At 37.3% G+C, this 72,089-nt stretch overlaps 2 protein-coding genes across 2 annotated transcripts; both read left to right on the plus strand.

Moving 5' to 3' along the window:
* Positions 1 to 585: 585 nt before the first annotated feature.
* On the plus strand, positions 586 to 36,661 carry LOC103813165 (collagen alpha-4(VI) chain). The gene is made up of 26 exons (XM_050971004.1): positions 586 to 687; positions 1,193 to 1,275; positions 4,466 to 4,545; positions 9,594 to 9,937; positions 12,967 to 13,045; positions 13,635 to 13,780; positions 13,875 to 13,967; positions 15,294 to 15,347; positions 15,842 to 15,913; positions 16,381 to 16,407; positions 18,837 to 18,881; positions 19,108 to 19,161; positions 19,394 to 19,456; positions 21,002 to 21,067; positions 22,148 to 22,201; positions 23,173 to 23,208; positions 27,527 to 27,589; positions 28,331 to 28,393; positions 29,060 to 29,122; positions 30,706 to 30,768; positions 31,210 to 31,260; positions 32,855 to 32,890; positions 33,028 to 33,090; positions 33,409 to 33,471; positions 35,670 to 35,705; positions 36,584 to 36,661. The coding sequence occupies exons 3-26, from the start codon at positions 4,479 to 4,481 to the stop codon at positions 36,659 to 36,661; spliced, it is 1,779 nt and encodes a 592-aa protein (XP_050826961.1). The 5' UTR covers positions 586 to 687; positions 1,193 to 1,275; positions 4,466 to 4,478.
* Positions 36,662 to 37,299: 638 nt separating this feature from the next.
* On the plus strand, positions 37,300 to 45,264 carry LOC127059251 (collagen alpha-6(VI) chain-like). Its single transcript, XM_050971005.1, has 5 exons — positions 37,300 to 37,839; positions 39,741 to 39,831; positions 42,721 to 43,392; positions 44,219 to 44,312; positions 44,518 to 45,264. Exons 1-5 carry the CDS (start codon positions 37,300 to 37,302, stop codon positions 44,819 to 44,821), a joined length of 1,701 nt encoding a protein of 566 aa, XP_050826962.1. The 3' UTR covers positions 44,822 to 45,264.
* Positions 45,265 to 72,089: the final 26,825 nt, after the last annotated feature.

A 72,089-nucleotide genomic window follows, 5' to 3' on the forward strand; every position in this document is an offset into this window, starting at 1 on the left:
ATCCTAAGGGAATATACACGTGTTCTTGATACATTCAACACACTTAACTTCAAGTGACACTATGGTTATGGTTATATATATGGTATATGGTATGGTTACTTCAGATATGGAGATGTCAAAAATAGCTGACAGAAGATTTGTTTTTGAGGGATCTGGACTGAAGAGAGAAACTGTAATTTTATTTTTAATTTCATGGTAGGTTAAGAACTGTTTGAGACTGCCAGGATACCAGGGTCTACTTATAAAATGTTGTTAATGTGTACTTATTGCAATTTGTTCTATTTAAACCATCAGGAATATAGAAGTATGAATGATAAGGAATGTTTACTTATAGGATCATAACATGATAATTACTAAGCTTTACTCAGATATGGAGAAATATGCAATAGGCTTATAAAAGGTGCACCAAATACTGAAATGGAAAATCATTTTGTCTCCATACTTTAAGACAGACACTGGTTTTAATGGTAAATGAAACTGAATTTTAGTGTCAGTTTTTCCTTGTAAGACTGGGTGTAGACTCCTCGTGGGCTGGTTGTGTGCTTGTCTGTACTTACATCTGTCTGTGGGGGTGTTGCTGTCCTTGCGGCCGTGTCCTTTCCAGCTGTGTCTGCATGTCCTTCTAAACAAAACCACTCCTTGAAGCATATTGATCCTCATGTTGTTGACACTGACTTCTTAAGTCAGGTAAGTCACCCAGGGTCTCCTTGCTTTAATCAATGCCTGGCCCTGTGATTATACCTGGAATCATTCCTTTTTCTCTGAGAAACCTGCAATGAGTAAAGCAGCAACTTTCTTCCTGAGGAGAAGAATTTCAGCGCTAACAAAAGATAATGTACTTGTAGGAAAAAAGATGGGGCTGTAGAGAGGAGATAACTAAAAAAATATTTCTTCCTTTACATGAAGAACTGACAGCCAGAAGTATATTGCATTATGTTTGCAGCAACATTTATCTTTCTTCTGGTACTGTGATTTGTTAGTGTTTAAAGTTCAATACGTGGATATATGAGGAAAGTTGTAAGGTGGGAGGGTGGGATGGACTCCTCCTCTTTTACTGTTTGCTGAAACCAGGAAATTCTGCAGTTTAAAACCAGGCTTTAAATTTGCTTTAGTGAGAGAAAAGGAGATGGTGGAGGAAAGAAATAACTAAGTGGGGCATGTAAGTTGAAGCTTTCTCTCCCCTGTATTCCAGGACTTGATCTTATTTCAAAGACTTCAGAAGGAATGAAATCAGCATGTAGAAGTTGAAGTAATCTAACTGGAATACTTCATTAGGTAGGAGAAAACTATGTTATCACATTTATTGGCACTGGTAGAGATGGGATTTTAAGTTAAAAGAAGAAAGAGTATGTTCCTTCTGTTAGTATATATCAACACAAGAGGGAAAATGTTCCCAGTCAGGTGTGCAGGGAGAATCCTGTATGCAAGATGTTTATAAATCATATGTGAAAAAGAGATGTTGCTTCAAGATCTCCATGCTTTTGACAGCATGCTTATGAAGCACATTATTATTTAAGACTGCATTTGGCTCTGGCAGCAAAAATCTACAGAATGACTTTTTTCCCTGCCTAAAACATTGAAGCAGCTGAAGATAAGACTGGGAAATTAGTTGGTTAAAAAAGAAAAACAAAATATATGGGCAATGCTTTGTGAAGCATTTAAAGGATTCAGGAGTACTGTTGATATTTTTCTTCCTTTGAGATTTATATACATCTATGTGTATATCTGGGAACAAATATGTAAAAATGCTGGCAGTAAAATGAGCTTTAAAATATGTATTATTTTATACAGTTTTCTAAGGACTTTCAATAATTTTCAACTTTTATCTCCTAATATAGAATTAAAGCGGAAAGATGTCTTAGATTTTGGAGAATTGCTGCCTTAGCATCTTGTATAATTATGCTTATATGTGTGTGTGTATGTATATATATATATTTATTATATATTATATTATTATATATATATAGCAACTACAGATGTGCAAATATAAGTACCTTCTGCTAAGGCCTTGTATATACTATTTTGCATTCAAATAAATTTTAGAATTAAGATATTTCCAGTGTAATGCTCTGTAGCACTGCATGTTTCTGAGAGAATTTATTTAGTCTTTGATCCATAGTATCTATGAGCTGTATGATTTGAATTTTCCATTAAATTACTTCTCATTTTGCATTAGTAAATAATGAAGACTACACATAGAAGGCCGAAAGCACCTCTATCTGTGCAGCTTGTACTGCATGATTGGAATTTTGTACATGAAGATAAAGCAAAATAAATAGTACAAGTAGCAAAACCAGTCTGCACATGTTTCTAAATTGCAGTGCTTCTGTGTATTTAAAGAAGCTGCCTGATGTCAGTAGGGATAGTTAAGGGAAAACCGAAGCAAGTGGTAAATAGGTTCCCATCTGCATCCACTGTTTAGGAAGAGTGGAAGAGATTTTTCAGGTCTAGGGTATCTGACCTGAAGAACTGGGAAATTCTAAGGGAACATTCTGGAGTTGTGGGGCTGGAAGAAGCTAAAGGAGGCAGAGACCACAGCTGTTGGGAGGCATGGAAATAGATGCATAGCTAAACAGTCACAGATTATTTTATATATTATCATAGCAACAGCTGGATTTTGGTATGCTATCTGAATATTTACATAATTGAAGAAAATCTAGTCCCTTGCTAAAACACCAACTGTATTTTACTCATCTGAGTGTGAGCAGCCACATATACCTTGGAAGCTTGCTGCTATTTGATGCTCTTGAGTTTTTCACATACTCATAGTCATGGAAATTTCTAGAGCAAAACACTAATTGGAGGCTTTGGAAATACTGGCAGCAACTTCCTTATCTACCTTTGACTATGTACATGTCTAACTGGTTTTATAGATCTGTGTGCAGTTTATTCAAACAAGAGAGTTCAAGATGTTAATGCTACTCTGGCATAATAACTGTGCTATCAAAGCAGGAGCTGTGTAACACAGGAATGCAAATTAGAAATCATTATTATTTTTTGGGGCTACCATTAAAATATGTAGTTGTCTCTCAGTATAAAGTTTTAGCTTATTAACATCTGAAAAATAGGCTCATATAATTAGGTGTAGTAGTGAACATAGATAACAGGATTAAATCCCTGTCAAAGTGATCAAGGGGAACTCTTAAGAGATTCATTAACTCTCAGGAATATATGCAGAAAAATTAATTAAATCCAAGATAAAATTTAATTATGGAGACAGCATGCAAAATGGTTACAAAACAGTTTCCTTTATGTTAGTAATGCTTATGGAAAAAAATTGTGGTGTGCAGAGGCATGAAGGAGGTTTCCTCAATGCACTAATCCCAGCATTGCTCTCTGTTCTTGTTGAGGACTACATAATACCTAGAACCTCTTTGGTTGCATGGGGGCCTCAGTTGCAGCTGGAATTTCTGTGTTACTGCAGTTGTATTAAAAATGAAAAGTGCCAGTATCTGATAAGTGTCTTGAGATATAGGAAATGTGGTGCTTTTTCCCCCCAAGGGTTTCAAAGAACTCTTCAAGAACTCCAGTGCAGCTTGGTGTGGCAATACTTGGAAATGAAGTTTTGCTCTTGCCTGAGGTTAGAATATAGATTCAATCAGATAATTTCTATTCATTGCCTTTTGTTATTTTCAAGACCCAGGGTTATATTACATGCTGTTACCCTAAGAACCTGGACTGAGCCCTGTGCTATAATGTTAGAGCAGCTGTAGTCTTTCTACTAAGTTGTCTTTGCAGATCTAAGACACAGAACAAACAGTGTAATGAGTGGTTAAAGGCAGAATCAAGTGTGCTTGTATCCTAGAATAATCCTAGTTATACAAAATTGTTTTTTTCTTATTTGTTTAGTGTGCTTAAGCTCAACAGGCCTTAATTTTGTACTTACTGAAAGATTTTCATTCCCATTATCCACAGCACTGAGTTTTGGTTTTTGGGAGATTTTTATACTGTCTTTATTACTGGCCCACTGGTGTATTTAATTTGTAAATGAGTGCTTGTTCTTATCCATGTGTATCATATATAGATAACACCACCAAGCTTGCTTTTAAATTGATGTGGAGGTGGGAAATGTCAAGGCTAGAAGGGAATCTTAAAGGCATAACTCCCGTTAATCTTACACTGTGAATAGCTTGCTTTTAGTTGAATTTTAGATCATGGTAAATATAGCTGTATGAATCAGAACAAAGCATGATTGTGAGAGCAAAGCATTGAACAGTTCCTGTTGGTTATATGCTGTACATCAGTGTCAGACTCCTACAGCTCTCTGTTCAAAGCCTGTATGTTAAAAACTAAGGAGAAAAATTATGAATTTAAAGTGCTACTTTAAATTGCATACAGCTAGAAAGCCTGCATGTTGTTAATAAAATGCACTTACCCTATTCCTCCACAATTAAAAGCCTCTTTTTTAGGGAATTATGCTCTGTATTTCTTATATCTTTTGGTTTGATTTTTTTTTTTTCCCTAGGAAGGTTTTCAAAATGGATGCCTGGAAACCACTTCTTCTTCTCTACATTTTCACCTTCTCTACAGAGGCAGAGGAGTCTGGTAATACACTAAAGAAATTACTCTTCAAGTTGATAGCAATATTGCTTTTTTACATTTGCACCCAATGTTAGAGGGAGATGAAGAATTGAAGAACATTTTTTCTAACTATTAACTGTAATCAGGGATAATGTGGTCAGTTTTTATGAAACATAGCTACAATAGGATAGTTTTCCTAAAACAATGCAAAAATTAATGGAACGGCTCATTACATTTTGTTTGTTCATGCATGCTGAAGTTTCATATTTGCAAAAGTAACATAAAGCTCTTACAATTCTAAGACTGCCAAAAGCAAGGTAAGTCACAGTATTTAGCAGTTCCATTTTGGTAGTCAGGTCTTCTAAAAGACTTGTTTGAGAAATGTTCTGCCCAGTTGCAGGATATTTTCTGCAAGATGGTTGATTTGAGGAAATAATGCTCTGCTAGTGTTATTTGCTTCTGGAATTTGTGGAAACACATGAGTTTCACACCAACTACAAAGAAATATGGTTAGTACTCCTTAAGATAATGTGAACTTTTTTTTTCCCCCTCAGAAAATAAATATTAATTAGTAATGTGTGCATGCAGAATGGAACTCAAAGTGCATGACTAAATTTTCCTTTGCTCTCGAGAGAGAGTAGGATAATACATTCCAATGGTTGTGTTTCCCATACAGAAATGTTTAATATGCATTAACTGCAGATAAGTTCTGAGCAGACTGTGAATGAAAATTGTGTTGTAGATTTCAGCATCTCTCCTTTTCCCATGAATGGTGTTGTAGAAGGATGTATCTTCTGACCCTATATATGATAATCAGGGGAAAAGAAGGAAATAGTGGGTGATGACAATGTAGCAGAATAGATGGGAGGGTTTTTCTGCAAAAGGCCAATAGGTCTTGGATTCTGAAAAGCAATTAGGATTCAAAATTACTTTTCTATTAGATTACACAACCTTTAAGGAAAGAGGAAATTTACAACATATTTCTTCAGTCAGCTGGAAAGTTTCCATGACAGACATCGTTTTCCTGGTAGATGGATACTGGAGTATGGGGACAAAGAACTTCATGATTATGCAGAATGATCAATGGGAGGACAAAATCCGTGTTGGTGTGATTCAGCACAAAGATGTGACATACACTGAATTCTTGTTGGACACCTTTTATAAAAAAATTATTCCTTACAGAAGATACAAAAATTACATTACAAAGAAGGAGGCACCAAAACAGGGCAGAGCCTGCAGTGCTAGAAAATCACTTCATAGCAAGTGCTGGTAGCCAAAAAGAGGCTTGTCCCAAGCCTTTTTCAGTGAGTACTCAGTTGAGAGGGTAGAGGATGCAGCAAGGCTTTAAGGAGCAATGGGATCTATGTCTTTGAAGCTAACATAAGGATGATAAAATCCCCCTTGAGAGCTGTTTTTAATAGCTGATGATGCAGGGAGAGTTCACAGTGTAAAATCTTGATGCACTGAAGACCATCAAAAATAATGTCAATCAGGTCTGTTAATGCAAACATCTCCCTGGTCAGGGTAAGGAACAAACCTTTTGTTGGGTGTATAATGACAAAGCATTCTGCAGCCCCAGATAAAACTACCTAACAGCCCAGCAGTGCAATTGTTTTACCAAAGAATACTGCCCAGATTTACAACTCACAGCTTGTACTTTGCTTCTGTCAAGAGCCACTTAACTCCTTGCTATAAACTTGGTATGGTAAATAACTTCTGAAGTAAGACAGTGCTTCACATTAAGCCCTCATAGATCCTCAGTGTCTGAAAGGAGCCAGAGCAGATACCCCCAGCACGTAACTTAAAAAAAAAGAGGGAAACAGATGATTTAGTGATACTTTAAAAAAAACCTCCTAGAAAAATAACTTTGCCATCTCCAGCTGACCATACTTCTTCAGTGGGACTCTCAGCAGCCACTGTCTGTCAACAAAACTGAAGTGTCAGAGAGGCACTGTGCAGAAGGGGGTGTCAGAAAATCCATCCTTGGATATGTGGGAGGTATTGGCAAGATGTGAACAGCAAATCCATGGTAATTCTAAGGTGCTACCCAAAAGTTTTTCCTAGATGAGAAACAGAAAGTGGTATCTCTTACTAGATCTTTTAGATGGCAACAGTGGATTGGATGCTACATAGCCTGAGAAGCTGCCAACCCCAGAGAAAATAAAGCTTCAGTAATGCCTTTAGTTAACATAGCAACTTTTATCAAATATCACATGCTGGTTTTGGGTCTGAGTTTATTCTGACTTGGTGCTGCATTGCCAGTTGCCTTTTCATGTGGGAAGACTGAAATACAGAACATAAACAGTTGCTCTTTAACATTACATATTCATGCCAGCTATGTAGTTTGATAATACTGTGTATGTGTTTGTTAAGTGGCAAAAAAGAAAAATGGAGTGCATGACAAATCAAAAAGCTGATCTCTTCTGACTGGCGTAAGTGCATGGCATTGGTTGGGTATGGCAAGAAGAGAAAGTTCTGGAGCATTTTTTCTCTCTTTGCTCATCCTTGTAGGGACTGTGACTGCCCTTTAAAGCTCCTTGTTATCTTCCTGTGTGTTGTGTTCACAGAGATGTGATATTTTGCATGTGTTGGATGTATGCTCTTTGTTCTCCTTGTTCTGCCATAAAATTGATCCAACCCAGTTCTCCAGGTTTTGTTCCCTTTGTGATCAGAAACTCACGGAGAAAGGAACACTGGGATGACCACACTACTTGTCCAAGGCGTTTTGTAACAACAGTTGAGCCTCTCGTGCATCCTAGGCTAGTGAGATCTTGATCACCCCAAAACTGGCTGGTGTTTGCTGGGGTGTTGGGGGCCAAAATGAAGAGCTGGACCTTTCTTCTTAAAGACAGGAGCAATCCATGTGAATTATATCTGCTCAGGTGGTTTGCAGAGAGAACAGCTGGGCCTGGTTCAGTATGAGCTGTGTACTTCCACCCACTCTTTATCCCATCGAATGCTGAGCAGACTCCCAGATGAAAAAGCATTCCCTGGCTCCTGCAAGCAGAGTGAGAGGGCTGATGTAGAAGGGGAATGCGCTGACATGGAGTAGTATGACCGTAGCTGACGCAGTAGCACCTCCTGGTGTTTCACGGCAGAGAACAGGGAGATTTAATGGGAGATACAGCAGTAAACTTTATGTATATATACACAGGTACAAACTTGTTTAGAGAGAAGTTAAGGAAAGCATATTGGGTTTCATCTCAGTGATGCACATATTTATTGTTAAGATCTCCATAAATTTGTCTCATAAAATGAAGATCAGCTTTCTGTGAAGCCTGTTTTATCTTGTCCTGTCATCTGTTTTAATATATTCACTGACCTTCTTTCCTGTAATATATCTATTAATTCCCTTTTCTCCAGTCACCTTCTCTTAAACTGACAGATTTTTCAATTTAAAGAATTACATTTCAGGAACAGCATGTTGGCAGCAGAAAAAAGTTATCTTTGCAGCAGTAAGATAGAACAGTTTAACAATGTGGATGTTTGTAGGAGAACAGGTGGTGAAAAAAAGAGTTTGGCAACAAAAAGGTCTTTATTCCTGCAAATAAATAGAGATTATCAACAAAGTATAGGATACCTACCAGCAGATGTTTTACACAATCTCATGCACAACATAGTAACACAAAAAGTGAACTATTTACTGCTCTTTTGTTGTTTGTGCTGGTACAATGAGGACTTGGCAGACAACGTTTAAAGAGCTGAGCAGTGTGGATGATCAATTGTCAGGGCAAAATTCCTGAGTTCATGCTTACCCTTCAGACTACCTCCAAACTGTGTGACTAAAAAGACCTAGGTCTTAGAAAAATCTCTTTGTGAACACATAATCTGTGTCCTGTACAAGAACACAGACTGGAAGAAATATCCATTAGATTTGGTCTTCACATGTTTGCATGTGTAGATATATTTATCTGATTGTTTTGTTGTGAGCTAAAAAGATAAGAGGCATAGAGTTTTGGTGTTGCTCTTAGGTCTGAATGTCAGACTTTTTTAGCCATAAAATTTTGTTCAATGTGACCTTTTACATTCAAAGATTTTCACACTGCTTTCTGGCAGATCATACCCTCTAGGGGGCAGTTTGTACCACAAGTGAAAGTATTGAAACATAACATTGGTCCCTCTGAGATGAAATGATTTCTAGAAGTATTTGGTTAAAGAACTGAACACATTTATCTCTTCCATGAGAGAGGGAAAACCCAGAAAAATTATGTGGAATAATAGGAACAAGCCCAAACTAGCAAACACAGAAAGCAATCTTGTGATTGCTAAGTGTTTGAGTCAATGAGTGAAAAGAGAATAAAATAAGGTAGAGTGCTGTAATACAGCTAAAAAGGCATGCCTCTGGCTTCCTTGCAGAGGTACAACAATTAATAATAATGCATCTAGGATCACAGAATAAAATTCAACATGAGAAATGAATAATCAAGGTAGAGAAGAAAAAACGTGTGGTTTAGCTGAGGTTTTAATGAGGGCAAAATGATTGTGACAGGGGGACGAATTAGACAAATCACACTATTAATTGTTATTACAAGGAACAATGCAAGTAATTCCATTGCTGAGGTAGCCACCACCTTACAGCAGCTATTTTTCACAATGGTTATGACATTTCATTTAGGCAATGCTGCCTCTCTCTCTCATGTTTGTTTCTTTGGCCTGTTCTACGTTTGCATGTATCAGCTGGTCTTGTGACAAAATGACAAAGCACAGTCAGTCATTAGGGTTCCCTTCACAATTGGAATTTGTGTTGTACATTCTCAGTTGGTAGAAAAGCTCATAGAGACAATTTCAAGATTAGTCCCTTTGAGGACACTGGGCAGCTGGAGAAGATACGTTTTGCAGTTTGGGAATGTGCAGGTGTTGAGTAATTTAGTATTTACAAGTTCATATGGCCATACTGAAACCTGTGGGCTGATGATGTTTTATGTATATATATATGGAAAACCTATCTCACTGATTCTTACTTCGGGCTTTAAATCTACTATGTTGAATTTTGTTCCATGATTCTGACAGAAAACAAGATCACAAAGAATGTATGTTTATTGTTCACTCTTTCCTTTTTTTCTTTTTTTCAGAATGCAATATAGATCTTTCTATAGCAATTGATATTTCAAGGAGTGTGCAGCCAGCAGCCACAATGCTCCTGAAACAGAGACTGCAAGCATTCCTCCCCAGACTTCTACTCCAGATGAAGTCACTGCCAAATACCAGCTGCAATGCTACAGTTGAAATTGGGTTCAAGTTCCAAGTATTGGCACAGAACAAACAATTAATCTTTGACTCTGGTTTTGAAGACTATAATGAAGAGATCATCCAGAAGTTCTTAGGTGCGCAGACCACTGTGGACACCTACATGAATGCAGACTTTTTGCAGGCACTTGAGGAGAACTTCTTTAATGTGACTTCTGCTAAAGTTAAGGTAACTTAATGATGTGAACATATATCTTGGAAAAATTAGGCAGTGTAATATTTACAGATTCTAATGCTGAGTACTCCAGGAAGACAAAAAGAAGTTCAGGAATAATGATACTAATAAACAGAATCACAGAATGGTAGAGATTAGAAGGAATCCCTGGAAGTCACCTTCTTCAATCCCTCTGCTCAAGTAGGGTCAACTAAAGCAGGCTGTCCAGGGCCATGTCCTGATGGCTTTTGTGTATCTCCAAGAATGGAGACTCTTCAATGTCTCCAGGCAACCAGTACCAGTGCTCAGCCACTCTTGCCTTTTCTTAAGTTTATACAGAACCTCTGGTTATTTCCTTGATCTGGTATAACCTGATATATCAATTTCAGTTCCCTAGGCACTCCTGTAGTGAGATGGTACCCAGAACTTTTGGCTTAATAGGTGTGATGAGTATTCCTACAGATAACCTTATTATATCTACCATGGAATGATTGCACTTTGGGCAGTGGAAAGTAGTTTTCTTTCAGGAACTCTTATCCTAAAAGGAAACTACTTTCTTATTCCTAATTCTGTATCTTTGTCCAGAATAGTGACAGATCGAAACAGAAGTCACAGAAAAAAAGGTCATCTGAGAAATTTGCTTACAGAAGTTTATTCATGTCATTAACTTCAAATAATTTCAAAACACAAAGCTGGGTTCTACTTAAGATAACTGATGATCAGGAAATTCTGCCTAGATGCTGCAGTTAATTTATCCATCTTGAAATGAAGTGAAGGGAGAAGCATAAAACTTCATCTAATCTCTCCTGAAATGAATGGGGATTCTTTCAATCTGAATTTCTTTGAGTTCAAGAAATTCAGATCTCATTAGAATGTTTCAGGATCAATGCCTTGACAGTTTATTCTTGATAAGGCACTGAGTCTGTAAAGCACTGAGTGTGTCCTGTAGTCGCTGTTTGAATATTAGCACTTACTTAGGTCTCCATGCAGGAGAACCTTCCTCCTAAAGAAGGACTGGTTAGCTCTTGCTACATACATAAGAGTTTTCCTCTTCCAACTTAATTTTTGCTTTTATGAAACACCAATTTTAATTTGGCATGGAGTGAGGAAGCCATATTACAAGTTCCTCTGCTTTCAGATGAAAGTTGGCATTCTATTTTTTACAGCATTTGCATAGGTGTGTTTGATTTACCAATTTAAGTTGCACCAATTTGGTACACATTTAATGAGTTTTTTCCAAAGATTTCTTAAAATGTCTGAACAGGGAACATGACCACATAAGATTTTGCTTGTTTTGAGTCTCAGAGCAAGAACTTGTTTGACATGAAAGTAAAAGCAGCACTTTTTCCCTCCTAATTGCCAGTTCTGGAGATCAGCTTCAAGCAAGGCTTCTTTCTGTTTAGGCATGATTATTATAAATAAATATGCTGCATATCTCAGCACTTTACCAGTGAATTAATATTCTTCTCTGACACTGTTTATGTACAAATTGAAAATACAAGGCTTTAGAATGCACATGAACTTACAGTTTAATCTTCCTCTGATCCTGAGCAATAACATGCTTGTTCTGTAAAGATTATTATTTCTAAAACTCATCAGGAACCATGATTATCTGTTGGTTGAATATCTTATTTTCTTTGTTATATGTTTGCTTAGCAGCAAAAAAGTTGGATCTAATACCAGCATTATCAACAATGGATATGTTCCAACAAGAGCTTGATATAAACAAATGCTTTGTAAACATAACAACATATCTTTACATATATTTACATATAATACCCACAGTAAGACCCCACATTCCCTGTTCCCCATGGTTTTAAAATGGAAAGATCATAGAAAAAACAACCAAACCCAGGCCTACAGTGTTGTCTCCAACAATCTGTGAGTTTACCCATCCACAGTCTAGCTCTCTGCTGTATCGCACGGTGTTTGAGTAAGCATAGAATTTGTGCCAGTGCCTCCATATTGTATGTTTGGTAACTTACCAGTTAGTGCCAGCTTAAATTCTTGTCTCCTAACTGTTTTAGTGCACAAGTGGGATGTTTGGTGTGGCAATCACTTCATTTGCTTTTGTCACCTGTGGAAAAATTTACCTTAGCAGAAGAAATAGGTTTTGCTTTGGTCAAACTGTGCCTTACATAGGAAATGTAAAATATGAAGGGTGGGAGGGAAGAAGTTCTAGCTGTGCATGTGCACTTGCTGGACAGAGAGTTTAGGAGGATTTTAAGTCATTGCCATCCATTGGGGATGGAGCACAATTTACTTGTGCAGCTTCTTTCTGGGCAAACTAATCCACTCTGTGAGTGGGACCGGCAAAGTCCTGTTGGTTTGAAGAGGGAATTGGAGGACAGAAACAGGAAGAGACTGGTAGCTTGAAGGGGAACTAAGAAACTGTGCTTTTCCTCCATACTGGAAGAAACTTAACTGTAACTCTTTGGCCTGAAAAGATGGAAATGTATCTAATACAAATTATTAGCATCCTGAGGTGAGCAAACCCTATGTCTTAAGAAGGAAACATAGGGCAGAGAGCAGAGAAGGGTGATGACCTGCCTATGAGGAAGGACAAAAGGACATAAATATCTGCATGGGGGGAGGATTAGACCCAGAGAGGATGCACTTTCTGGTGGGGCTCAGTTGACAGCCAACAGGAGCTGCTCTTGCAGAAATGGGAGAATTTGCTCTAAATTCTTCTCCACATTGACGTAGAAGAGAACTCTCCAGACATCAGAGAAAATTTTGCAGTGGGTATGTTAAAAAAGAATTTGTCTCCTACCTCACATGCTAAGATGACAGATATAATATAATAGCTATGCTATATTCAGCAAGAAAAATCCCTCAAATGGAATGCTATCAGGGAAGAGAGGCTTTTGTGTTCTGTTCTCATTGTTCCTCACTACCATTTTCCAGCACATGTTTCAAGTCTACCACAGTGTAGTTCAATTTGACCATCTCATAGCCATTTCTCAATGTGAGCTGTAATTCTTACAAAGACTGAACTTTCTGTTTCTTTGCAATTGACTTGTCATTACTCCCTTTCCTGCTAGGTTCTGTTAGTATTTTCAGATGGGCTGGATGATTCACTGGAAGACCTGAAGAAAGCAGCAGACTCACTTCGCTTTAAAGGTATTACAGTACCACTTTGATGCTCCTGTCTCCTACTATCACAGGCCTGATGTACAGCTCCTCCACTGCAACTTTTCCACTTAATACTGCCTCTCCATGCTCATGTGGAATTGCCCAGGAGTCCCTGGGAAAGTATTTGCTTCTCCATGTGAAGCAGTGTACATGTTGACTTTTCACTATATGGCAGATGATGCCAGAGACATGCCTAGGGGTGGAGAGGTTCTAGTTTCTGGAGTCCAGCTCCAACAGCTGGAGCAATTCAGGATGGACCTTTCTCATGATGAGAACAGCACCAGAGGTTAGATACAACTCTGACTTCTCCAGAAAAAAGCAGATTTGAACTTGTGTTTGGGCGCTGAGTTACATTCTGGTCTGACAGCTGGGGAGAAAAGTCAATTGGAAAATCACTGGTCTGAATTTTTGTCTCACACATTTTTCTCTTACACATTTTTCTCAATTTCTTTTAACATATTGTATTGAAGACATAAAATGTAAGTCTTTCAGGGAATTGCTGCTATTCAAGTTTATATTGTTTATTAAATTACATGTTTCAGATATTCACTAATTTAAATTTGTGCTTATGTTGAAGGTCTTGATGCACTTCTATTAGTTGGCCTGGACAATACACAGAACTTGACTGAATTTTGGGAAATAGAGTTTGGCAGAGGATTTGGATACAATGAACCTCTGAGTGTTGGGTTTGCAGATATTGCAAACATTTTGCAGAGAAATCTTGTAAGTCCTTCTGTGATATAAACAAAAGGCAGGGGAAATCAGTCTTTGTTTATGATTAGTATATGTAAATGAAATGTTTCTTGTAATTTTTCAGGATACTGTTGCAGAGAGAAAATGCTGTAAGGTTATTTGTAAGTGTCTTGGAGAAAATGGTGATCATGGTGTCCGTGGAAATCCTGGAAGGAAGGTAGGAGGTCTAAGACAGATATTACATAAGAACTTCTTCATTTTTCAAAGTATTTCTGGCTTTTTGTAGTATTTCAGAGCATTCTTGTGTGTCATAACATTTGATGTTAGGACAGATGAAGGAGAAACACGAAATGCAATCCTCTCTGCTGCATTCTCCTGTGCAAAATATTTTTGTAATGAAAATGATTTGTACACGTAAAAATCATTAAGCACTCTACTGCACCAATTCAGCAGAAAATGGAGAGGGATTTAAAAAAAAAAGTCTGATTAATCAAGAGGCTTATTATCTGTTGGGAATGAGAAACTTCCAACTGACAAGCTGAGAGTAGAAAATAATCATTTTTCACTAGGTATGTAACTTATCCTTTTGTGACTGATTATTCCAAATGTCCTCTTCTATAAGTCTGTTTTGATCCAAAAGGATTACTTCTTTTAAGATTTAAAATTGGGTTTTCAAGCCTTTTGAATATTATAGATATCACTACTTCTACAACATACTAGTAGAATTAATTATTAAAATTTTTAATATATGTAGTCTCCATTTGACTACTATTCATTCTGTTATTTCTACTTATTCCAGTAGCATGTGAGATAAATTATATCTGTAGTTCACACTCTTCAGTTATATGGTTGCAGTTAAATGAAATTTTGGTTATCTCTTAAGAAAAGCATTATCTTCTAATACTTCATAAACCAATTTATGGGTTTTTTCCATTACTCTTGTTGCTTTTCTTATACCTTTCTGTTTTACTGAAAGACTAGATTAAGGTGCTTAGACAGTTCAGAATGTAAACATAGTTGTTTTGCAGCTAGGAATTCCTGTGTTCCAGTTTCTCTCTGCTCAAATTTTGCCCTAAGGGTAATGATATTTGCATGACTTCCAATATAAAGTTGAAATGTTCCTATGTGTTTGCAAGGCATTTTAATAACTTTGTCCTAACAAGTTTCTAATTCCATATATTTTTCATTTCACCTTAGAATTTCAATACTGTAATGCTTTCTTTTCCAAATCACTAGAAAGATGTTTAATTTGACCAGGTATCCCAATGAGCTTTGTTAAGCCATCAGAGAGTTTCCTGAAACAACAGCTGAAACTGTATATTAACCATTGTTCTTTTCTTGTGTTTATATTTGGTTTTTTTTTCCAGCCATGTCAAATACACAGGGCTGTACAGAGTGTGTAAAAGCAAGGAGCCTGCCCTCCTTAGCATAACCAGATCTAATTTTCAGGGAATGTTTTCTATCTCTATGTGCAGAATAATCAGATAGAGGTGAACCCAGTGTGCTTGGAGAACAGTTTTACTTTTGAATTCTCCTTTTTCAGGGAAGTACAGGTTACAGAGGATCTCCTGGCCATCCTGGTGAGGAAGGTGGGATTGTAAGTAAACATTTGTCTTCCTGCTATGCTGATGTTAGTTGGTGCCTGAACCTGTCTGCACTTATTTACTGAGTACCCATCAATGTTAACCCAAAATGTATCAAAGGAACAGATAAATAGACAGATCTGTTTCTCTGTGCCTCTGCACCTCACCAGAGATAGTTACACAGTTAAAAAAGCAACTCACCAAAAGTGGGTTAGTTATTCAGTTAAAAAAACCAACCCACTTTCAAGTACAGACAATTGAGTTAGAGATCGGCAATGCAGTATAAACATGGCATGATAGTGAGAGCAGAGAACCAGGTGCAACTCAAATTAGTAATTGATGTTCCCCTATGGCCTGAATTAAGTTTTCCAGAAGACTTGCATTTGTGTTCTTAGTGCAGTGAACGGTGATACAATTCTGTCTTGCTTTAGTCTTGTGTGATAAATTAACATAAAAATGTTAATCATCATTGTATGGATGAGATTGAACATTTTCCATTGTTTCCTAGGGGGAGAGAGGCCCAGCTGGTTTCAGTGGGACTCAAGGAGACAGGGGATGTCCAGGTGTCAGAGGCCATAAGGCAAGTGTGTAACTTTGAAACATTTCCTAATTTTATTTCCCATAAACCTGTTTTCTGTCCTGGGAAATCCCTTTGTTGTTTCCCTGAAGCATGGATGAACATCAAGATCCAGCTGTAGGAATGGCAGACAGTGTTTGCTGTCTAATTTTGAGAGGTATTTTGTGTAACCCGAGCATAGTTGAATGGCTCAGGATTTTGCTGACTAAGCAACTTGATGATGATTTTTCCACCAGGTCCAGACTGGCCACAGTTAAAGCTATAAAGCTTTATGGAGTGGGAATGAAAATTAAACTGGTACTATTTTCCCAGAGGAAAGGAGGAAATCCTATATGAGTAGAAGGTTTTACAGGAGGGACTATCAATACTGAACTCAGCATACCTCTGCACAGCAGACTATTGTGCCCTGCTTTGCAAGCTCAATAAAAACACTTCTACCAAATTTCATCTATATTCATTTTCAATTTCAGGGGGCCAGAGGCTATAGAGGAAGTCAGGTATGTATTTTTGTGTGTGATCAGTTTTCTTTGAGAACAGAGTTCTGCTTTTTTGTTGCTTTGTAAAATGAAATTATCAACAAGGAAGGAAGATAGTGTAAAAACTTAACAGCATTCAGTGTACTTTTCCTGTCATTCCATAAGGATGGATTTAAGATACCTATCACATTAATCAAAATCAGCAGTCATAATTGTATTTTTACATGATTGCAGTCTATTAATCTAACTGATAGGAAAATGATTAATTTACTGACTAGTTTGCTAATTTTTTAAGGTGGTAATTCTGGTCATCTGAATCTCATTCTAATTGTGAAGAGGAACAGAGGGAAGAAAAGGTTGTAACTAATATTTACTGGAGGTTTGGACAGCATTTTCCCTAGATCATTATTGACACGTTTTCAATATTCAAACTTCTCTTCGAGCTGTGTTTGTCATCTCATCTGCTGATATTTCAAGGCTGTGTGTTTAACCTTTCAAACACACCTGTTCATGAAGGAGATATGGTCACTAATTTAATAATAAAACATGAAGCCTGGAAGACAATGATCTCTTGCAGTAATAGTTTCCAAGCTACAGTGATTAAAATGAAATTAACTTGCATTGAATGCTTTGATACAAAACCATTTCTAAAAATGAATTGTAAGCCTCAACTATTCAGAAGATGTTTGCCTCCATAACTGAGCAGCTTGGAGAAAGTTCAGAGAGTGTTTCTGAAACAGCTCTATTTAAAGTACTGCTCTGTAGTAACTTTTTAATCATCTCATGTGTTTCTCTTTCCTTTTCCCTTTTTTTCTCCATTCTCTGAAGTAATTTATCTTTCTTTCAATGTTCTGAATATAGAAGAGGGAGAGTACTTGCTGATGATTTCAATTTGTCAAAGTTAAATAGTGCAGTAGGTCTTACCAGCTGCACAAACCCTACTGAAACCCAGTGAATACATGAATATCTTCACTATGTTGTGTCGTTATATCCACAAATTTAATTTTAAATAAAAATATGAAACTTTCAGCACATAAAAAATGTGATTCAATTGTGCCAACTTAGTAAGGTTGAAGCAGTTTATTGAAGTTACTGAAGTCTGGAAGGCATTTTATTGTAGCTATTTGAATAAAAGGAAATGCTGAATGTTTTAATAGTAAGAAGTTTGTCTCTGGCTTTCTGAGGTAGGAAATGACTGATAGAAAAAAATAACACTTCAGTAAAAGTCATGATTGCTTACTTAGTGCTCAAAATTTTTCTGGAATGCTTATTCAAGAAATTCTTGTTTGTGACATATTAATCTAATCAAAATGTACAGCCAGCTGTTTTTTTCTTGTAGTAATACAGAACTGTTTTAAATGAAAGAAGTTCTTCCTCAGGAATCTTAACTAGGAGGTTTTGCAAAGTCAGTTTAGCATCAAATCCTACAAAGCAATTATATATGTGGTCTCTATCAGAGGGAGACTGCTGATGGTTTTAACTTGTTCTTGTGCCACTTTCAGTGTTTGTTGAATATCATTTCAGCTTTCAGGTTAGTTGTCTCTGCTAAATTAATTTCTTGCTGCAAATTAAGGCAACACAGTAAATTCCTTCATTTTTATCCTAATAAAGAAAGATGGAAGAAGTATTAAAAAATCAAAATATCCTATAAAAATTGAGCTTGCTATTTGGCTGAGTCTGAAATATCATGGAGCATACATAAATGGAATAAGAGTCTCACAGTTATAACTTTATTTAGGTGCCTCACACAAGTCAACACTGTAAACTCCTTAAGTCTGGGATGAGTATTTTGTGGGAAAACTACTTCCATAAATGTTTGCCATGTGGTGTATCATTTTTACAGGCAAAGGGAAGAGAAAAACAATGTGAATTTGAAAAGGAAGGTGACTGATATTTACGTAGCACTGGTATTTATGTACTCTTGCTGAAAGAGTTATGAAGTTTCTTAAAAACTAAAGTTTAAGATCAGTCTTATGTAATTATTTTAAAATCATGGTTATTCTTTCTGGTATTTCAATCCACTGTTCATGTTATAAAATAATGTAGAACAGCAAAAAGCACAGTACAAGTACATATGATGGTTGAAATCAGAATGACAAGGTTATCAGCATGATAGATCAAATACTAGTAATTTATTTTGGAATATATTTGTATTTTTAAGGTGCTGCATCTGGGAAAAGATTTGAAAAATAAAAGAAGGAAAAGCAGAATTTAAATCCTGGTGGAAATCTAAAATTTAAATAGCTGGTTTTTTTCTTAAGTGTCCTTAACAATTAGTTGTTTTAGACAGTGTTATAGTAATTAAAATTTATTATTCCTAATATTCTTGTTAAACATTAAAACCATAGGTCTTATTGAAGTTTTCAAATGCAGGGTGAACACTTCCTTCTTTGCTCAAACAGACAAGTGGACTAATGCTAATTGGCTTTTTTTTCCCCTTATTGCTTCAGGGTGAACATGGTGAGAGTGGATTTGATGGGACTGATGGAGAGCAGGTAAACATTTCTTTAAATGTGCAGTGCAATTAAAGACACCAACCTCAGGGTTCAAAGGTGCAGATTTTGTGCCTTGAATGGGCTTTAATGCTGAAGTTCTGTTGCTGGGAGTATAGAATTGTATATCTGATTGAAGCTGGATTCTGCCAGAAAAACTTGATAACCTGATTTAGCAGAAAGAGCAAATATTAATTTTTTTTCTTTTTTCTCCGCTTTCCGAGTCTAGGGAGAACGTGGATTTCCTGGACTTTTTGGAGAGAAAGGCAGCAGAGGGAAACGGGTAAAGTACCCCTTACAGTGATGTTTAGATTTTTAAGGAAACATCTTTCCAAAGTGTAATGCTGTCTGTAATGACTGTGAGTTGTTTTTAATAGCTGCCTGTTTTCTAATATGCTGTCACTCCTGCTCTAAATCAGTGTAGCTCCACTGACTTCAACAAATCTGGCCCTCTGCTGCCACAGATACTATTTATACTTGTACCCGAATTGTCTGTGCTCTTTTTATGAATTTAGGGCAGAAAAGGCCCCAGAGGAGAACCAGGTGAACGAGGAGAATCTGGTCTAAGAGGAGATCATGTAAGTGCATTCCTTTATCATGATTATATTTCACTGATTTGCACCTCAATTTTGTGATGGAGGTGTCTGAAATATTTGAACATTTGAAGAGTTTTTCACAGTCCTAGAAAATGCAGTACCCTGCAAGAAGAATGGCATATTCTAGGAGTCCTGAACTCTTTAGATGTAGATGAGCTGATGTGTTTTGATGTGTTGCTTGGAAGCAGGTGTTTAAGCCTCAGGCCTCCTGCATGTTTATGATTTTTTGGTTTGTTTGTTTTTATGTTTTCAGCATAGGCAGAATAACTCCTTTTGGAGCTGCTTATCATAGAATTGTAGAATGGCTTGGGCTGAAAGGGACCTTAACAACTAGTTAGTTCCACACCCCCTGACATGGGCAGGGGCACCTCACTCTAGACCAGATAGTCTGGTGAAGCAACCAGGACTAGATCAGTCTTCCCTGTTTGTTCCCACCCTACAGAGGAATTCTGGGTGTCACCGACATGTTTTATGAAAAATCCTTTCCTTAGGATTTCTCCCCTCCTGAGAAACTGAGAGGCCTCAGGAACAAACTGTAAACAATTCTTATCTGCTGCTGTGGAATGCAACAGGGGGAATCTCTGATTGGCCTCGTCAGGCTGTTTCCAATTAAGAGCCAACCACAGTTCACCTGTCCGGCCGGTCTCGGTCTGGGAGAAGACCTTTGTTTTCGATTCTTTTTCTATTCTTAGCTTAGCCTTGTAGTGAAATCCTTTCCTCTATTCTTTTAGTATAGTTTTAATATATTATCTATCATATAATAATAAATCAAGCCTTCTGATACATGGAGTCAACTTTCTCGTCTCTTCCCTCATCCTGAGACCCCTGTGAACGAGACAACATTCTGGGTCACTTGAAAGCCCTATGCACTGACTCTTGGTTAGCAATTTATAGTGATGCTAAGGCAAGTTACTTCTTTATATTCACATTTTTCCTTTGTATGTTCCAGAGACCTACATAAATACATTCCCTGGACTAAAATTCCAGCACAGACACCACAATTCTTGCCTTGAAAAGACACAGCTTTGTCTTTTCACATATATTTCAAAGACTTTGTTCCAAAAACTCATATATTGTGCTGACTTCTGTTTTTAAAGCTTATACTGAAAAAAAAAAGAGTTCAAGTGACATGGTAATTTGCCTCTTTGAGAGATCATGATTTCACCTGATCTAGCATTAAATGGCTAAATGGAGCTCCATTCTAGTGTAAGCCCCAAATGAAACTCATGAGTTATGATTGTAACTCAATTAACTATATCAAATCAACCAGAACTGTTTCACATTTTCAGTTTAATTTGTTGTCCTTTAGTAATTTTGCTTTTAATCCCTGTGGAAAAGAACTTGGTGGACTTTGCAGAACTTTCTATATTGAGTTCTTACAAGCATCATCATTTAAAATAGGCTTTTTATTCCTTGCTCTCTGCAATTACAAATCTAATTAATTCTATTTCTATATCCTTCTGCTGTAGTCAAAGTAATAAAGGTATGGTAACAGAAAATGCTGAGCTTCCCATTGATCTTTTTCAGGGAGATCCTGGGGCTAACAGTAATGTTTCTGGCCCTAAGGGTGAAAAAGGAAACCTAGCATCACAGGTAAGCAAGCTGTTTTATTTTGTGGAGAGAGGATTTGCATAATGGCTAATTTCTACCGGCTGCCCAGTGACCAAGGAGGTTTTTGTTTGTCTGCTACACAGAAAGCTTTAGGAACTGCTTGATACAAGAAAAAGAAGAAAAAAATATTAAAATGTTTACAAAGACTATGGAAATATTCTCACAATGTAAAGCTAATGGAAAACATGGATATAGTATAAATATGTTATTCTTCCAAAAATTTACATCAGTAGCCTGAAAGGCTTCCAGTAATGGGTTGTAAGGATACTGTTAAAAATTGTGCTGGGAAAAATGCACAGAGTATCAACAGGCTATACTCATTTTGTTATGGAGCTGCTATTGCCTCAGAGTGGTGGGTAAACTCCATTTTGATCTGTAAATAGAAGAAAATCTGGGGTATATAATAGAAGGGCTGGGATATGTCCTTATATAGTGATATTTGAGTTTTTAAGAGGTGTTTTAGCAAAACTGTGAGGAAAGAAGCGTTAAAGAAAAGCACAGCTTGCATTACCATTGCAATTTGTTTGGAAAGAATAAACAAAGCTGATAAGCAGTTGGACAGTAGCAAAAAATGATGGTGAATGAAATCTTAAGAGGATGGCAAACGTGAGAAAAATCCACTGATTCAGAAGTCTGTTTCTCTCTGAACAAGTAGGATTTTATGCATACATGTATGTCTGTGCAGAGTGTGCTGAAAGCAGTAGAAAAACTTGGAGGGTTGCTTTTGGAAGAATAATTGCGTTTTGATGATACTTTGGAAGCAAATCTCATCTTAAGTAGCCCAATTGAAAGGCTGAAGTCAACAAAAATGATTTCACAGAAGCCTTGAGTTAGTATAGGCTGTTAGTAACTGGAAATCCAAAACAGACATGATCTGTCCAGTTTATAACTTTTGAGTATAAATGATTTGTAAAAAGCAAGAATCAACTTTAGTACGACACTACTGATTGCAGTGAAAATACTTAGAAGAAGAAACAAAGAAGGAGTGTATAGAGAAGAATGTGCATGTACAAGAAAAAGGAAAGAGTGTTTAAAGAGCTTGGTCATTACTTTGTTTTGCAGGGAGACCCAGGCCCACAAGGACTCCAAGGAGAGAAGGGTGATGCTGGCCTAGATGTAAGAATAGCAATCAATATGGGGTGGAAATAACTGATAAAAGACACAGTGGGGTTCCCATCAAGAAAACCCATTTTTGTCTTCTTCCACTTGTCATTCTTGTCTTATCCCACCCTTCAAAGGATATCCCACCCTGCAAGGAGAGGGAAGAAAAATCTTCTAAAGCTTTGAAATAAACATATTTGGTTTCAGATCTAGTAGCTTATATATATTGCAATGTGTTTTCTTTTCTTTAAAATCAGGAATTTGCATTCCTATTAATTCCAGATCTGATTCATGTGAAGTCACAAACCTTAAACTCAATTTCTTTTTCGAAGAGCCTTAAATGCTTCACGATTCCACTCTAGATGAACCTATCTGTTCTTTTTGCCCATGACTACAAGTTTTCTATGTCTGCTCAAGCATATAGATAGACTCACTGGCAGCTGAGCTGCTCCTTTTTTGTTCACTGTAGACTGGAAATTGTGAAGGTCCCTCTTCTAGTTTGTCAGCATTGTGCCTAATGCCAAAGTCTGGCATGATCACTCCTCAATCAGGCTGCAAAAACATCCTAAAGGTTTAGCAGTAATATTCACAAGAGATGCTGAGCAGTGTGCAGCAGGAAGTGATGCAAACCTCTAGGCTCACAGGGGGAGAAGAGGGCTTTTGTTCTCTTTCTTTTAGCCAAAGGGCATTTGACTGGGAAGATGTTTTCCAGAATTTTGTTGACATGTCTTTTCTCTGCACTCATTAAATATCTAAACTATTTTTTATTTTTTAAAAGACTTACTGGTGTAAGAATTTCTGTCCCAAATCCTCCCTTTTCTTTTAACCTTTTTTTTTTTAAACTTTAAATCTTTATGTGAAAATAATCTCTGCTTTCTTTAAGCTGTATTTGGTTTTATTGTATGTATAATATGTTTTATGATAAACTGCTGTTTCACATATTGCTCAGTATTCTGGATGTAATCTCTCGTGCCACTCCTTCCTAGGGTGCAGCAGGTCGAAGAGGCCCTCCAGGTATAAAGGTGAGCGGCTGACACTGCTGCTACCTATTTATATGCAGCTACATGTCCAGCCTGAGTGTTTGCTCCTCTTAAGGGAAAAATTTAATCGTGAGCCAAGACACAAGTGTTTAACAATCAAAAGTCTATTTCAAGCCAAGGCAGCTTTTGAATCTCAGGTGGGTGTAGTAGACACCCTCCTGACTTGAAGGATTTAGAATTGGAAGGGATAAAAGGACAGTTAATATAAAAGAACAGTTACTTTTACTATTAGGGCAAGTATAGGAAGGTAGTTAGAGAAAAGACTGTCACTAAAGATGACAGGAATGAGAAGTCAGGCTGCAAAGTCTGACAGTTTATTCCTCCTTTGCTGCATGCACAGAGAGATATGCTTGATACACACGTGCAGCACAGATAAAGGTAGGGCAAGTTCTACACAATGCTTTGCTCAAAATAAACAGTGTTAACTGCTGCTCTGACAATTGGCTCAAACATATAACATAATCAAGAATTTGGGAATAATTTCCCAAGTCAACATCTAGAAGAATACAGGATGTACAGAATAGGTCAAATGCACTGCATGATGTCTCATCATTCCAGGAAGATCCTCTGGTAGAAAAATCTCTCGTGTAATTGAGAGATGACAAAATCTCTCTCATTGTTAGGTGGTAGCCCTGGTTTTCCTAGAATTATACCCTATAGAGTCACAATGAAAGAAAACTTTCCTGAGATCTACTTAGTAAAGACATCACTGCAATTCTCTTAAATGAGGTTCTTGGAAAAGAAAACTTGTTTGTTCCAGGGCATGAATTACAAAATACAGCTATCAAAGCAAATCTAAAAGCAGCAATATTCAAGGGTGGGTTAGTGCAAATAAAAATTAAATTCTAGATATTCTCAAGTATAGGTTACATGATTGCTCTAGAAAACCTTGCTTTAGCACAAGTGGTTCACATTTGACCCAATCTCTTTGCTAAGTTGCTAATCCTGATAAGGAAGATGATATATGCCATGATACGGCCTTCCCCTCTTCGTGCATATAAACCCAAGGAAATGTTACAATTTTGTGTACAACATTGTCAGTACCAATAGTGTGGAATATATATTGAAATTCTGCTGTGTGTTGGAGTCTGGGGAATGAGTAGAGTTGCAGCTTCTGAATGAAAGTGCCAACCAGCATTTTGAGTAGGTCACGTATAAAATGTTAATAAATAATAGCAGGAATAACCATAGTGATGCAATATAGAACATAAATTTTAGTGAAGGAAAAGGACTGTCTTTTATGGCAATAATATTTCTTCAGCAGCACAGTGTTTGATTTGTCTCTCATTTCTGGGCTTCCTACCCCTCTCCTGTTGAGAGGTTTTGCTATATCTTTAGTACTTTTTTTCCCCTGTGTGGCAGCCAGGTAAACAGATTTTTTACACTTAGAATTATTTAAATTAATATTTCACTGGGAAATGTCAATCAGAAGGGAGAGTCCTGCAAGTTCCCTAAACTACAGTCTGGTCACTTCCCAGGTTTTTGCAATACACATGTATGCTGTGTGCCAATGCCCTTGTCCCCACCTGGTTTCTGAAAGCCCCAGTTTGGATTTCACTTTGAGAAAACAAAATTTTCCCTGAGGCATTGCAGATGGGAATAGACTGGAAGATTTTAATTCTATCTGCCAGCAAGGAGAAAGCACCAGGATCAGCATAACTTGAAAGAATATGAGCATTTTGCAGTTGTTTCCTATTTCTATCTCAGAAATTCTTTGTAGGGTTTATGAAGACATTTTAGATTAAAATATTAAAGAATATTCATCAAGTCTGCCTCTTAATTATTCCAGTCCTTGCTTGATCACTCAGAAATCCATTTCTTGGGTAATTAGGAAAATTGGTGCTTTTTTTTTTTCTTTTCCCTCTTGGATGGCAGCTGATATCTCATGAATTTTTGCATTATTCTGTCACCTACCAACAAAAAGAAATAGTCCAACTAAGCTATGGTTGGTAACAGGACCAAAACTGAAGTCAGTAAAAATGGATCTTTACTATATCTCGGTTGTATTAACAAGCAAAAGAACCTTATCTGGTTAGAAAATAAGAATGTTCAACTTGTTTAGTAAATTCACAGAGTACAGAGTTAGTTGAGCTTTTTCAACTAATTGCACCTTTGTTGAGACAACCCTCATCATCTCCATGGAAGCCCCTTCAGCCAGTGATGCAGTCATGGTTTTGTAATGGCAGGGAACAAGAGAAATTACTGAATCTCACAGCAACAACAAACTTTCAAACTGTTTTCATTCAAGTACTTGATGATCAGCTTTGACTTCTAAAAGCATGTAAAAAACCATTTGTCTGGGTCAGTGAGCATTGAAAGGTAGGTACCAATCAATGATCAAGCAAGTTATGTAGATATCACTGAAAAGCTGTAAAAAGTAAATGACAAAGAGAATTGCACACTTCTATCTTCCACATACCCTGGAGAAGCAAAATGGAACAGTAAACCCTGCAATACAACAGTGGCATCCATCCTTGAGTGAGATTGTGGGTGTTGTGTCTATCCACTGAGATCTCTTTCATGGCAGGGTGTTACAAAGCTGCCACAGGGCATAGCTCTATCAGCAGAAGTTATGAGAGCTTCACTGGGAAGCTCTCCTGGTGTCCCTGGGCCAGGAAGCAGATCTATTTTGTCTTGATGTTTGTGAGGTCTTCAAGGGCCCTTCTGTGGACCACAGTATCCTGCTTTGTAAGGAAATTAGATATGGCCAGTCCCTCTGGAGGAGGAAGGTTTTGTGCTGAAATGGGATAAAGAAAAATCCCTCTTCCAGGTAGATAAGAGGGATATTGGTGGTGACGTACTCAGAGATGAATAATCAAGTTAGAGACAGTGAGCCAGAATTCACCCAACTAACACAACAGGACTTGTTTTAGGTTCAGCTGTTAATAAAAGGCACTGAAATAACACCCTCATCAACAAAGTAATTAACTTCTCTCGCAATCAGCATGAACATGCTGCTGTTTACCATATCCTAAAAAGGACTCCTTCCAGGACTTGCAGTTCGAATTTTCTGTGATAAAAGGAGGCTAATTTTTTCAAATAGTTAAAATAACATAAAGAAGCACAGCTAGCCATTCTTTACAGTCAGAAGTAGTCAGCAGGCAGAAGGAATAGGTGTGATGTGGTATCAGAGAGGTATTTGTCACAGACAAGTACAACACTGCAATCTGTGTGATGGAAATAAAGCAAAATAGTGAAGAGAAAAAGGAGATTCACTCTAGAGGAAGGCAAGAGAGAGGAAAAGGCAGGGGAGAAAAAAGGAAAACCACTTTTCTGGGTTTTGATTCAAAGTAAATTCAAGTGACTGAAAACTTTAAATTGGTTTTGAATTTTAGCAGAATGTGTCTAAGATATGTATCCATTTTTATTATAGTCAAAATTATTTTTGTGGAAATGTATTTCTACATGATGTTTTTACATCTTTCCACATCATATACTTGCTGATGTTCCATTTTACAGTGTTCTTACTCTGGCTATAAATTAACATTCTTTTTTGCTTTCGGCTTTTTTTTTTTCTATTGTTATCTTTTGTTTCATTCATATGGTGCAGAATGAAATTTCAGCCTTTTAAATTCATTTTTCCTGAGAAGATTCTTTCCAGAACCACTTGTTTCCCAAGAATCTTCAGACATATGTTTATGATTTCTCCAGCAAAAGGGGGTCTACAAGGCCTGTAATATCTTGATGCTAATTGTAATCATTTTACTCAATCCAGAAGTCAGTGATTATTTCTTATGGACATCAGCTAAACTGAGTCATCTTCAGATGGCAGCTTTATGGAGATGGGAGCAGGAATTTTTTTTTCCATCATCAAGGCAGATTTGACTTGCCTCACTGAATAACCAGAGTGAAAGATGGGGAGTAAAAAGGGCTCTAATTCTAGTGTGATTATGAAGTCATGATTCCCCCCTAGAGCCATTCCCCATGGATCAGGGTAAAGAGGATCTGGCCTTTTCGCCTGGCTTTATGACTTCTGGTCTCCACAGTAGACAAAGGTAATGCACAAATATTGCTGAGCTATGGTGTAAATGTATTCAGCAAAATAAAACTGACCTCTTCTGCTTCAGTTCCTTTATTCATCACACCCCCCCAAGAAACCAAAGAAAAGCTACTCCTCTGCTTTTTATATGAGTTTTCTTCAATAGGAATTTGAAGCTGTTTGAAAAATGTTTGAGAGCATTGAAAAGCATTCTATCAACTGATACTCTGTACAGATGCTAAATTATTATCTTTTGATGTACAAATGAGAGATACTAATTTGTCTGTGTTCACTGTTGTTTTCTTGGGTTTTGTTCTGCAGGGTGAGCAAGGAGATCTGGGAGAAACAGGTTACTCAGGAGAAACTGGTTTTCCAGGCCCACAGGTAACTAATAGAACTTCTGAGTTGTTTTTATGTTAGTTATGGAGAAAATAAATTTTCTGCCTTGATGTTTTGTTTGTATTTTGGAAAGCTTTGCTAACTTCAACTAATGAATATTATAAGTAAGACTCCTTCTTGGCAAATCTTTTCTGTAAACCTAAGGAATTAAATCTGGCAAGTTACACAGGTGCAACTTCTAGTGAAATTAAAAGAGGAGCATGAGTAGCAAAAATAAGTAATTTAGCCAACACATCTCCAACTTACGTGATATTATCAAGCAGATATTGTCAAAATTAATTCATTAGAAATTGCCAACAATAAATACATAAAACCTATTGCATTGACAAAACCAGTGAGAAAGCATTGTGTTTAAAAAATTTGATAGGTGGAGTAATTTTGAACAGAATTATTGTGATAGACTTCTTCGGTGCTTGAGTTTAATGCCTTGCTCTAACTTTTAAAGATGTTAAAGTTTAAAGATGCTTTTAACTTACATTTTAGGATGGAGAAAGCATGCCTGGTTGATATTAGACTGCTTATAGCTCCCTTGGTATCCTTAGACACCTCAGTGGGTCTCTGAATCAGACTGTCAGGCCATCTCAGGTGCTTCAAAGAGGCAAATCCTTATAACAAAACTGCAAGAAGTTTCACCTCTGGGATTCTGGTCATTGCAGCAACATGATTGTCGTTGAAGGGCTGTTAACATTGAACTGACTTTTTGTTTCAATGTCTTCTTTACATCAGGGCCCAAGAGGACCACAAGGGATCAGAGGACCTCCCGGACCACAAGGCATGCCAGGCCCTCTGGTTAGCTTTAAATAATATATTCCATCTGTAACCTTCAGGGCATTTCATTATCAGTGTTGATATTGTTCTTATAAAGAGTTTTCAAAAAACTTATAAAAAGTAGAAACAGGGATTTTTGGTGTAATACTTAAGAAAACTGATTTGCAGTCTCATATGGTAAAATAACAGCCTTGAAAATAAATTTAGGTGTGTGAATTGCAAGTGCTAGGGTGTGATGAGGTTGTAACTATCTGCTGAACTTCTCACTTTTGTGATGCTGTTGATTTTGGAGATGCTTGTCCTGGAATTACACCATTGTAACTCAGGACTGAATGTCCTGTGCTGTCAGCCTTGATCATCTGTTTCTGTCAACTAATGATGCTCATGCTTACATAGCCAATTATATATATAGACTAATATTTTTTGCACATATTCACTAGTTATCTATGTAGATTGAAAATAACATTTATGTCGTACTTGATAACATTTTGAGAATTTTATGGCAGTTGTACAGATGACAGGACATAAGTAGAATGATAGCTTGACCAGTAGCTCTTACTTGTGGTCCGCAAAAGCCCAATATTTTTACTGATTCTATAGTAATTTCAAGTGCCAATGAATCCTTGAATGCAGTGAGCCCTTAATTTTTTTCACTGTGCACATTTTAACTGTTGCTTCTTATTACAGGGTAGTCTGGGAATGCCTGGTTCACCTGGCTCAGTTGGAAAGTTAGGTGTAAGAGGAGCAAAGGTAAAGATTTTCAAATTGCAGCAATCTAACGGTGTCATTCATTCAAGACTGACAAAGAAGCATGGACTAACAAAGAGTTCAGTGCTGTGAAACATGTGCAGAATGTAATGTTTTTAAGATATTTTTCACTTGCATGGCAGGACAAGTGATGTGCTTAATGTAATCTTACACATATCAGAACTATACTAAGTTTTTAGTATTGCCATGATCACTGTTGTTAAATGCTCATGTGGTAATGGTTCTAAATGGGACCTGCCTTCTCACAAAATGGAGCAGAAATAAGGCAGTGTTGACCCTTGTGGTTTTTTTATGATTCCTAGAGTCTGTCCAGTCCATTGAAAATACTCACCAGTGAATCGTAGAATGTCTCATCTTGGAAGGGATCCATGAGGATCAAGCCCAAGTCCTTGCTTCTTGTATGACTACCTAAAACTAAACCATAAAGAGGATCATTCAGATGCTGCTTGAAGTCTGACAGGGTTTGTGCCATGACCACTTTTCTGGGGAGCCTGTTCCAGTGACCAACACTGGATCAGTGACTTCACCCTTAGGTGAAGAACTGTTTCCTAACGTCCAATCTGACCTTCCCAGTTCAAAGAACCATAGCTGCTTATTTTAACTTTGTTTTTCTAAAGATTCCAAACCAAGGAATCAGAGGACCAGGAACTTTTGCTGTTATGGTATCTATTTTGGAGAAATGCACATGTTGAGAAGAACTGAATAAACATGAAGGCAAACAGAAAGGCTTATACTAACAGGTTGTTATAACTGGAGTTCACTTATAATAAATGTTATCCTTAACTTACCTTTCCTTTATGTATGTTGATATGTGAGATTTTATTTAATAAAAATAACTCGTTTTAGGTGCTGTTGCATATTTGAATCTAAAAATCACAAATAGCAGCCATCTAAGCCTTTCCATCTCTTTCAAGGGTTGTAACTTTAGTGACAGAGAGGTATCAGAAGGTCAAAGTGCTGCCATGGAAAGAATCACTGTGGGAAAACAGATATTAAAACAGTGACTAACATTGGGAAGATATATGGGAATTTCCATCATACATTCCATTTTGTCACTCTGGTTTTGTGCTGTTTAATATTAGGGACTTTGTTACAAAAAATGTTCAGTTAGAAAGTGAAAACAAAAATGGAACTGAAGAAAAAAAACCCTGAAAGAGGGCTAAGAGCACAGTGCAGACAGCCTGCTTGAGAAATGTCATTTGCTATCAACAGGTGCTTCAGGCTGATAGACTTCCAGGATATGTCCTGCTACCATTAATATAATTTTTTCCGAACCCCACTTTTTTTTTTTTAATTTGTAATTTTTTATTACAATGGGAGCTTTATTGAACTTTGAGGTTCAACTGCATGAATGCTCAGCATATTCTGATTTACCAAGTCCTTTCCAGTTCTACCATGTGGAGCAGTCCATGAAACATGGTCTGTAATGGAATACTTTTGCCCAGTATCAAGTAGTCTATCAAATGTATAGGCACACTTCAGTTTAACAGGCAGGTTTCCGTTTCAGAAAGAAGAATTCTTCTGAATGAGGCAAATTAATGGCTTTTGTGTTTCAATTATAACAGGGTGAACCTGGTGACCCTGGAGAGAAGGGCTTAGCTGGGCCCCCTGGACAGAGAGGCATTCCTGTGAGTTTTCTGCTCTAATTCAGGACCCCTGTATTTTAATGCCTATCTATCTGAATCAGTAATGCCCATTCCCTTCTATTTTCTCTATTTGATACAATTAAAATTATTTCACTTTTGGTTCTCAGTTTCCTTATAGACACCAGATTTCTTGTGGGCTAGAGACAGTATGTTTCCCCTCAAATTCTTTAGAAGAGAGAAAGTATGTAAAAGGTAGGGCACACAGCAGAAAGGAACTATGATCTCTATCCTTCTTTTTCCTCTACAGTTTTTGCCATTGTTTTCTAATGTTTTTAGACTGTGTTTTGATAGCTTGTCCAACTTCATCGGTCTTAGTAGCTTCGGCAAGTCACTGTAATGGGACAATCCTAATTCCAAAATGAAATTGGATAAAAACCTAATCCTCGATTAAAAGCTAACTCATAGTATATTTAACCTACACAGGGCATGGATGGCAGAGATGTCTATGGTGCTGAAGGAAGCAAGGGAGCAAAGGTATGTGCTTCAAGTCAGAGAGTCTCTCAGACTCCATTCTACTGTGTTACCAAACATGATCATCCATATTTGATTAAAAAGAAATGCAAGATATGCAAAGTGCATTTCTAATCTTATCTAATCAAAGTGCATTTCTAATCTCATCCTGAGCCTCTCATTTCAGTGAGAGGCTCAGGATTACCACAGTCCTTGTGTGACATTCTTCTGTAGCATATTCTTTTGAGGACCACTCACTCCTACACTTTCCCTGTTGTGTGTATATATATATGTGGAGGATTGTACTTGCAGAGCACAGTACTTGCTTTTCACTTCAGCCTGCCTGACTGAACATTGCTATGGGCAAGTGTTGGTGGGCTGGCCACTGTGGGCTCTTTTAATTTTTCTTGTTTCGGAGGAGGTATTCTCTAACTACCAAGGTAGGGGTGATACTCTCCAAATATCCTCACTGTTTTCATGTGAATTTTTTTCCTTGTGTTCCTACTGTCAGCTATAAGATCTGAGGATTAACCTCTGGATTGTTAAGAAACTCTTATAACTCCCTTCACAGTGCTGATAAAAAAAAGTAATGAAATGCCTTCCTCTCTAAAATTGTACAAGAATTCAGCTAAATTAAAAAGTATACAGAAAGTATGAGGTCAAAATCATGGTACCAGTGGATCAGTCCATGTGCAAAGTGGTCAGGACATTGGAAACAGCTGCAGCTCTCCTTTCAAAGAGTTTGTGCAATATTGCAACACTAGTCCTTTCTTGTTGCATGTGAAACAAAAAGGGTCCAGTGAATCTCACTGGTAGGCTCATCTGTTTCACTCTCCCTTTCTGTGAGAGAATCAGAGTGCTGCAGAAAACTGCAGAAAAGATATGAAAGGCTTTCTAGGAGCCTCTCCAATAGATGAACTCTTTTTTCTTAAATGGCTTTTTGGTAAAGTGGCTCTTGATACTTCTTATTTTCTAATCTCTTTTCTTACCTTCTTAGCTCTAACAATTTTCTTCGATGGCAGGGTTTCATAGGTTACACACATGTTATATGCAAGAGGACAAGGAAATATATAAGTAGCATGAATTCCAATGTTTAGAAAAGATACACTTCACTTCTGATTGGTTTTTGTGAGAGTTTGCCTTTTTCTCATGGAGGAACAAAGAACACACTAGAAACTGAAGTAACTGAAAACAGTTGATGAATTGACTTAGAGTAAGCCAAGGAAATATCATGGTATCATTGTTTAATCTGGGTGGTATAAATTTTTGAAACTACATTCAAACACTGAGTTCTTAATCTGAATTCACATGCTACATGGGAGTTCCTCTGCATGCTATTAGGAGACATGAATAAGTTTTGATAAAACACTTACTTGAGAAATGGAATATTCCCGAAAATTTAGAAACTGATGAAAATTCTGAAAATGCCCTTCCTTTAGGTGAACAAGGTATTAATCTAAAATTATGTCATTCAAGACCAGAGTAGCAGCCACTATCACTCGGATTACTTGTAAAGCTGAGAATAATTTTGAAATTGTTTTTGGTTTAAAGACATCAAACAGTAACCAGATCACAAAGTTCTAGATTCTTATGAAGTCTTTGTCCTTTCTTTTCATAGGGAGAATCTGGATTCATGGGATATCCTGGTCCAGAGGTATGACTAAATGGGCATATTTCATTTCTTTTTGTCTTGTTTTACATTATTCTTCTTTGTTATAAGAATAATGTTGTTGCCTGTGTTTCTGCCAGTCTTCTTCTTTCCAATAAATTCTGGATTTCATTTATTTTTAGGGAGAAGAAGGAGATCAGGGCATTCCAGGAGCTGAAGGACCCAAAGGAATTAGGGGTAGAAGAGTAAGAATGATAAATCTGCTAACTCTGTGAGAGTTCTAAAAGTAAAACCGTTACACCCAAATGTTTTTTATCAAAAGTTTTTAAATTTGTTACCCTTCTGATCTTTTATTGCCATAATTTTGGCGAGAAGTCTTGAGAAAGTGCAGGTCAAAATCTTCAGAAGTGTTAGTTGCTAATAGTTGTTAGGAGTTTAGACTATCTTTATGAAAATGCAGGATCCAACTCAAAGTATCATTACAGAGGGTTTTTTTTCCCTGATGAAGTTTGGTACCTGTGCATGCAATTGTAAAGAATAATATATTGTATTTCTATTTTTAGGGTAATTCTGGTACACCAGGTTCCCTGGGAGATCCAGGTGACCAAGGGCCATCAGGACCTATGGTAATTTTTTTTTAAATAAAATTTTTATTTTTAAAAAAAATCACTCTTAAATTCCTCTTAAAATTACTATTAGATTAATGGAATATCTAATAGTGTTTCACATGGTAAACTGTGTTTAATCAGCCTGGCAGTTGCATGGAGTTATGTCTTGCCTGTGGATGTGTATACACAGAGGCACCTGCAGCTGGAAATGGAACTGCAACAATACAATGATGGCCAGAATTTCTTCCACAGTATTTGGTATTTTCTTCAGGCTGTGTGCATATCTAATTAAAAGAACAGATAATACTGACATATAGAACTGAATCGGTCTGCTGAATGCCAAGACTTTTTTTTTTTTGTTTTAATTTAAAAAGAAAAGCCAGGTAAAATGAAACTTGCAGTTACAGGCACTTATTTAAATCTTAAATTGACTATAACCAGTTAATCCATAATACAGGATGTCTTGATGTACTTTTCAGTGTCTGTGTTCTGCATTTTATACAACAAAATGTTTTATTCTCTGCTAAGCAGGTGAAAGGATTGTGGATTTCAATAGGATTAGGAAAATCCCTGTATGTGTCTATCTTTATCCTGTGGCAATTCTGAAAATTAGCTCCATAGTGACCAGAAACAATCCCTACTGTTAATGATTTTCTTGTTAAACTTTCTTAAGCTTACTCTTTCAATTTGAATGTGGGAAATTGTTGATAATATTGTCTTTACCTGTATAACATGGCCCACAGGATGTGTGCAACTCAGTAAACATTTTTTTCCCTTCTCATTACACTGGTTGGTTAATGAATGCACCTGTCCCAATTTATTCTATGATGCTAGGAACAAGAATGGTTAGGAGTGCCAGCTGGAGCACATTTCCCTCTCTGCTGCTTGGCCACTCACAAAATTTACAGATAGATCTTATGAGTTGATAAGCCACAGCTGTAGGCCTTGCCAGTCCATGGTCCAAGAAATGTTAAGAGGTATTTCAAGTTCAAGATCTCCTCTTCAAGTGAGGATAGAGCTTGGGATGTATGGGCTTGGTGGGGTTATTGCTGTAGCAGTGCATCAGTGAAATGAGAAAATGAGAACCTTGTAAGAGATGGAAGAGATAGAAATGCAGGAAGAGGTACAGGCAGTAGACAGGGCCAGCCAAAACAGGCTTGTTTTACCCATCCTTGGTGGTTTGATTATCCATATGTGTCAAGTCTGCACAGCTCAGTCACCACCACTGACTTGCCATCAGCAGCATTCTTTAGGACCCAGGCAATTCACAGTTAACTCTTGCTGAACAGTACCAAAGAACATGGACCTGCTGGGAAACATGAGAAAAAAGCATGGAATGACAGTGATGGTGCTAGCAGCAAGACAGCAGAGGAAGTGAGGAAGGTGGCTCAGGCAGATGGAGGAATGGAAGATTAACTGAAAAGGGAAAGAACAAATATGGAGACAGGGTTGTAATTTAGAGATGTAAGGAAGTATACAATTTTGTTAAACTGTAGTGTTATGGTAATGAGAGGGTGAGAAAAAGAAGTGGGATGGGGAGTTCAAATTTTTCTGCTGTATCTCATTGCATCTCCATGGGAGTAAGGGAATTTTGTAATAATCTTCTTACGCATCTGAAATGCACATATCGTGAGTACTCAAGCTCCCTTAAAAATTAGTTATTTTACCTATATCTCATTCCTATTATGAAGATTAAACTATACTTTTATTTTGAAATAAAAGGTGCTTGGAGTGCTGCTGTTTTTCCACAGCTCCCAAGGAGAAAGTTGCAGAGTAGGCAAAGGTGTCATGATGTGTGTATGGTCTGCAGGATCTTTCAAGGTAGAACTCTGGGGATTGTAATGTGCAAGAGGAGAGGGAAAGCTTGTCACACACCAGATGTTGGAAAATATGTGAAGTGCAAATAACAGAACCATAGCACAGAAACTGCTGTTTATAAGGGAACACAATTCTGAATTATACTGCTCCCCAAGAGCAACAAATATTGAACATTTAAAAACCATCAAGGAAAATGGACTGACAATTAAATCTGACAAGTAGCCTGCAGCTCTGACCAGGTCCACAGAAATCTATGCTGGGAACTGCTGTCTCCTCTCAAATTCATAAATGATTGCTGGCAAACACTGTTTATCTGCTTTTTCTTTGGGCTACAGAGTAACACATGGGAATACATTAGCAGAGTCTGATTTTTTGGACCTATGTTTAATTTGTTTCAGGGTGCCAAGGGACCGGTGGGCACCATTTTAATGGAAGTAAGTAATCACCTTACAGCTAACTATACTGCATGGAATTGTCTGGTTTGGTTTCCATTGATAATCACTGACAGCAATGAGCACATTTACTGTTATAAAATAGTATCTTTTCCATGTGTTTGTCAGAGTGTGCAGTGGGTTCTTCCATTCTGCAAACAACCAAGGTATGAAAAACATTTATGTATGTGGATTAACACCATGTCCAAACTTTTACAAACTGTTGGACAATTAATATTCATTTATCTGTTTCTTCTCATATCAGTTTACACAATAACTCATGTTAGGGTTACTATTCTCCTTTTGTAAAGGAAGGCATTTCTTGAGCAACAGTTATTTTCACTGGGAATTGCAGTGCAGGATTTCTTCAGAATCCTAAACTCATGTAAAATGAACACTTCTGAATGAAGGCTTCATTAATCCTTGCATGGATGACTACCTGCAGGCAGTACTATTGCAGGTGTCCAGAGGTCATCCTCTACTCCTTCATGGACTTCTCACTTCCTATGTGAGTCATTATTGCAGTGTCCATTGTTTGGGGAAGTGCCATTGGCTAATGACATCTTCGATCAGTTTATTACACAAAATAAAGAATGGATGGCACTCCTTCATAAAGAATTTGGTGATTGTTTTAATGCTTCAGAACATCATTAAATGCCAACAGAGCATGTCTAAAAAAATATGCTAGTTTCTGCAGCAAGGGGAGAGAGTCCCTGTACTATCTGCTACAAAAAGGGTCTGGACTCTGTGATTCTGTGTTTATTGTAATGAAAGTTATTTTAGGAGCTGGGGTACATTCAGCTCAACCAACAGTAAGATTCCCAGTCTGGGGTGGTCTGGGATTTGCCATTAATTAATTTTTTTAATTTTTGAACCTGCAGCCTTGTGAACTTGTGAATTTTACCCGAAAAAACTGCCGTAAGTGGGGAACACCTTCTTTTACCTCTGATTTCACCTAGTCACTCCTCCTAAATGGAACAGCCTTCATTGGAAACCCTTATAAACTGGTAGTTTGTATCTGGGTTCAGTTTGACTAGTAATTGTTAATTGTGAGAGGGTTTCAGCAGGTGTATGAAGCAGACTTATGCTTTTTGCTCATTTTTCCTATCTGTTTATTACAAAAATTATAACAAATATCTCTTCCTCATTAAAGATTAAACAAATATCTGGCATTGTGCCAACACCCTTTGGGGTGCTCTCTGAGAAAAGACAGTATTTGTGTATCAGCTGTCCCCCAGATTAGGTGTGCTCATTCTCAGATATGTGTGCTCAGCAGAACCCAGAATAATTTTTAAAATTCTTATAAATTAAAAATAAAATTGCAGTAAAAAAAATTACTGCACTAAAAAGCAGTGTAGTAAAATTGCACTATTTGATTGTAAAAGAGTAATATGGTCTTGCACTGACAGACTCTGTCAGTTGTCTGAACTTTGGCCAGGCTCTTCATTGAAAGCTAGTGAATAAGTCACTATTTTAATGCACATGAGTCCAAAATAATTTAATTACTCTCCCTCTCTTCCTTCCAGCATGCTCGTCAGGTAAGCCCATCTAGTCTCTGAATCTATATTATTCTATAGATTTAAAGAAGAAACTAACAATGTTTGAGTTGTGGAAAGGTTCTCACGTAACTTTTCTGCTTCAATATACAGACACATGCCCAGCTTATCCAACTGAAGTGGTTTTTGCCTTGGATATGTCTGATGATGTCACACCAGCTGCATTTGAAAGAATGAGGAACATTATTATGTTATTGCTGAAGACCATTAAGATCAGTGAAAGCAATTGCCCAACAGGTGCTCGTGTCTCTGTTGTTTCTTTCAATACCAACGTGCACTACCTCATCCGATTCTCTGAATTCCAAAAAAACAACTTGCTGCTACAAGCCATCCAGAGAATCCCACTAGAGAGATCCAGTGGGAAACGAAATATTGGGGCAGCCATGAGATTTGTTGCAAGAAATGTCTTCAAACGTGTTCGTCAGGGCATCCTCACAAGAAAAGTTGCCCTGTTTTTTGCCAATGGTCCATCGCAGGATGATGTTGCCATCAGCACAGCTGTGCTTGAGTTGAGTGCCTTGGATATCACTCCAGTGGTTATTGCCTTCAGTGAGGTGCCAAATGTCAGACGTGCCTTCTCTGTAAGTAGAGCCTATTGAAAACTGAGTCAGTCACCCACTTGCTGAGTATTTGCTAGGATTTGAGTGAATCCTGTTCTCCAACCTAAATCCTACAGGAACTATCCAATCCCTTACTAGAAAAAGATACATTGAAGATTACTATTTTAGCAAAGCAATAGTGATTCACTTGACCATAGTGATCACCATCTGACCTTTTTCTGAACATGAATTATAAATCTCTTTTTTAATTAATCTGATTTTAGGGCAAAGCACAGAATTTCCATAATGTGTTAATTTCACTTATTTACCTATGCCATTGTATTTCTGAAGTTGTAACAAGTAATAAAAATTTAACTAACAAACTCTGGCCCTAGTTTCCAGAAAAATTAGTAGAAGGTTTCAAGCATGACTTCTCTTTTTCCAAAGAAATTTAAATTAGCAGAGCCCCTTTTGATATCTTTATTGCCATTTGTACAGGAGAAAATTATGAAATTTTGTTTTAAAATATGACTTCATCTAAAAGATAGTAAACAAAAATAAATAGTTAATTTTACAAGGTACAAAAGGAAAGCAATTATGTATTTATTTAAGGTTTCATAATATAGATTGCATGTTGTCTGTCTTTTCAATTTGTTTCAATATCATCTGTGCTCAGTTTTAACTTTTTCAACATAAAATTCATGCCAGCTGCTGTTTCCTCAAAACTGTCCCTCTAAAAGGAAATATGTTCACTCGTACATGATAAAAAGTACAAAACTTGGAGTCTGAGTTCTGATCTAGCAACATCTAAGTCAGTCCTCTATTATTTATACTATATTTATTCTCCTGTAGCCTCATATTTATTAGTTGATTTATGTATTTTTCTGGCTGAATGATAATTTAGCAGAATGAAAAATTTCTGCTGACACATGAGAAGGAACCTTATGGTTTATTGCCTGGGCTATTCCACAGGATAAACAGGAGCAAGAATCAGTATTTTCTTTACTTAATATAAGCAGATTTCAACTCTGAATGCATGTGATGACATCTGGTGACTTTACATAAATCTCTCTTCAGAGTAGAAGAGTTTAAAAGAGCTGCTTAGCAGGGGGAAAGGCAAAAAATTCACTGCCCAGCACTCCTTTAAGTCTACAGTGATGGCTAGGCAACTGACCTCACCAGCACCCACAAGTAAATACAACTTCCCTTTTCCTTTCAGAGGGACTTCTGCCCTTGAGAGGTGGTGTAATCTCTATGATCCTACAAGTCTGTAGCCACAGATACTTACTGGCTTTACTTTGCTTAAGGAGCTTCTGTTTAGAGACCATATGCAGCCATTGCCAATTCTAATTCCTTTGAAGAGTTCTATCCGTAGCATTCTTTACAGATGTTAATCAGAAATTAATTGTGTGGTGTGTAACACACAAAGCCAAAGTTTTATGCAAAGAAGTAATTATTTCTTTGCTTACCATTATACCTTATTCATATATGTTCATTTCCTATAATACTGGTGATATTTTAAAGCCATTTTTATCTTAGTCTACTAGGAAATACTTTTCCATTGGATCACATCTGGATGAGGTTGGGTGGTGGTCAGTGAAATTGTAGAATGTTGGAGCATCTTCAGGGTTCCTCGAGCATTTATGTGGTCAAATCTTCCCCTGTAAAAGATTGTCTTTCCTCAGATGTTCTCAGGAAACACATAGGTCATTCTCATGCTAGAACATTCTAATGCTAGAATTTTCCCTCCAAGAAATCATATTCACTCTTTGTCCAAGAAAAAGATGAGATATTCTACCCTTTTCTCTGTAGAAAAATAACACCCTATTAAGAAAAGAAAAAGTGATAATCCTTCCCTGGCTGAAAAAAAAAAGATAAAAGAGAGTCTTCAGGTATTTCACCTTTCTTCTGAATGTTGCTTTTGTGTCTGCTTTAAAACACAGATGGATGACACAAGAAGATTTCAGTTATTTGTTTGGGAAAGACAAGAAGATGAAAATTTGGAGGGCATCACATATTGTACACTGTGCTTTGGTAAGACATTTTGCAAATTGCATCTGTTGTATTGGTCTATTTACCATTTCAATAACAAATTCTATAGCTTTTTTTTCTTTTTTTTTTTTTTTTGCAATGTGATTGTGGGGAATTTTTCTGGTACACCTTAAACACACCTGTGCTTAAATAGAAAAGAAAAATATTAATGAACTGGTCAGAATCCTACTGCCATAAATGATTCTACAAGAAGTTTGCAGAGATGTATTAAGAACTGTGTGGTTGGTTGCATGGAGCAAGTCAGCCCAGCACTGCAGGCAATAGGGATGTCTGAGTGTTCCCATTCCAGGATGGCTACAAGAGAGTGCTATGGCTGTTTCTTATAATTTCCAAGAGAAACTTCACTCCTTTACAGAGGAAACTTTACTCCTTTTTCTGTCTCTGACATTCCAGCCAGTTGAACCCTTCTGCAACTGGGTCTTCTTACCCTCTGTGACAGATCAATTTTAACTTCCTCTTCAGTGGATGGTGAGAAATAGAATCTCAAAATCACAAAAGCTGTTTAATTAATTTCTGTCTCAGCCATGTGAAATAAATTATTGTGTTTAGTATTTCCTTGTTAACAGAAATGCACTTATAATAGCAATAGGATTTTAGGAAGGCAGGCTCATTTGCTGTAAGTTCTATGCTGTGAGAGGGGGAGAAGCTACTAAATGACAATATGTCAAAATGTTGAACAATGATCTGAGATGAAAAAACAGATTTTGATTCTTTGTCCTTTACAATGTTCAGATTTCAACAGAAGAAAATTTCTCCAGGGAACTGTTATCTATGAAATTTTACCTTATGAGTGTTTTTCTGCTCTCATGCATGAATAATTTCCCTTGGTACCTCAAAACCTTCTTCAGCAAGACTCATCTGTTGTTCCTTACTAGAACAAAAATATTTCAAGCTCCTGTTACAAATGGAAGTAGGGGTTTAGAAAAGTCCTTGCTTTTTTCCCAGGCCTCTGGCAGCAGGCAATAGCTTTATTGAGTCGGCCAGCACATCAAAGTCACTCTCATTCACAAGTTCTTTAATAATGGCTGATTTGCTCTATTATAGAATGAATTATTTAATTAATAGACAGAAAACTAAGAGACATAAGTCTTAAACCAAACTAATGCTACACAGGAATAAGGACAAAAAAAGAAACTACTAGTAGATATATACAGCATGAGGTTAAAGGTACCTATTAATGTTACAGCTAATGAAGAAATAATATAACTTCAATGGATTCAATGTATCTGACACATCCAGCTGTTGTGGGGCACATACACATCGAGATATTTTCCCTCAATCCCTTGGGAATTAACCACAGAACCTGCATCCAGGCTCTGGGGAGAGGTCTCCCACAGTTTCAGAGTGTGTGTGAATAGAAGGCTTCTGCCTCTGTGATAACTCTGTGATAACTGTGTCTTTTATAGTTTGTTAAACAGTGTCTTTCAGTCAAGAATATTTCCTTTATCTCTTCCCACATCTGTTCTCCAGACTAAGATGTTGATTCTTAGCTGAGGTCTGAGCCCTTTTGGAACCAGAGATAACCCCTTGCTGGGCCTTTCAGCCTCTAGGTTATCTCTTTGTAGACCAACTCTCTGTGGTAAAGAGGAGGGGGTGTAGAAATCCTGCCACAGCTCCCAAATTGATTAGAGGGGGTTTTTTGTTTGTTTTTTGGTTGGTTGGGTTTTTTTGTTTGTTTTGGTTTTTTTAGATCAAAGTTTGGGAAAAATTAAAAAGCTTTTGTAGTCGGTTGACCCTGTCTGGATGCCAGATGCTCCCTCCACATCTGGGCAGGGGATAAGGAGATAAGGACAGAGAGAGATCACTCATCAAATGCTGCCATGGGCAGAACAAACTTGAATTACAAATATTAATTGAATTTATTTCTAACAAAACAAGAGCAGGCTAACAAAAAGTAAAATTAGACCTTAAAACCACCTTCCCCCCTACTCCCTCCTTTTCAGCTCTGCTGTCTCCCTACCATCAGCACATGGAGATGGGGAATGGGAGTTATGGTCAGTTCATCACACCTTGGTTCTGCCACTGCTCAGGGAGAGCATGGCATCTCTCCCGTGGAAGATAGTTCTTCATGAACTTCTTCAACAGGAGCCCATCCCAGGAGTAACAGTTCTCTGCAAACTGGTAAAATGTGAGTTCATCCCATGGGCACCTGTCCTCTCCTAACTGCTGCAGCATGGGTCACTCTTCCATGGGGTACAGTCCTTCAGGCGCAGGATCACAAGGCTTGCCAGAAAACTTGCTCCAGCCTGGGCTCCTCTCTCCATGGGTCTGCAGGGCCCTGCCAGGAGCCTACTCCAGCATGGGTCTCTCACAGGTTCACAGCCTCCTCTCAGGCGTCCACCTGCTCTAGCGTGGGGTTCATCTACAAGCTGTAATTAGATCTCTGCATCCCTGTGGATATCCATGGGCAGGGGCACAGCTGCCTCACCACGGTCTTCACCAGGGGCTGCAAGGGAATCTCTACTACAGTACTTGGATACCTCCTCCCCTCCTTTTCCACTAACCTTACTGTCTGCATAGTTGTTTCTCTCATATATTTTTACTCTGCTTTTCTACAGCCTCAATTAAATCTGCACAATAATGGTTTTTTGTCTTCTTCTTAAAAATGTTATCACAGAGGCATGTCTGCCATTTCTAATTGGCTTGACCAGTAGCACATCTCTTTTGGAGCTAGCTGGCATTGGCTCTGCTGGACATGGAGGAAACTTCCATCAGCTCTTTACAGAAGCCACCCCTGTAGTGCCCCCCACTACCAAAACTTGGCCATACAAACCTAGTACAAATCTACAGGACTTTGTGTGAAATTTTTATAAATCATTGCTTTTGTTGTATTGTTAAATAGTTCACTGCCTATTGGGTCTTCCTCTTTAGATAAATGCAATCCAAGAACCAACTGTGAGGTGCCTTTTTCTCCCCTGGTTCAGATGGATATGGATATAACTTACATCATGGACAGCTCATACAGCATTAGCAGTGAAGAGTTTCAGAGAGCCAAAGACTTTGTGAGCAACATGGTGGATCAGTTTGTCATTTCCTCGCAGCCAAACGAATCATATGGAGGCATCAGAGTGGCACTGGTGCAGCAGGCTCCCAGGGGCTTCCTGCCTGACAGAAACCAGACACCTGTGGCCTTGGAGTTTGACCTGGTCACATACAGCAATAAAGATTTGATGAAGAAACACATCCAAGAGTCCGTTCACCAGCTGGAAGGGCCATCAGCCATTGCTTCTGCTCTACAGTGGACAGTTGAAAACGTATTCTTTAAAGCCCCCAGACAAAGAAAACACAGGGTCATATTTACAATAGTTGGAAGCAAAACAAGCACGTGGGACAGAGAAAGGCTGAGAGAGATTTCACTTGGAGCCAAGTGCCAAGGGTTCACCTTATTCAGTCTTGCACTTGGCAGTGATGTGAGTGACAATCAGCTGATGGAGCTGTCAAGCTCCCCCACCGATCAGCACTCACTGACACTGGGCAGGTTTTCCAGCCCGGAGATGGCGTATGCTCAGAGGTTTAGCCGGGCATTCCTAAATCTTCTACAACGTAAGTATCACACAGCAGCATTTGCTTCTCTTATGGAAAGAAAGACAAATGTTGTGTAGAAAAAGGTAGTCAGTGTATATGTGCTATCATTCAGTTCCTGGTCATAACTTTGCTGCTAATCATTCATGATTAGTTTACCTCAGATGTTGGACATCGACAAAAGTGCCAGTGATGACAGAACAGCATTCTATTCTAAAGTAGTCTTTTCCCTTTAAGTTTTTATTTAATGTGTGGCTTTGTGTACTCCGCTTTCACTAAAGACAGACCATTCTTCAGCTAAGAGAACACTGCCATATTCCTGATTTAGGCCCACATTTCTCCTCAGACCATTGGCAAGTCCAGATCTACTGAGCTGTTCATGCCTATTTTAGGCTTTGGGACAGGTACAAGATAAATATTTTGCACATTTGACCTTAACCTCTCTGCAGAGCAGAGACAGGACTTGCTTTTCAAGACACATTCGTGAAAATGCTTAGTCTTAGATGCTTTGACATGGAAACAAGAGAATAGCAAAAAGGAAATTGCCACATTTAAAATCCTCATCAGAAGCATATGCTTGGAGATGTCAAAGTTTCTATAGAAGGATAAATAGTGTTTTAAAGAGCAAGACAAAAATATAAAAGATTAGTTCAGGAGTCATTCTCATCTATCTGATCTCTATAATAATTTTCATTTTTCTGGGTAGAGTGTCAGTCACTCTGGATATAGTGTGTTACTTGTTGAAAGATGCAAACTCCAATTCACAAAAACAGCCATGTAGTGGTTTTTATTAATCCTACTTTTGAGGAATTTAAAACTCACCCCTGCCACCTGTGCTTTCTCACAGAAGAAATGAACAGTTATCCTTCACCTGAACTTCAAGAAGAGTGTGAAAACTTAGATCGGGGAGACATACAACAGGAAGCATCCCTGACTGAAAGGTTGGAAATTGCCTATTTAACTTCTTGAGTGCATACCTCTGAATGTAAGATTTATCCCTTTGGGTTAGTTTTTTCTTTCAAAGTAGTTATAACAGAAATGGGATTGGGGTCAAAAGTTTTTTTCATGTTTTTCAGAAGGAATGAACCAGATGCATTTTCTAAGGTCATATTGGTGCTTAAATTTTCCCCCCCCTCTCCTTGGAAGGATATCTTTTCCTGGAATGGCTGAAAGTGGTTCCAGTCAAGTTTTAGAAGACATGGAAAAAAATGGAAGTCGAGTCATGAAGAGTATAAAAGAGAACACCAAAGAACCTGTATACACAGTGCCAGAAATGAGAGATGATTTTGAGAAGAATGAGTATTTCACAGAGGAAAATGCTAAAAGGGAAAAGCCTCAAGAGTGTGGAAAAGCTCAGGAGAAGAACAACAAAAACTTAGAGACAACAGCAGAAACTAGAAGTGGCTGTAATGATTATGGTATGATTCTAGAATATGAAAATCTTTTTTAATTCAGTAAAAAGATTAAACTGTGAAGGACTCTATTGAATATTTTTACAAGATGAAGAATTTCCAGCTACATTTTTCCAAGGTTTTAGTCATCATATGTTAGTATTTAGTCCAAACCTATATAGTAGTTAAAGATTGAACTACAGGTGTCATTATAACTTCAGTTTTGATTTATAACTTTTTGTAATAATATCATATAAAGTTATAATCCCCCTTCCTAAAATAGCCAATAATTTTAAAATCCCCAAGTTGCTCTGTAATTAGTGAGTTACTCCTGCTGCTAATTTAGCTCAACATGGAGGAACTAATTATATTTCTGCTGCAGTCTGTTCCTGTAGGAAGAAGAGGATCCATCAGCAGAGGTATCAAAATATATATACTTCATGTTTTTAACTGTACTTCCTAATGATACATTTTTCATTGCAGATTTGCCATTAGATATTGGTATGGGAAGCTGATTGTGAAACCGTTTGGCACCAATGTTCTTGTTACACTATTGAGTGAATTTATTGTTTAAACAACAATTAGAGAGAATTTATGTGAAAATAAATGAAAAGGTGTCTGCATAGATTTGGGTGTGGTAGTTCATTTCTACAGATGTTATCCCTTTGTTTTTCATCCCTCTCCACTCAAGAATGGTTCTGGAATTGTAGCCTCATTCAGGATGAGAGAGGATCAGCAACAGGAAGATATGTTACTGTTTATAATTTACTAATAAAATATTAGTAGATAGTTTAACACCTTTGATGAAGTGGTCATTGCACTTAAGTAAGAAACTACCTAAGCTACTTATGAGAACTGTATGAACTGCCTTCCCCAGTCCTGTATTGTAATTAGTGACCCAACTGTTTACTTCTAAAAACATGTAGCCCAGTTCCAGTACTTGTCTTTTGAGAGATGTACTTTGTGCTCATCTCTTGCTTGAGATTTTTGCTTTTCAGTTGATTAGGAGAAGGTTATGTAACTTTAAATCTTTAAGTTGTATTATATTTCTTTATTTCTCAGTTCTTCCTCTTTAATATTGTACAGACACCAAAGTGTAGAGCTGCCTTTCCGTCTTCTTTTGAGTAACTCTGAATTTACATTAGTGAAAGATCATTAGATCTGTTCTCACCAAATACCAGATTGCTACTAAGTATGCTTCTCTCACCTACTTTGCTAATTTATGCAATTTAAATCTGTAATACTTTTGGATTTGGCTAAGAGGCTACCATGGGTAGTTTAACAACCTATGTATACTAATTTATGAAATTTTATTGATGGATACCAGTAGAAGAAGTTGGAATAAAGAAGAGGGGAATTATTAAAAAGTTTATTCTCCTAGTTTCTATGGACCAGGTATAGTTATTTTTCAATCATTAAAAAAGCTTTTTTTGTTAGAAAACTAAACACGTTTTAGCAGTCCTTCTGTTTATGGCAATGAAAAATCTAGTTTCAGACATTATTTCTGGGCAAAGCAATCATAAAAAGAGAGTTTTCAGACTGGCACTGTGGAGTTATAGATGCATACTTAGTGAATCTGTGTAAGACCTTGAACACTGGCTACTCCTTTTGTCTGACAGTGTGCACTGAATGTTATTTTTCCTTGAATTTACAATGCTGAGAAGAGTGGATTTTTCTTTCATTAAATCTGTCTCTTATTTCCCATTTCCAGATGCATGTGACCTTGTTCAAGATAGTGGAGAATTTCAGAATTGCATTTTAAAGTGGTACTACGACAAAGAGCAGAAAATATGTGGTCAGTTCTGGTATGGGGGCTGTGGAGGCAATACAAATAGATTTGAAACACAAGAAGAATGTGGATTCTTGTCTATAGAATCCTCCTAGTGCAGAGACACTTAAATTAACTCTTCAGTTAAACACTATCAGGTTGATGTGGAAAAGGCATTCAAAGAGGAAGCTTTACATACCCACTCAGCTCTCATGTTTCAGCTGAAAGAAATACTTGATTATAAAATTATTATCTGTTCATGTAATTGTGAAAATAAAACTTAGGCTATTTCTCCATTGAGCTAACATGCTGAGTATTGAGAAACTCTTGTTAGCCAACAGTGCACTGTTTCAAAGGCATAAAAGTATTGAAACCCGACTTTCTTCCATAAATACCAAAATGTGCACTTTCTGAATATACTGCATAAAACAAAGCAGTGCCTCAGAGATTTACATGAAATAATATCAGATGTAAGACACTGACATCAAAATGTTTTGATGGGTTTGCTTACATTTATCCTGCTTGTAGAAAATACCAGAAACCATTTAGATCTCAAATTGTAGAACAGAATTTGTAGAACTTAATTCTCTTAAAGGATTTAAAAGATTTATTACCATAGCATCATTCTTGGCTTCTTTTTTTTTTTTTAATGAATAATCCAACATGTGAATAAAATCAATCATTCTCAAATTATTTACTTCTGCTGTTAGTTCTTAAAGCAGGTGTAAGTGTATTCTCATGGTGTGGCTTCCTATTAGTAAATAAGTATTGGTCCCCTGTCCTTGTTACCAGTTGTTCGACAAGTGCTTTTAGTTTAGAACATTATATTTTCGTGGCTGCTCTTGAGTGGAAGAAAAAATCCTGAGGACATCTGATTGAGGATAGTAAATGCAATGCCCTGCAGCAGATTAGGACTTAGCTGAGCTTTTGTACTCTGATGACTTACCCAAATTCTGTTGTTGCCCATTTTATGGCTGCAGAAGTCATGGTGCACTTAATTTTGTCACTATAAGCCATTCTGCAGAGGTGGCTGTACTTACCTGGCATTTTTTTCTTCTGTGAATTCACTTACAAGATATAACAATTGATCTAACAGCATTTTTCTATATGCTCCCTTGGGAAAAAAAAAAAAAAAAGAAAAAAGATTAAACTGGAAGAAAAACTGTAAAAATTATGCAGAAAATGTTTCTTACTGAAGAAAAAAGTGAAATAATGAATAATGACATATATTCCATTTATGAAGATAGATGCCACTGGATATAAACAATATGTGCTGACTTTCTTTAAATGAATTTTAAAATTTCCCTTCAAAAATAGAGGCTTTGGTGACTCAGAGGAATCACATGCACAATAGTGAGCCCTTCCTAGCAAAATGGAAGGTCTGTAGTAATACTGACTCTATGGAAGGAAGGTCTTGTCCACTTGTAGAAGAAATTAGCAGGGAATTTTATGAATGAAGTCATTCTGGTGCCGCTGCTCAGTGCCACTGGACCAGACATACTGAACTTCCATATGAACTGCAGTCAAAGGCAGCCAAGTGCTGTGCCACAGTTGACACTGCCAATGCCTTTTCCTCAACCCCTTTGGTGACAGAGTGCAGGGCTCATTTGGCTTCCACTTGGAGGGATCATTGTACACCTGAAATCAACTGCCCCAGGGATAGTAACAAGGCCTTACTGCCATGGTCTGATCCAGACTGTATTGGAACAGGGTGAAGCTCCAGAAAACCTGAAGGACATTGATTATACCATTGTGTAGGGCAATACAGTGAAAAAAGTTTTTGAGAAAGGGAAGAAAATAGTCAAAATCCTTTTGAAAGCCAGTTTTGCCATAAAACAAAATAGAGTGAAAGGATCTGCACAGGAGATCCAGATTTGTAGTTGCTTCTCCTGGCATCCTGCTTACCCGTGTTGGATTGGATGTTCCTCTAAACATTACGCAACTAATGCTACACAGAGTAAGTGGGTCACACTACTCACGTAATGCGTTCAAACAAGAAACCCCAATCATTCAGGAATGATGGGAATGATCATGAGCTGACCAGAAGACAAAGATTTTGGAATGCCACCTGAGGAGGAGGTAGCACATGCTGATAATGACCCACTCTATAATAAATCAGCAGAATGTGAGGAGGAATATGCCTTGTTTACTGCTGGATCCTGCCATCATGTGGGAAGGCATCAGATATGAAAATCCACTGTATGGAGTCCCCTACTATGAGCCACAGAAACTACTAAAGGAGAAGGTGAATTGAGTTAATTTGCAGAGGTCAAAAGCCATCCAGCTGGCTTTAGATGCTGTTGAATAGGAAAAGTAGTCAGCACTTTATAATGATTTCTGGAGGGCAGCAAGTGCCCTGTGGGCCTGGCTGCAGCAATGGAAGCAGGATAACTGGCAGCATAGGGCTAAGCCCATCAGGGCTGCCACATTGTGGTAAAATATTGCTGCCTCTGTGGAGAATCTGATTGTGCAGGTATGTCATGTAGATGCTCATGTTACGCAAGAGTCAGGCCACTGAAGTGCCTAAGAATAACCAGCAGCTGCCAAGACTGAAGTGGCTCAGGTGGATTTGGGTTTGCAATGTAAGCATGAGTTATTACAATCTCAGTGGGTCCATGACACTTTGGGACACCAAGGAAGAGATGCAGCATATAGGTGGGCTCATGACTAAGGAGTGGACTTAGACACAGACATTATCCATGGATGTGAAAAATGCACTGCAATTAAGCAAGCCAGGCTGTTGAAACCTCTTTGGTACAGAGGACAATGACTAAAATGTAAGTATGGGGACGCATGGCAGATTGACTATATCACACTCCTACAAACCTCTGATGGCAAGAGCCATGTGCTTAAATAGCTGGAAGCAACCACCAGAAGGCTGGAAACATACCCTGTGCTCCATCCTGTGTCTTGAAAAGCAAGTCTTATGGGACAGAGTACTCCAGAAAGAAATGAATCATTGGGAACCATTTCCTAAGTAATCTTGTAGATGCTTGAGCCAAAGAACACGGCATTTGAGTGGGTGTATCGCATTCCCAGTCATGCCTCTGGAAAAATCAAACAGTGTAATGGACTGTTAAAGATGACACTGAGAGCAGTGGGTGGTGGGATCTTCAAATACTGGCATTTGGCATTTAGTGAAGGCCATCTGGTTAGTGAACACTGGGGAATCTGCCAGTCAGACTGGCCTTGACCAGTCAAAAATTTATGTACTGTAGAAGAGGATAGAATTCCTATAGTGCAAATAAAAATGTGTTGAGGAAAACTGTCTGGGTTATTCCTACCTCAGGCAAAGACAAGCCCATTGTACACTAGTCCCAGCAGCTAGAAAGGATTGCCATGGTTTAACCCCAGCCAGCAACTAAGCCCCATGCAGCCAAGTATGAGCATTGGGAATGTACAGGGGAGAGAACTCAAGCGTTGGGACAAAGGAAATTTGATAGTTAAAGCAAAAGCCAAGCATGCAAGGAAAGCAAAACAAGGAATTAATTCACCATTTCCCATTAGCAGGCAGTTCAGCCATCCTTAGGAAGCAGAGCTACCTCATGTGTAATGGTTACTTGGGAAGATAAATGGCATCACTCTGAACACCTCCCATTTTGATCTTACCCAGCTTTAGATGCTGAGCATGTTGCCATGTGGTATAGACTATTCTTTGAATCAGTAGGGGTTGACTGTTCCAGCTGTGTCCCCTCCCAATTTGTTGTGCACCTCCAACTTTCATGATGGCGCAGTGGGATGAGGCCTTGACTCTGGGCAAGCACTGCTCTGCAATAACCAAAACATCCCTGAATTATCAACATCATTTTCATCACAAGCACAAAGCAGACATCCATACCAGCTATTGTGAAGAAAATCAGCTTTACCCCAGCCAACAAACATCAGAATATTCTCCACCCTACAGGTGCTGGGTTTACCATGTCTGGATGCCAGGTGACCACCAAGCCACTCTTCATACTCTTTCCCTGCTCTGGCGTGGGGTCCCTCCCACAGAGTGCAGTCCTTTGGGGAAGAGGCTGCTCCAGCATGGGACCCCTACAGTCACCAATCCTGCCATCAAATCTGCTCCAATATGGACTCTTCTCTCCAAGGGACCAACTTTCTAGATTTTTTTTTTCTATTTCTAGACCAAATAGATTCTCTGTGCCCTTTTGAAAGCCCTACATAAAGCTGCACTTCTATATGTGGATTGTGTTATAGTTGTCATCAGCCATTCTTGCCTGTCTCAACTCTTCCCCTCAATGAGGACAAATCTCTGAGCAAATCTTGAGTTACTGTGGAAATCTGGTATCAGTCTTTGATAGAGCTTTGTAAAGGCATGATAGAGTTTTGTAAAGGCATGATAATTTCATGCCTGGATAGTCATAGTCCAAATCGCTGTCAGGCCTGTCAGGTGAAGGAACTGTCCAAGTGCTTGAAGCTGTTTTTAATGTTGTATCAGGCTGTCCATCAATGACAAATCCTAGAGTTTTCAGGAGCCAAGAAACTGCTTTGATAGAGTAACACCACTCTGGGGTCCTTGGTCAAAAGAGGTTTCTCTGCATATGTGAGTTCATCTAGGTGACACCTTCTGCTCATTGTTATCACCATTGCTTTGTGAAGGTCAATGTTTCCTGACTGTTTTACCTTCAGAGAGTGCTCTAAGTGCTCTTTCCTGCACGGTATATCTTCTGCTATTGGGACCTGACCTTTCTCAGGAGATGAAAAAAAGGGAGAGAATAAAGTGTCCAAACAGTCTCTGAAGCTCTGGGACAAGTTTTTTGGCAGTCTCATGGCTGCTCTCCAACAATTGTGCAGGACAGCCTGTTAGCAGGTTTACATCACTGTATTTCTCACAGGAAGCAGAAAAAGAGATCCCAATGACTTCCGAGGCAGTCCAACTCACATCAGACCTGAAGGCACCTTCTGGATATCAGACACCTTTGCCATGTACATCCACTTTTTCCTGAGTCAAGTAGTGTAGTGAAGCATTTTGTGTGACCCTTTTCTGCCAAGATTGATTTCTTTCTGGGTGAGTGCATGTTTCATGTTCCAGGAATGTCTGTCAGCAGTCTTTAAGATCTTAGGGAAAATCTTTTTACTTCCAAATCCCATTCCCACTTTCTGGGAAAAAAAAAAAAGTAAATAAATAAGAAAAAAGAAAAGCCTTAGCGCTTAAGTGTGTTTAATGGAAGATCATACAAGTTTCATCTGAGAAATATGGTATTTGATTGTGAAAACCAGGGACTACTTGATGTCTTCTTCAAATTAAAACACTTCTTTGAAAAAGGCTGTGTATTACAACTTTCCAGACATTTATTACTAACCTGTAGAAATAGCTGACAACACAGGAAAAACCAATTAACTGCAGTCTACAGCAAGGGAGGTCAAGGGTTTAGTGTAATAGAGATGTGAAGGACAATGTTCTCTAGCGGGAGCTAAGGGGGGAATACCATATAATTCCTCTCCTTTAATTAGTTTTCTCATCTAGTTTAATCCACAGCTTTAAATTCTGAGATTCTCTTATCTTTTCGCTCTCTTTGGCAAGAAATCTCTGAGTTGCCACAGAATTCCCAAGGCAAGGCAGTGCTAGAAGCCACAGCCCCAAGAAAGGGCATGTCTGAAGGGCCATCAAGAGCCAACTCTATAACTACTAAAATTTAAGTTGAAAGTCAGAACTGCTAGCACTTGCAAAAAAGATAGTGTTCTTGTAGTTGAAGATCATGTTGCAATTATCTTACCCCTGTTCTTGTTCTGCCTCCCTGTCTCAGCTGTGCCTAGATTGCCCCCAGTATCTGTAATGCAGTGGTGGAGACTCATCCAGAGTCCTTAGATCAGCAGAGCCTGAGCTCATGAGGAAGTTAGATGCTTGGTTGTAGCCTTGCTGAGGTTTTAAAAGAGCTACCAGCTTTATGTCCCGAAATATTGCATTGCAGTAGTTTGCACTGACAATTGTTTCCTAATGACTTGAATACACATATGTGTGTTTTTATACACATATCTTTACTAATAATCTTTCAAAATAAATGTTTTCTTGCAGCAAGTGTTCTGTCATCAGTAAACTCATAAGAATGGACTCTTCTCAATTAAAATAAGTTCACATAAATCAAATATTAGAGCACAGACTTGGTCCCACTAAAATTAGCGGAACTAAAATGACTAGTCAGTATTCTGTAAACAGATTTTCATCATATATTACTTTAAAAAGCAGATGAAAACCTTTTTTGGAGAATAGTGATTTCTAAGTGGTTTCTTATTGTTATGAGATACCCAGGAAAGCTGGGTATCTTATAACAATATAAGATACCCAGTCTTCCTGAATTCACAAACATGCCCATTTATTAAGGGTTAATAATTTGAAAAAACATTTTTTTAAATGGTTACTGTTTGATTAATAGGTGGCTAGTTAAGTGTTTTTCACTTTCCTTCAAATTAGAGAAAAAATCAGGATGCATCTAGACTTTGATAGAGCTGGCTCTTCCTGGTACACATGCATGGTTAGACCAGCTTCTTCAGCTTTCTGGCTGTGGCCATTCTTTTCACCCTCCTCAGAGAGGACACTCAAAGAAAACCACCAGGATCAAAAGGAAGTCTAAGTAACAGGGGATATCCAGGTATAAGAGGTCTAAAGTTTTAACAAAAATTCTGAAAATCCTGTGTAATTGTGATTTAGAATAATTCTTCAATGTTTTTATTACATCTTTTTCTAACTTTTACCATCATTTTTCTTTTAAAGGATGCAAGGATTTGTTGGGAAAAGGGTACAGTATTACTCTACACAATTTGAGTCTATGAATGCAGTAATCTTTAGGGTTCTCTCTTGCAATAATTGAAGATTTTGAGAGTTTTGCAGAGATGTCAGTGAGTATTATGTTAATGTTTTTTTTTTTGAAGCTGTGTGCAGATATCTGCAGCAGTGCCCAGTTTGTGGTTTTGCCTAGGAAGCACATGGGAAATCTCTCTGCAAGCATTAAATCCTGTGTTTAGGGGGTTTTTTCTTCCTTTTTTTTTTTTCTGGTTGGTTGGTTGGTTGGTTATGTAAAAAATTCATGCACATGTTTATTTTTTCAGGAACAATGGGGAAGATTGGGGTGATGGAATTAGAGGAGAAGAGATACATTATTTCATTATTTCCTTTCTTTTGCTTTCTTGACCTCAAAGCTGCAGAGTGGTAAAAATGAAATAATGTACCATATTTTGTCTCTAAGAGATCTCTTGGGGTTCCTGGGAAGAAAGGAGAAAAGGGTGACTTTGGATATCAGTAACACTTAGTAATCTTTTTTTGGTCAGGGTTTGGATTTAAGGACAATAGTATGGCTATTTCATGAAACTGCCCCTGTGAGAAATGTCTTTAATAAACTCTCAAACACAAGGCACAGCTTTGTGCCAAAAAGTTATTTGCACTTCTTTTTGTTAGAATTTCTATCAGTAGATTTTATTATAGGACATAAAATAATTTCTGCCCTTCTGAAAAAGAGTAAACTACTGATGAATAGCCTGTGGGTAGTTTCCAAAATGGGGTATACATTCAGTAAAAGAGACCAGTGTAGGACAGGGGAAAAAACAGATAAGATTGTTGTAGTCTTTATCAGGAGTGTACAATGCTCTAAAGTAACAACTTAGTACCTCACTTGCAGATAAAACTTTCTTACCCTTTCTGTCCTTATAGAAGTGCTGAAGGATACACAGAGCTGTATGTGTTCCAAATAATGCACAGATAAAACTGCAAGTTTTAGGAATTTATAGCTTGCATGTAAGTATTGTTAGATATATAAAAATTCTGTTTTAATTTATTTGGATCAGCTTCCACCATCAGGCCTAGTGCTTAGCAAGTCTTTCCTGATGACTACAGTATTAAATGATTTTTTAGTGTCCATACACAAGATTCTATTTCAAGAACATTACCACTGTATAATTTCAGGATTACTGTCTTTGAATTGTTTTTGCTGTGTGGATTGCTGGTTCTTTCTGTGTCTGCAGTGTTCAATGCTGAAATCAGACTGAATAGATAGATACTCTGGAATCTTCACTGACATCTGTAAATGCAAGGAAGTATGTTACACACAGGAGGAAGATGTAAAGAAAAATTAAACCTTTTTGATACAATGGATCCCAACATAGTAATGTCTGTTAGGTCACACAAAAAAGCATTAACAAGACAAGGATTTGTTGTCATTTAGAAACAGATCAATTGTGAACAGCCTGGTTACAGTGGCTTGCAATGAAAATAGGGGTACAAAGGACCTCAGGTAAACATTTTTAATATTCACAAGTGGAACAAACCCCTAGCATTAATGATTTGTGTGTGTGAACTGAACTTTTTTGTGCATGTTGATTTTCAGGGTCAAAAAGGACAGAAAAACCAGGAACTAAGACTTTTCCAGAAATTAATATACTGAAAGCATGCTATGTTGTTTAATTATAAGGTACTGGATGTGTAACCAGCTGAGGATTGAAGTCTGAATATTTTTCATAACAATATTTTTTCTTACAGTAAGCTAAGACAGAAAACAAGATGAAAGGTCACAGATTTGGTCATGCAGAAACTATCAAGTATGAATTGATGCTACTAATCTAATAAATATCATAAATTTAGTTCCTAGAAATTCTAGTTATTTCATTAGTGAAAACCCTTTCTAAAAAGGTTTTCTACCTTTGCTCCTTGGTCTCTTTTCTGTTTGTATCTCTTTTCCAAGTGCTGTGGCAGAGGGGCTTTTGTAAGGACTTGCTTTCAAGAGCAGTTAGAATTTTTGTAGGTGTGTATTTACCTTTTTGTTGTTCATGCTCACACTTCCTGCAGCCTTCATGGCATTCTCAGGTATTCTGTATAATTGTGGTTTAGTACTTCATAAAAAACCAGATTAGATAAATTGATTTTCATAATCTGATGGAATAATTTAGCCAGACTGAATTTTTTTTTCGGGCTGAATATGAAGCATGAAACCCCAAACAATTATCAAAACAATGAAAATTGCATTAGTAGGACTGATCTGTGAAATTGGTACTACACTTTATGCTTCAAACAATAAGGCTTCTTGACATCTGTACTCTCTGTGGATGCAGAGCCATCACCACAGGAAAAGCTGGTTTGCTCTGCTGGACACCATGGTTTGGTGACACTGTGGGCAGACCTCTGACCCAAAGCTTTCTGGTAAGTTGTCATTTGTATATGGGATAAAGAAGAGTAAGAAGTACTTCATGTTTCCACAGTTTTCTGACTGATATGCATTCTCCCGTAGACACAGAAAATCTGCCTGATGCTTGTGCTTGTTGATATCACTGGACATTTTCAATGTTCTGTGCACAGAAATTGCCTGTTAATATCTTCTCCAAGATTTGTGCTTACACAGCAATTGGGGAGCAATTAGAAGTTTTGTTAAATAAATTGAACTGACAGCTCTTCACTGTTCTCATGGGAAATCAGTGTGTGCTTCAGTAAACAAGTAGATAAATCACACTTTGGAAGCAGCCCACTTCTGCCACAGACAGTATTACTTGGAGAAAACACAGCAGTCAACAGGATAGTTGTGGCAGATTAGAAGGAGGAGTACTTTCAGTTCTGTGAAACAAGATGTTGCAAGTCCTTTGTTATCTTAGGATGCTGCAGTAAAGTAACAGCTACATCTCATTTTCCTTTTCTCCAGTAAAAAATTATTGACTAGTCACTGTACAAATTTGGTTTGAGTTTTCTACACAAATCTATGACTAATTTTTTTATTCCATATCCTTGTGTTTCAGAGGGAAAATGCTGTCATAATTTCTTGAGAAGCTTTTTTTTTTTATCAGAAGAAGTTCTTGTCAGATTTTAATTGCATTTTTTCCAACTAACTAGGGTAAAGCTGGGGACAAAGCACTTGCAGGAGAACATGGACTAAAAATATATAGAGGCAGAATGACAAGTACATCATCATTGATATTCTTTAATGGATTCTTTTAATAGATTCCTCCTTTACATGTGCTGATTTCACACTTGTATTGATTTTTAAATGTTATGTCTCTCATTTACAAAAGCTGTTAATATTCTGTCCCTGTGTAAGTCACACTAAACAGAAGCAATGGCCATCTCTGAATATCCTATCATATGTGTTCCAATTCTTCTTCCTCTCTTGCCTGTTAGATAAAAAACTGCTGTAGAAGAAATAAGCTGGTTTAAGAGCAGTGAGATGATCACTTTTATTTCCCCTTAACTTCTTTGTCCTGGTTTTTTGTGGCTTATTATATGTTTCTTTCTCCCTTTTCTTCCCAAGATTTGCACAGCTGAATAGTAACTTCAGATGTTCTCTGCTATGACAGGGACTGACAAGGGCTGGCTGCTCCCTGCTAAAGCATGTGCTAATTTTATTTTAAGGACTGTATTTTTAAATGGACTTTGAACATATTGGATGAATAACTCAGTTAACAAAAATGAGCTGAACTACTAGAAGAAAATTGGTGCTTTGATGTTTTCCATTCAGGTTGTTCATGTCTTGTAAATGAAAATGGTCAGACCTTATGTTCTTCTTTCTTAGTTCTCATTCAACATTAATTCAGCATGTTGAAAATAAGGGAAGAAGTAAAGAAATCTGTTAATTTCCAATAGAAAATGAAAATTTTGTGTTGCCTCTCTATGTTGTTTGAATACCGCATATGTAACGTGCTACTATTCATAGAACTATTCCAGGACCTGCTGGTCTGGAAGACAGTTGAAATTATTGGGGATCTCCAGGATGCAGAGCAAGACCTAGAGTCCAAATATTTTGCGATTACTGGAAACTATGTTTGTTCTTTTTCATTTTTAAGGGAAAAGAAGGAGTGAAACAGAACATTTTCTTCCTGTTGTGATGGTCTAGAATAATTGTTTGTGCAGTGTTCTGATGACTTCCAATAATGTGTTGCCCATATATTGTAAATTGCATGACTGTATTACCTTATGAACTTCAATCTTTTATTAAATAAAGGAGATAGGGAATCCATCTGTATGCAAGCACAAATCAGGTACTTCTGAATGCAGGTGGCTAATTGTATACTCATAAATGTAACTTTCAGAGGTCACCATCTAAATGCATGATTTGTGCACGTTTCAAAAGTGTACCTGACTCATACTTTGAGCTTCTCCTTTCAACTAACACAAAAGAGAATGATTACTGTAATTTTTGGTTGTCAGTAGCACTGTATATTTTGCAATTATATGTTTCTAGCAAACTCTTTACAAGTGCCATTGTGGGAATTCAACAGTTTGTATCTTTAGTCTCAAATGAAAGAGGCTCACTTTTGAAATATTTATTTCCTCTTTGACTTTCAGCTTTGCAGGTTCAACACAGCATAAAAGGCATATTGGGTTCATTTTCTTCTCACTAATTGTTGCCATTGCCAAGAAGTCTGCCGCTCTTGCTAAGATGGTGTTTTCCCTGTACATCTTTGCACAGATGATATACTGTGAATTTCTTACAGCTTCAAAATAGGATTAAAGGTGAAATGAATTGCAACAGTCATGTTCAAATATTCTTCTAAGTACTAGAGGTCAGTCCTTGCAAACAAAACACATATGTTTTCTCAACCTAAATGGAAAAAATAAAAAAATATATATGTATATGCACATATATGTGTATATGTGTGTGTGTATATTTCTATAAAAATATATAATTAAGTAACAGATAACAGGTAGTAAAACCTTCAGTTCTACTGTGGAATTTCAATATCCTCAAATCATAGTAGATATGAAATAAAACATATAAAAATGTGTAATGCAAATAACCATTGGCTTTGATTGTTTTTTTCCGTTATGATTAGTAAAATATATGAGCAATTAAGTGAGAATGAAGAGAACATAACTTGAAATTTTTTCTTTTATTTTTTTTAGGGGAGTAAATGATCAAATGGACAAGCCTGATTTTCTGTTCAAATCCCAAGCAAAGTCCGTGTTATAAACACACACAATGCACCACCTCACTAAGTACTACTCTGCTCATGTATGGCTTTTTCTTCTTGTCCACAGTCGTGTGAAATCATTACCTACATCTACAAAGACAGCTATGAGCATTCAATTGTGTTTTGATATTGTTAAAGCTGAGTAATCCCTTTCTTTCCTGATTTACTAATATCACATTTGTTCTGTGTTCAGCACTCCTGTGAATGTATGGTCTTAGCAGGCAGGTGCTTGAAAAATGATGTTAGGGCTGAGAATGCAAAAGAATTTTTTTTTGCTTGTTTAGATTACCTTTTTTTTTTACTGAAGTTACTGTAGCATAATTTATTAGAAATGTTAAGTGTCCTGGTATCCGATGGTTCCAGTTACCTTGAGGTAAGTTTGCATTATTTTTCCCAGTCAATCTCTCCTATTTCCTTAGGAGGTGACTGTGCCAAATATTGTGAGTTTCTACAAAAAGAAGTATGCTTACATTTTAAAAATCTGATAGAAACCTCTCAATGAAATTGTTTGGTGTGGAGCAGGCCCAGGTCCTGCTTGTTCTTTACTCCATTCTCCAATAAAACCAAAAGGGGTTTAGCAAGCACACACAGCAGTGGAAGACAGTAGTGCATCTAAGTCACTGAAAAATTTAAAATCTGTAGAACTACAGAAAATAAATTCAGTGTGTGTTCCAACAGTGATTTCAGCTTTTGTTTCAAACACTCTTTAGATGCAATGTTTTTCAACTAAACTTTCTTCTTCTCTTTCTTTAGCCTTCTGGGATGGTGAGTACATCTTACTCCTATGTTACTGATACTAATAGTACTGTTTATTTATCAAATTGTCCTAACAGAGATCTGATAAGGTGTGACCTACTTTGCTTGTGTAATGGTAGGCTCCACCCAACCAAACATTCTGAGCTGTGTGTTTCCTTCACAGGGGTTAAATCCTTCACAGAGCCAAGTGTTTACTGATCTGCAGCTTTAACTTGCTCATCCATTTGTGGGCAAGAGAAAATAAACAGAAAAACAACATTTAAAACTGGATGTAGTTTCTTCAAATCCTTTATAAATCACAAATTTCTATTTACAATAAAGGTCATGGGTCTTCTTAGAAGCTTGTATCCTTTTGTTTCGGTGATATTTTATTTAATGCCATTAGTAAGGGTATTGCTGGCAATAATGTAGTATGAGTTCCTCCTTTGTCATTTCCCCATATTCTCTATGTTCCTGTGCTTATTATTTTTTATTATTTCTTTCTACTTTTCCCTGTGAGATGTAGCTTGCCTTATCCTTCCTTGACCTTTCATAATTCTAATTGTCTTTCAGCTTCAGCACTGCAGATTTTCTTCCTTGTCCCTTCTCTGACCTTCCTTTCTGTTTATCTTCACCCCCAACAGTTCCTCCACTGCTTCACACTGAGCTGACAATTTTATCACACCCATTATTTAAAACTGTGTTCTCTTTATTCCTTCTGATTTCAATACTGCTCACCTTTGTTTTGCTTTGTGTGTGTTTTTCCCCTAACTATACTCAGTTCTTGGTGTGTTCCATGCCCAGATGTGTCCATACCAGTTATGTACAGGAAATGATAATGGACCCCTGTCCCACACTGAATTTGGCTGGAATGGTGAGTCAGTAATCTCCTCCCTTCACTAGTGCTAGATAAATAATCTTATTTTTACTGTAGTTATGCTGCTTGCTGTAGCCTGTGATTTTTTAAAATTACATTTTTGTTCATGATGCAGCAAATTATTTTCTTCAGCACAATTTCTGCTTTTAGATGTAATATAATGGCTGGAGTAATTACAAGATGAAATGTGTTTTGTGACAGAAATGTCACATTCATTATAAAACCTGAACAGTTCTCTTAGTAATAATGCAGTAATAATAGCATCAAATCAGTACCTGAGCCACACAGCAGAACTTGAATTATTGTAGGCCCACACTGTGCCACAGAGGAGCTTTAAAAGGGAATATTGTGTGCTGAAATTGCAGGCTACAGCTATACACCCCAAGGCAGACTGTTGCAGGCTCACTCTGAGGTCAGTAGTGCAGGTCCTTCCTCTGCAGGCACACTCAGCAAGGGGGCTCAGGCTGCAGCAGATATGCATTACCAGAGGTTCAGAGTGCAGGTGAATGTGAGCCTGCCAGAACTTGGACAAAACCCAAGATAATTTCTACCCCTGTTTTCTAGGTGGTGCTGGAAAAGCAACTTCTTTTCTCTGCTGCAGCTTATCCATCTTTAAATAGTGCTAATAGAATTTAGCACTATTTTTCAAATACCTTTGTAGAACCTTTTCACAAAAACAATTTGTACTCTTCCATGCTTCACTTCAGTATACTTTGGGCAGATTTTTGTCCAGCTCCCCATTTTTCTTTAAGCTTCTGTCAAGTGTGGAATGTTGTTTATCATTGTGTTACATAGCTTTTATGTGTATTATTCTCTGTACCTGAGATGCAAGAGAACAAAAAAATTTAGGGGTGTTTTTTTGTTTCCTGCAACTCTTACCACCACATTATCTACTCCTCAGAGTTTCACAACAAGAATACGTTACTCAAAGCACTAAAAAATACTTCTCACCGGAGATCCTCCTGTGAACAGGACACTGCATGTTTGATGAGATTTGTTGCCATGAATTATTTCAGGAAAACTACAAGGTGCTAAAGTGAAAAAAATAGCTGTGATTTACAGCCATGGACCTGCTTCTTCTGTTAAACAAAGTGTTATGGAGAGCTGCTATGGAGATGAGTGCAGTAGAAAGCATTCCAGCAGTTATTACGAAGTTGTTTTGAGGGACTACATGAAGAACTATTCGGTGTGGAGATTCTGTTTCATGAGAAAAACCTAAAAATGCCTCTGCTTGTCTGTTCTGTTGCAGAGCCATCTCCTCACATGTAGGTGTGTCTGACCTACTTTTGCCCATAAGTGAATGCAGATTCACTTTACAAAATAAGTTCTCAGAAATTAGTTGCACTCTTCCACCTGATGTGCTTTCCTCTTGTGATCATATTTCTCTTTCTCTGCCATTTATTTTTAAGAAAATGGATGAAAAGTTGATAAATGGGCTTCTTCCATCTTGCTTTAGGAGTAGAGTTCAGGGAAGCTACACTGGGAAAAGGCATTCTGTGAGGCAGTGAGACTGACACAGTTCATGCACTGTTTTCACAAAGAAGAAATTATGAAAGGGCATGAGCATAGGAAGTCTTTGGAAATAGAAGACATGGACCACCTGAGCAGCCTGGCTACTTAGTTGGATGTTGTTATCCACATTGCAAATCTCTTCTCTCCATTGTTGCAAAAACTCCATTAGTTATGTTGTTGAGGTAGATGTTCCTTGTCACTGATGACTTCAAAATCCTCAAACCAGTGAACTGGTTCTCTTGTAAAGTTTGAGGTGAAATCAATAGTGCCCATAATGCAGCTAATAAGAACATAAAACCTCTTTTGAGGTGTTTTCTACTTCTTTTTTCTTCTATTTTAAGAAATAAAGCTCAAAATTATTGTAGTCATGTTGCTCTTGATAGGGCATTTTGTAGAATTACTATAGGTACGCTCTACTTCTAATATCAATTGCTGCATGCTGTAAATTCACTAAAAGATGGATTATTTTTTATTATTTTGCTGTTTAGTTTCTGAAAGGATTTTATACTCTTGTCACACACTGTAAAAAAAAATGTTAGAAAGGAGTTCAGTACTGTAGTTGTTCATTTAATACTGCCCTGTGGCCCTACAGGGAAATGTGATCTGTCTATGATAAATGTTCTAGGAAACCATGTAATTTCATATTAGATGAAAAGACCAAATATAATTTGGCATTAAAGAACATGTTATGGAATGAGGGTGATTTTTTATGAAAAAAATGTAAAAAATAGTGTACAATAACTATAAATTTTGTGTTGAGAGTAAGTTATTATTCTGTCTGATTAGGAATGAGCAAAAGGATATATGAAAGACTAATTGTAAGAAGAACATGGAAGATTTTTAAATTAAGAAAATTGAGTTATTGATTTAGATTCTGTTAGTGCTCACCAAAAATACTATGTGATCTTGCAGAAATTATAATGGGAAAGATTTTATGAACTTAAAGGATTTTTACTCTATATTATAAAGAAAAACTCTTTATTAAAAATTTATTAGGTGGTGTTTCTCTAGCAGTTGAAACTCATGGAGCAATGGCCAAGATTATTTTATGCTATTAGGTTTTCATTCTGACTGGCATAATTAAATAATGTTAACTGGGAAAAAGACTTCCATGTGACACATAGTCTATGAAAGGACTACATTAGGTACAGTGTAACTCATATAAAAAAGCCTAAAGGGGAACTGTGTTTCTCATTAAGACTGAATTATTTACCCATTAAGACTGAATTATTTAACCATTCTGGTGATTTCTATTGCAGATGAGTTATTTGAAATGGAAGCCTCTTCCTTTTCCTCAAGTGTCATGCTCAGCTTAGAGGTTAACAGACAGAGACTGAGGCTTACTGAAAATCTCTGTTCTTGTACATATGCCTCAGGCCCCCTCATGGGAACAAGTCCAGCAGAATCTGACCTGCCACTTCTTTCACATTCGCCGGATTTACCTTATTTCCTAAAGCACCTTTTGTCTTCATCCAAAAAGGTGTGACTTTTTTTTTAAACCAATTAATTAAAAAAAAAGTGCCCTAAAATGCCACAATAAAAGATTATGTAATTTGGTAAAGTTTGGTGTACTCAGGCATCCAGCACAATTTCAAATTTTGTTTGCCTTGCAAAATCACTGCAAAGTGCCAGTGATCACTGCTGCTCCTTCCTCTGTGTCACATCCTGGGTAGAGAGGAGTTCACTGTCTTGTAAAAATGTGAGGAAGTTCATTTAAAGCTGTATCTGTTAGAGCAGAGTCAGTGGTGTCAGGGCAGACACAGACAGGGCACTTCAGAACTAATTCTGCTGTTTCAGATCTGTCCATAAGGAGGGACAGTTGTCTGGAGACAAAGTTCATAAGCAAAAATCTAAGTGATCAAAAAAGCTGCCAACTGGAATGACCTGGAAGCCTCACTGGGTGTCTATCTCAGACAGGTGATATTCTGGTCATTAGATCCCTGTATATATGACAATAAATTAAAAAATTATGCCTTTATTTATTCTGAAGAGTTTTTGGGGTAACTCCTATTGTATTTAGGGGGTGCCCCGTGGCAGGAAGAAATTATGAATCTGATTCCAAATTCTTAGAAGGTTAATTTATTACTTCATGATACTATATTATATAAAAGAATACTAAATTAAACTATACTAAATAATACAGAAAGGATACTTACAGAAAGCTAAAAAGATAATAATGAAAAACTCGTGACTCTTTCCAGAGCCCCGACACAGCCTGACCTTGATTGGCCAATAAGTTGAAACAATTCACACAAAACCAATGAAACCACCCCTGTTGGTAAACAATCTCCAAACCCCATTCCAAAGGAGCAAAACACAGGAAAAAGCAAATCAGATAATTATTGTTTTCCTTTTCTCTGAGGTTTCTCAGCTTCCCAGGAGAAGAATCCTGGACAAAGGGATTTTCACAGAAAATATGACAGTGACAAACTCCTGAAAGTTGTTCAGTCAGATATTGGGGATCATATATTGTAGATTCATCATATAGCTAGAGAGGAAATTCAGCCATCATCAGGGTTGTTTAAATACAGAAAATGCAGATGGGACTCAGTTCAGAATTAATTCTAACACCTAATTTTCTTGCTGCTGTAAAGATATAAACTCTGCCTGTCAAATGAGAGTGAGAACTGTCTAGTGATTGTCTGTATCCTTTACAAGGTGTGTTAAGTTGTGTATAGACCATATAAAAAGACATTGAGTGAAAAGTCAGAACACCTTACTAAGGAAATAAATAAGTAAGGTATAAATATAATCCTCAAAATCATTGAAATTTAAGTTTATTTAGGTCCTTCAATTTTTTCTTTCAAATTTTCCTATTAATAAGTGCAGAATCAGACCACCACAGCATTCCTATATATATAGCATTTGCTATAAGTGTATAAAATCAATGAAGTCACTTAATTTGCAGCTATTCTTGGATAAAGGGAAAACTTTGCCAAAGTCTTCTGAATCCCATAAAACTAATGTATTTTATTACTGTTTTCTGAACAGGAGAGGACAACTACACATCAGAAGAGCCCAAGGAAAAGTGCAATGGACTCCACTTTCAGAATAAAAGAGCTGCGTAAGTCCATTAAATAATTATTCAGGCATTAGGGGTTATTAATGGATAAGACTTGCTTTCAGAGCACTGTCCTTCATGGGTATTTTCAACAAGTTTTTGTTAGATTGGTAAAAGTCTGCTTGATTTGCAAAGAGAAAGAGTGGAACTGGACTATAAAAACACATTAGAAATTGACATCATACTATGTTTGAAAAAGTCTAAAATTGTTGTGCACAATTAATGACATCCCTTGTGTTATTTCTGTGTTTTAAGTACATCTGTACAATCACATGAAACTAGTCATTAGGCCCTTCTGAAAATTTCCAAGTGCTGCAACATATTAATATTAAGATGCTACATTTTTGTTGTTGTTGTTGTTGTTACACAAAGGCATAAACACAATGAGAAAAGAGGAGTCAAAACTGAGGAAAACAGTCACTGGTGGCAACCGGTTTTGTGATTTCTCCTGCCAAAGGCACTGGTTGGTTCTGAGACTGAATCAAAGTGTAACGGGCTCACTTGCAATGAAGAGATTCGCTAGAGAACTGCCCACTAGGACACAGACTGGAAAGTGTTGCAAATGGACAGAAGAGCCAGAGCTCTGATCAGCAAAAAAAACAACAACAAAAAAAAAAGAACGACATTATGAAACATGAAGTTTCCCAGTCATTGTCTTTGGGCTTATTTCCTTGAAGCACAACTAAGAACTGTGTGAAAATTCCTAACATTTTCCTGGTTGCCATTACTACTGTAAAGAAGGATCTCTGTTCTGTAGGCAGGCACTCTGTCTTCTTACAGCTGCTTGTTAAAGCAGCTTTAGCATGAGCCCACAGAAGAATTTGAATTCTTGCATTAGAAAAAATGGTGATAATAATGAGCAAAATGAAAGATTTTGAAAGCCTGCTCTTGGAGGAAAATAGCTAGAACAGCTGGTTGAGAGTTCTTGTCTCCATTTTCTTATGTTTAGAATCACCATCTCTTATTTGCAGTTACCTGTTTTGAGTTTTCTCTAGCAGCAGTTCACATTACAACGGATGATGGCTGATAATAGCACTACTATTGACTTGTAACAATCAACTTTGGTTTTGTCCCTGCTTCAAGCTGTTCTTTTCAGTACTTTTCTCCTTCTCTATTTGCAAGTGAATTATTCACATAAGCCTCCTTCCATTTTCTGAGTGAATCCTCTCTAAGGGGGACAAAAAGCCTGATGCTTTTCCACTCACCTGCTGAGCCCTGGCCTTTTAAAGTACAAGGTTGTGTTTTGGCTTCTCTCAGCTCCATGCTGTTTCCAAGATTTAGGTGAATAAAAACTGAACTGCAGAGAAGGTATCAGAACAGTCAATAGCTGCTTAGCTAAAAGAAATATATCTTCTTCAAGACAAAGTCCTACAAATCATTCTTAGCTTTTTCTGGAATTGCATTTCCTGAGAATGGGGTTTGGGGTTTGCAATCAAATGTTAAAACATGCTTTGTAACTTTTATTCTGAATTCCTTCTAGCTTTCATGCCTTTCCCAAGGTGTGAATATCAATCACAGATACTATATAAGAAGAAAATTGCCAGCACCATAAAGAGATGAAATATCTTTTCCTTGCAATTTTCTGCTATTCATTATCCCTTCACAATGCATCAGCAATGCTCGCTGAAATCATGGTCTGATGAAGGCTCTTTTAAAAACTTGCAGACAAGTCATTTTCAGCAGTTTTCTATGAAAGAGGAGGCCAGAAGGCAGCGATTCCAGGTCTTCAGACAGAGAGTTAGAGTATATCAAATTAATTGCAAGTGGAGTACATGGTTTCTCCACTTTCCATATCTTCATATCTTTAGTTTTTCATTCTTTCTTTTGTCATGCAACCTTCAGTGGAAAAAGGGGGTTATGTTTTGCTGTTAGGGACTACAGTGCTCCACGGTGATGAGAGATGTTTTATTCCCATCTATTTCCATCACAGGCTCCTACAAGAGCACTCTTTAAATCTACAGGCTCATTCAAGCATGTGAGTTGGAAAGAGATTCCCTCAACAAAATATTTGGTATTTTGAAAACAAAGAGGATGCAGAAGATGGGGAGAAATAACCAAAGAAATAATTTTTTTATCTTCATAAGCAGATGTTTGTGTTTGTTTTGTCAGATGTCTGGGTAAGGGAGAAGGAATGTGCTTAAAAGGCGCATGGTAACCTGAAGACAGGCAGAAGCTGTTCATGATTTCACTCTGGAAGTACACTGCATTCCAGAGAGATGTCTGTTTCTCTTCAGTGTTTCCAAGAGTTACAAAGACCACGGTCACTAGAAAGATACTTTAAGTACAGTACAGTTTTGAAATTGGAGTACCTGTTCCTCATTCTTCATTCCAATGGAGAAATAAAATATCTCCATTGCTTTCAGAAACCTGAAAATATACTTAAGCTCTGATGTTAATATGTAGCCTCTGTACTGCACAGGTGAGAATACAGAGAAGCTCCATCCTACCACAGTGTTTATCCATCTGGGTTCTTTACTGGTGTTAATTGATTTGCAAGGTGCTGTTAAGTTGGCTTTTACTTTTTGTTTTGTTGTCATTGTGGTTAATAAACTACATTGCAGGATTTCCATTTATCCTGATGGCTCTGCTATAAAATATATATCCTTTCTTATTAAAATCTTCTGCACAAAAACCATCCATAGGACAATTTCTTTCAGATGAAAGAGAATTGTGAAGTAAAAATTAAATTTGGCATATTTGTGAGATAACATGTGTGTATCCCCTTTGCTATTTACAGCCTCATCTATATCTCCCAGAAGGGAGTTGTCCCCTGCAGGTATAGGAATCCAGGAAATGTGAGGATAGAAAGGAAAAAAGAGTTTGCTTCATCTTCCACAAGACCTTGTGAAGAGCTGGGCTGTAATGGAATTCTGATACAGAAAAACAGAATAAATTTGTAGGGACACAAAACTGTAGTGTCATTTGAGTTAAGTAATTTCAAGTCATAAAACTGGAAAACATGTTGACTGCTCAAAGGTTGCACTTTTCATGAAGTTCCAGATAATTATTTTAATAAATTAACAGCAAGAAATGAGCACGTGCTCTCTCTTGTGCACTCTTTTGAGCCTATTAATTATAATACATTTGACACAGAATATCAGCTTCTTTTTATAGATGAGTCAATTCTGATATCATTAAAATTACCAACCACTTATCATATTAAACTCTTTAATGTGGAATTTTGCTGTACCCAATGGAAGAATTGTACTACAGAACAAAAAAATAATATAACTATCAGAATTGCCTGTAAAAATACTTTAGATATGTCATATATACTGGGTTTCTTGCTGATCTAAGCTTCTCTTAAATATAAGCTACTGAACAAGTAGACTAACATGAACTTTATAGAAGAGATTCATTTTTGTAAAATTACTGTAAAAGAAGAATTGGATCTGGATATTCATTAAAGACTGGCTACTGTTTCCTTCATTAAGCTATTGGTGCATATGGGGGATAAGGAAACTGCACATTCTCCATTCTACAGTTCAAGAAGTCTTTCCTAAAGTATTTGTTACTTGTTCATTCAAATGGCAGAAAAAAAAAATTAATACTCCTATTGGAAAAGTTTTGTCCTTGGCCATGCTGGGCAAGAAAGGAGGAAAAGGATTGAAAGTGGAGCTCTCCCACTCAGATGTCTGTCCTCAGCCCAACTGTCCTGATTCTGCTTAAAATGGTATTCTCAGCATCCTTTCCTCTTCTCTCGCCTTGCCCTTTCACAGCACAGTTAAACACTGAAATCCATTCAGTTCTGCCAGTTCCTGTTCTTTCAAACCCTTCTCTTTTCTTTTCCAGGCAAAATATTTCAAAAAGGACATCATTTATAATAAGAAATTTACATCTATTTTAACCATTTCACAAAAACTAAAAGCAAACAAAAAAATCATCTAACTACTTGGAGACATCTTAATTCTGTGACACAGCTGAAGTTTTTTGATCCACTGCCCCTTTCTTTGTGAAGTTTACTTTTGATTCTTACTTCATGTGTCTTAGCATGTCTAGCACAGAAGTACTTGGGCTTTCTTGGTAATGATTGCACTGTAAAATATAAGGAAGCTCTAAAATGACATGGATGCATTGAATTATCCATTGCCATGGCTGGGTATATGTGATGTGTCTCCTGGGCAGCAGGAACATACACCTCTCCTAGACACTATCTGAGCTCACACCCTGCTTTTCCTCTTAATAGACCATTACATTTGTCCCTAACCTCTGTACTGCTGTCATCTGTACTTTAGAACTTTGGGACCTCTACCTTTCTGTCACATTAAGCTGAAATTGGCCAACATGTTCACAATTGCACTGTGGCAAGAATAAAGAGACAGATGCTGTAACAATATCAACCTCATTTTCATTGGAAGGAAGGCTAGAAAAGAACTGTAGAAAAACAGGACTGGTGCACTCCACCCTAACTTCTCAAAATGGCCAGATTTTCATGGTACATGTGGAAAAATTCCTTTTAAAAACTTTCTTCTTAAAATTAGCCCAGGGTTATGAGATTGTGAAGAATTTTACAGGAGGATGCCACATTTTCAAACTAAAAATGAAACAAGTAGATTTCCAGCTAATCTTCTCTGACTAAACTGTCAAATAAAAGCTGTCCCAGAAATTTATTTCATAATCTATGCCATACATGACTAAACCTGTGGCTCTGGATTCTGAGTCCTTTCAGCTTGCTGTGAAGGTAACCACAGTACTTCTTGTGGCTGCATCATTCCCTGTGACTGGTTTGTACTGACTAATTCTGGCTTTTTGATTCTTTTTTTTTCCTCTTTTGAGAAGACATTCACAAAATATAATACAACATAAAATGCTCATTTTCTCCAAACAAAACAGAAAAACTAATAGGTTTTTCTATGTTCCAGCATAGCCTGTCTTGTAGTATGATACACTGGCAAGCATGGACTTCCGAAGCACGTGCTGCTTTTCAGTATGAGGCTTGTGTATGATGGAAAAGTATCATTGAATGCCAGGGGCTTTTTCTTTCACTCAGCCTTTTTATGGCCTAGGACATAATGGCCTTTTCCTGCCTCAGTCTGAGATTAAAATTTTGGCTTGTGCTAGTTAATACAGAGCTATACATTTAGCCATGTTACATTTTTATTGCAAGACGAGGATTTATGAATTTTAAAAGTCAAGTGTTCTGCCTCCCTTGGCAATATCTTTTTCATTCTTCCCTGCATAGTTAACTCAGCTGGCATTTAAAAATAGATTCTTTTTAAAATTTGTTTTGTATCCAGGAGAATTTCCTGACTTTACACATTATTTCTGTTTTCACTTTTGCTACCTTTTTTTTTTTTTTTTTTCTTTTCAGATGCTAAGGCAGTCTTGCAATTTTTGTTTGAGAAGTCATTCTTTTAAAACCATGCACAAGCAAGATATCAAAAAGAAAGATTTAAAAAATGTAGTTTGATATAGATGCCTTTACTCATGCACCTCAAAATTACTCATGCAAGAAGTAGTAATAAAAATGGTTAGTAATACAAACCTGGTTAGTAATACACTCAGGGGATGAAGCTCAGAAGAATAAACTACATCTGATTTCTGGCTGCTGCTGGAAGATGGTTATGGTTCAGCTTTCATTTCTAACTTTTCCTAAGCATTCTGCCTTCTTTGGCTCAAGGACAGATTCCATTGAGATCATGTAAACTGTGCCAGAAGTGGACCCTCTAAACTGCATCTCACAGGCAGATGTGATATTTGCACAGAGCTGCCAAGGTAAATCTCATCTTGAGGAGATTAGTGGGAAGCCCAGGCTCCTATATTTTAATGAAAGTTTTGACATTCTAAAAACAATAAAAGATGATTTTGTCCTTGCCATTACCACTTCTGAATATTTACTGTAACTCATGTTGATTCATGTATTTATTAATTCATTTCAGACTCAGTGGTGATTATTTTAATGAGATAAATAACAAAAAGGTTTTTTCTTCTTACAATGTCACCTTTTGGTACAGTGTGTACATGGATGAAGTCAATTTCATTTGCAGATTAGCCCATCTGACCCAGTTACCTTCAAAGATGTAATATTCTCCTTCTCATCATCTGCAGCAGTAACGTCAACCATTCTTGATTTGGGATTTGAGAGAAAGTTGTTTCTGTTACTCAGCTTGCTTGCATAATTCTCAGGTCTTTGTCTCCCCTGTGATTTTTAGACATACTCTTCTTGTCCTTGCTTTCCATAAATCCTTGAGAGACCACTTTCTTTGGCAGTGCCTTTCTTTTCTGTGTATCTAAGAATATTAACTTCTTTCTCCTAATTATGCTAGCAAGGTCTCTTGTGATATGGTCTCTTCCCAAGAGACTGTACTTGGTATCTCTTATCAAATCCCTTCTATGTAATACCACTGTAATGTATTGCAATACTATTCTGTTTCAGTTTCTTCCAGCCCTTGATTCACTTGTTCAAAACCCAGTTTTTACAGATGTATGCAGGTGATGATTTAATGCATAATTATCTCCTTTGAAGCCAACACTTTGAAGAAATCAATGAGCTATGGAAATAATAAGGTGAGAAAATGGGCTTCATTTCAGTCTTTATCCCTACACTGCATTCTCGAGGATGGCTGCCAAAGTGGTGTCAGCTGGAATAGAAGAGTCTCTTGGAGGCTCCAACCAGTACAGTACAAACTCATTACAGTGCAGGATTAAAAACAGTGATTTTTAACACTTTTCTTTTCCCTCTCCTTGTTGGAGAAGAAAATCTGGACTGTTATCTCCACAGGTAAAAATAGAACTTTTTCTTCTACTTTCAGAGCTGTTGCCAGCTTTACTTTAATGGTAGTGCTAATGGTTTTCTGCCTCCCAGAATCCATGGCACCTTTGTGCCTTATGCCAGCTGGTCTAATTTTGACAAGAAGTAAATTATCTGAGCAAAGCTAAGTCTCTGCTTTTTCTGTAGTCAGGATATACTACCCCAGTATACTGAGTGTTTAAAGTTGGAAGGAAATGGGATTTGTGATTCTGGCTGGATTTTTAAAATCAGAGAATAGTCAGGTAATTCATAACAGTCTTGCTAACATCAAACCATCTCTGTTTTCATGGAAACTGAATTCCATTCAAGAAGTTATTTTAATAAAAATACATTTTTTATCTCCCATTTTACAGAAAACTGTGTGCATACAAATAAAACTTTATTATTTTTTCACAGGCAACCCCTCTCAGAAAATTCATGCTGGAAGTGTTGCAAACCCACAACTTTCATTTTCAATATGGCTTTTTTGTATATAGCACTTCTGTTATAAGTAGCTCTTAATGGATTCTTTTTGGCTCTGAACGTACTTCAGTATTATTTGAATACAGGCAAATATTGGTGTTCACAAGAGCCCAAAACAATGAGTTTCATCACTTAATTACATGCTTTATGAAACAGTACCTTCTTTTGTACTTGTTTATCTCATCTTTTATGTGATACTCTGTAGTTCTTGCATTAAATGCATGAGCAAACAGTTCTTGCCTATTCAGTGTTTCCTGCCATTGTTTATTTACAGA

This window comes from Serinus canaria, chromosome 2 (assembly GCF_022539315.1).
Source record: "Serinus canaria isolate serCan28SL12 chromosome 2, serCan2020, whole genome shotgun sequence".
In the NCBI taxonomy this organism is placed as follows: Eukaryota; Metazoa; Chordata; class Aves; order Passeriformes; family Fringillidae; genus Serinus; species Serinus canaria.

What these genes read in the sequence shown, in the direction of transcription:
- LOC103813165 (XM_050971004.1), top strand. Translation starts at nt 4,479, where the DNA reads ATGGATGCCTGGAAACCACTTCTTCTTCTCTACATTTTCACCTTCTCT. An exon ending in CAGGTGTCAGAGGCCATAAG is followed by an intron (nt 15,914 to 16,380) that starts GCAAGTGTGTAA and finishes TTTCAATTTCAG; the next exon opens with GGGGCCAGAGGCTATAGAGG. An exon ending in AAGGAAACCTAGCATCACAG is followed by an intron (nt 21,068 to 22,147) that starts GTAAGCAAGCTG and finishes TTTGTTTTGCAG; the next exon opens with GGAGACCCAGGCCCACAAGG.
- LOC127059251 (XM_050971005.1), top strand. Translation starts at nt 37,300, where the DNA reads ATGTTTGAGTTGTGGAAAGGTTCTCACGTAACTTTTCTGCTTCAATAT. An exon ending in ATTCCTAAATCTTCTACAAC is followed by an intron (nt 43,393 to 44,218) that starts GTAAGTATCACA and finishes GCTTTCTCACAG; the next exon opens with AAGAAATGAACAGTTATCCT. An exon ending in GAAGCATCCCTGACTGAAAG is followed by an intron (nt 44,313 to 44,517) that starts GTTGGAAATTGC and finishes TCTCCTTGGAAG; the next exon opens with GATATCTTTTCCTGGAATGG.